The 72,089-nt window shown below is 41.4% G+C and overlaps 3 protein-coding genes across 6 annotated transcripts in view; 2 read left to right on the top strand and 1 right to left on the bottom strand.

Annotated features, from left to right (window-relative positions):
* The first annotated feature begins 24,014 nt into the window (after positions 1–24,014).
* Positions 24,015–43,842, top strand: LOC124003617 (syntaxin-18-like). 3 transcript variants are annotated; one of them, XR_006833255.1, is made up of 12 exons: positions 24,018–24,249; positions 34,841–34,908; positions 36,001–36,116; positions 40,812–40,889; positions 40,997–41,063; positions 41,381–41,493; positions 41,918–42,021; positions 42,169–42,227; positions 42,357–42,426; positions 42,549–42,629; positions 42,855–43,488; positions 43,571–43,842. XR_006833255.1 is itself a non-coding variant. In XM_046312023.1 (11 exons), exons 1-11 carry the CDS (start codon positions 24,097–24,099, stop codon positions 42,956–42,958), a joined length of 921 nt encoding a protein of 306 aa, XP_046167979.1. In that variant the 5' UTR covers positions 24,015–24,096; the 3' UTR covers positions 42,959–43,842. The 3 variants fall into 3 exon arrangements, 2 of the variants coding, with proteins under 2 accessions (XP_046167979.1, XP_046167978.1); XM_046312023.1 differs by having other exon boundaries at positions 24,015–24,249; positions 42,947–43,842; XM_046312022.1 differs by having other exon boundaries at positions 42,855–43,842.
* A 254-nt stretch (positions 43,843–44,096) lies between these two features.
* On the bottom strand, positions 44,097–53,176 carry LOC124003618 (neuronal vesicle trafficking-associated protein 1-like). 2 transcript variants are annotated; one of them, XM_046312024.1, is made up of 5 exons: positions 53,001–53,176; positions 52,498–52,651; positions 52,080–52,196; positions 50,344–50,467; positions 44,097–45,667 (listed from the first exon to the last, which is right to left on the bottom strand). In XM_046312024.1, the coding sequence occupies exons 2-5, from the start codon at positions 52,624–52,626 to the stop codon at positions 45,441–45,443; spliced, it is 597 nt and encodes a 198-aa protein (XP_046167980.1). In that variant the 5' UTR covers positions 52,627–52,651; positions 53,001–53,176; the 3' UTR covers positions 44,097–45,440. The 2 variants fall into 2 exon arrangements, with proteins under 2 accessions (XP_046167980.1, XP_046167981.1); XM_046312025.1 differs by having other exon boundaries at positions 50,357–50,467; positions 53,001–53,171.
* A 10,115-nt stretch (positions 53,177–63,291) lies between these two features.
* Positions 63,292–72,089, top strand: part of lyar (Ly1 antibody reactive homolog (mouse)) — a 12,355-nt gene continuing 3,557 nt past the window's right edge. The window contains exons 1-5 of the mRNA XM_046313121.1: positions 63,292–63,864; positions 66,480–66,594; positions 66,683–66,790; positions 66,959–67,042; positions 71,837–72,089. The exon at positions 71,837–72,089 is cut by the window's right edge and continues 96 nt beyond it. Of these exons, the coding sequence (XP_046169077.1) occupies positions 63,743–63,864; positions 66,480–66,594; positions 66,683–66,790; positions 66,959–67,042; positions 71,837–72,089 (682 nt within the window). The 5' untranslated portion in view covers positions 63,292–63,742. The remainder of the gene's footprint in view (positions 63,865–66,479; positions 66,595–66,682; positions 66,791–66,958; positions 67,043–71,836) is intronic.

The following is a 72,089-nucleotide window of genomic DNA, read 5'->3' as shown; positions in this document are numbered from 1 at the left end:
TACTTGTGCCCGAGCACCTGCCCCTTGGCTCTCCCACCAAGTGCCCGTATAGATGTTTGTTGTTGTTCTGATCCCACTGCCCCCAAGTCGTCGTGATATCGTCACATTTTCCACCCCCCATCCCTAACCTGTCCATTGGTCTGTTCATACAGAGCTCATGTTCCATGTTGTGCCTTTTTGCCAGTCTGCTCGGTATCCAAACATGCATGGCTTGAGATGCCATCCCACCTGTCAAGTGTGTGTAGCAAGCTACCTACTGTAACTATCAACAGTACTATCACAGCAGCAAATCATTTGATTAACACTTGATAACACTTGATTTATATCATCATCAATATTCGGTCCGGTTGGCTGATTCAGGCTGCAGAGAGAGGCAGAAAGACATTGATAGGAGCAGCTGCCTCAACAACCCTCGCTCTGATCCAACTAAATTCTTTCCTCATTTGGCAGCAGCAACACGGGTAGTCTAGTCTCGAGCTAACTAGCATATACTAAAATATCCACAGAAACCACTCCTCAGCCATATACAGCGCCGTGTAAAACTTACTTGCCCCCTTTCAAAAAAAGATATACTTTTGCATATTTTTGATAATGAATGTTATCAGATCTTCTGCCAAAACCTGACATTGAATAAAGGGAACCTGAGTGAACAAATAACACAAAAATGCTGTACTTATTTAATGTATTTTATAAACATAAATATAAAACACCTAACACCCCTGTGTGAAAATGTTATTGTCCCCTTACACTCAATAACTGGTTGTGCCACCTTTAGCTGCAATGACTCTAACCAAACACTTTGTGTAGTTGTTGATCAGTCTCTCTCGTACCTGTGGGGGCATTTTGGCCCACTCTTCCATGCAGAACTGCTGTAACTCAGCGACATGTGTGTGTTTTCAAGCATGAACTGCTCATTTCAAGTCCTTCCACAATAACTCAATTGGGATTAGGTCTGCACTTTGACTAAGGGGATTCCAAAAACTTCAAATGTGTTGCTTTTTAACCATTTTCAGGTAGACTTGATTGTGTGCTTTGGATCATTGTCTTGCTGCATGACCCAGCTGCGCTTCAGCTTCAGCTTCAAACGGATGGCCTGACATTCTCCGGTAGAGTTCTCTGATACAGAGCAGAATTCAGGGTTCCTTCTATTAAGGCAAGTCGTCCAGGTCCTGAGGCAGCAATGCATCTCCAAACCATCACACTACCACCACCATGTTTGACCGTTGGTGTGAGGTTCTTACTGTGAAATGCAGTGTTTGGTTTTCACCAGGCATAATGGGACCCATGTCATCCAAAACGTCACCTCAAGTTTGCCAAAAACCAACTGGAAGCAACTGGATGATCATCAGAACTCTTGGAAGAATGTTCTATGGACAGATGATTCAAAAGTCTTAACTTTTTGGACAACTTGGCACCTCCCTCATGTCAGCATCGGTGTCGACATATCACCTAGGCTACACTTTAAAATGATTTATGTAAGGTAACTGACAAAATAATGGAAACACCAACATAAAGTGTCTTAATAGGGTGTTGGAGCACCACGAGCCACCAGGACAGCTTCAATGGGCCTTGGCATAGATTCTACAAGTGTCTCGTAGTCTATTGGAATGGGGTGATATGATTCTTCCATGAGAAATTCCATAATTTGATGTTTTGTTGATAATGGTGGGAAATGCTGTCTCTGGCGCCTCTCCAGAATCTCCCATAAGTTTTCAACTTGGTTGAGATCTGGTGACTGAGACACACTCACTCGAACACACACACACACACACACACCCTTTAAATCAACTTTGCTCCTTTGAGACCCCTCTTTCAAAGTCAAAGAGAGAGCCATGGTAGCCAAAATAATAGGCAACTCACCCTAAGCATGATGGGATGTTAATTGCTGTGTGGAAACACCTGCTTTCAATATGCATTGTATCCCTCATTTACTCAAATGTTTACTTTATTTTGTCAGTTATCTGTACATTTATGAAAAATGATGTGAATATTATTCCAATGTTGTCCTTATCAGAGCATTTTCTAAATGTGAATTTCTGACTCAGTTGACAGCCCCATTAATCGATTTCAGCAGTAGGCCTACTCTTATTAGCCTTCTAAATCACCATGAAGGAGAGTAGAGTAGACCCATGTTGGCACATCAAAACATAAAAATAAACAAAGTGTTTTAATTTGGGACATTTCCTCTTCAGTCTGGGACGGTTGAAATTGCACATTTCATACATTTTCCAATGTTGTTGTGTAAATAGTGAACTATTGGTAATGAGACAATATTGTGTAAAAATAGTTTTATACCGAGTGACTCAATGCTAGGTTGGCTATTTTAGCTAGGCTAACCTTAGCTAACTAGGTAGTTAAGCTAGCACCAAAGCTAGCATAGTGTCTGAATCTCCCCTTTTCTTTTTCAACTGCAGTTTCAGATGAGCAGAATCTAATGTATTGTTAAGGCCAGCAATTTCTGTAATATGATCATGGAATTTGGTCATATGATTATGGCAGAGTAAAATCTAAGAAATGAGCTATTCAAGACCATGTACTAGCCAAGCATGGTGAAGGGTACACAAATAGAATAATGAGTTTTACATTTAAATGTAGTTAAAGCAGGGGTGTGGTGGTGATTTATTTAAACTGTTAAGAGTAAGAACACAGTTGAATCCTTAACCTTTTACTGCAGTGGGCTAAATGAGGGACACAAATAGTGATTGTTGGTATTCTTAAACAAATCTTCTTTGAAACAAAAGCATACACCTCAAAAAAATAAGAACTGTACCATGTCAGATATAGTGTTTAAATGTGTTACATTTTCAGTTTGTATCCCGATGTTACACTTTACATCTATCACAGAAGACTAAAATATAACAAAAGTGTTTGATATAGAAACACACGATTTTCGCCAGTAAAAAATCAAATGTTGTTATTTAATAACATTCCACCCATGAGGAAGAGCGCGCTTTTGGCCATTGACTGTAAGAAAGGGCTACGAGTCTATTGAAGCATCATCCATCAGTTTAAGCTAGAGATATTTGGGGGTTTTCATGGGCTGCATCTCAATCCATCTGCGGTGTAAGGTGTTCGAGCTACAGCGGTGTTTGTCGGACCATGAGGCATCTTCGAGTGGGCCCAACTTCTCAAGTCTTCTGTCTCCTGCTAGTGTCCCTCGTTTCCCAATACCTAGTGGTTGGGAGGGTTGACATAGAGTTAGATAAGCCTTGTTCGCCTTAGTGGTAGTCATCTTCCCAGTATCAGATTTGAGACACTACCTTTAACCCTCACAGTATCTGGTAACCACAGTGAGACTATTTCTTTTTTGATTTTCCGTTCACCGTTTACACCTGTTGTTTTGGGTCATCCCTGGCTAGTATGTCATAATCCTTCTATTAATTGGTCTAGTAATTCTCCCTATCCTGGAACGTTTCTTGTCATGTGAAGTGTTTAATGTCTGCCATCCCTCCCGTTTCTTCTGTCCCTAAATCAGTCTTCTCACGAAAACATCTGCAGCGTTCGAACGGTTTGGCAGAAGCCCCGCGGGACTCGTCTGAAGTTGGTAGAAACTGATGTGCCAACTTCTGTCTGAGGTGCCCGAACCGTTTGGGCTTACCACCCCCTCAAGTGCGCCAAGGTAACCCATACGACTGAGGTAGTTTTGTGCCAACAAAAATGAGGGGTTAAATGTGTCCCAAAAAAAACTGAGCTTTCAAAACTGTCACACACTGATCTGTTTCACCTGTCTTGTGCTTGCCCCCACCCCTCTCCAGGAGCCTCCCATTTTCCACATTATCCACTGTGTATTTATACCTGTGTTTTCTGTTTGTCTGTTGCCAGTTCGTCTTGTTTGTTCAAGCCTACCAGCGTGTTTTTTCCCATACTCCTGTTCTCTCTAGTCCCTGTTTTCTCGTTCTTCCTGCTTTGACTATTCTGCCTGCCCTGACCCCGAGCCTGCCTGCCGTTCTGTACCTTTCTGACTCTGCCCTGGATTACGGACCTCTGCCTGCCCTGACCTGTCTTTTGCCTGCCCCATTTTGGTCAATAAACATCTTAAACGTCAGATTTGCATCTGGGTCTTATCCTGAGTCGTGATAGAAAACCTTATGATTTTATATTTTTTTGCCATTTATTAATGGGTTTTTCAATGCGCTTCTATGAATATAGTAGTAAAAGCCAAATGCAATATTTTATCAAATAATTTGTTAATATTTTTTTGACACCTTTTTTTTATCCTAAAATTATCCATGGTATGATCGTCTTAAAACAATTCCATATGTTAGCTTAGTAGAACCCCCCACCCCCTTAATAGTTTAAAGTAATATAAAAAATATTGGTGTTTCAGCTGTGATTGGGGTATATTGACCAAGTCATGAGGACGTGTTTGTAGTATTTTCCTTGCAAAATTAACCAGAAACAACAATTTCACAGCAATTTTGTTATTATTCAGAAATCCCCCGAGAGATTGACACCGAAACCCAATGTCATGTCTTGTCCCTATTCCCTATTCGTTCCCTCTGCTGGTCTTGTTTGGTTCTTTCCCTCCTTCTATCATCATTTAGTCTTCCCACCTGTTCTGCCCCAGCTCCTTTCCCCTGATTAGAGTCCCTATTTATTCCTTTGTGACCCTGAACCTCAATATCCAATAGAAATGTACGCCCTTGCGAAGTGCAGCGTTGAGTCAGGAAGACTGCCTTTGAAATCCTACTTATTTGAACCTCTGTAAGGCCAGGACATCCCACTGAGTAGACTCTGAATATGATAGCCTGGGTATGTACGGCATGTCTATTATTAGTTCTCTGTCCACATTATCTTAGCTCCCTAGTATCACAATTTCAATCTCAGGTCCTTTCTACATTATGTCATATAGGATATACAGATGTAATCTAACAGATGTGTTGCTCAGCACTTCTCGAAGTGACTGAAACAGCTGTAAAGGATATGATAGATGTGCATACATGTTCTGTTCACACTAGACAGTTGTTAACAGATGATTGTGGAATCACAAGTCAAAATTTAGCTTGTCTGCCTGTGAATGAGAGAGAGAGAGAGAGAGAGAGAGAGAGAGAGAGAGAGAGAGAGAGAGAGAGAGAGAGAGAGAGAGAGAGAGAGAGAGAGAGAGAGAGAGAGAGAGAGAGAGAGAGAGAGAGAGAGAGAGAGAGAGAGAGAGAGAGAGAGAGAGAGAGAGAGAGAGAGAGAGAGAGAGAGAGAGAGAGAGAGAGAGAGAGAGAGAGAGAGAGAGAGAGAGAGAGAGAGAGAGAGAGAGAGAGATTTTTTTGGCCCAACACCTCGTGAGAATTGACTTGCATTTGACCACAACCATTTTTGTTCACACACCCTTCAATCCAGTTCTTCTATCCTGCACTCATTGCTTGCAGTGTAGACACATATATCATTGCTCCCTCACCAATGGTCTCCAGCGCTACAGCTGTCTTCACTTTGCACTTTATTGTGTACCCTTTTCATTGGCCTGGCAGCCATAGTACACTAATCGCCATCAGGCTGACTTTACACAAACCGCCATTCTCAAAATCATATATAACACTCAGCGCAAAAACTGAGGGCTCCATGGACTCTCACCCCTTTTGAGATGCATAGCGAAAGTAGCTGTAGACGCGAAAAATATGTATTTATTTGGTGACAGCGTCTTTCTCTCTGTCTGTATTCCCCACAATTCAAAAAGTGACATAATATATGGTCAGATGAAAGTTGTGAAAAATAGATACTGAAAGAGATGTTCTACTGCCAGACGTTCCACAATTCTCAGCCATAAAACTGAATTATTATGCCTCAAAAACATCTCAGAAATGACCTTGACTTGATCTGCTGTGGTGTGGACAGATACATTTGAAGATTTAACACATCTGGGACACTGAAGTGGATATCAGGTTGTGTTGTTGTTGTTCTGTATACAGTTGATCATTATCGCTGTCATATATGATGCAGTCAGGCAGTGCTTTGACAACACCAGCCCCTCCCCTTCTCTTACACATTGAAACTGTCCCTAGGTGTGCGTGAGTAAACATTGACTCTATTTCATTGGCCCAGAGTTATTCGCCCCTCTGTTTCATAGTCTCGTCATTGTGCCCCACTGCCCCTTCCTTTCTCATTCATTCCAAAGGACCCCTTATGACTTTGCCCCACCCCCCAGCCCTTTAAAGTCCTGAAGTCCCCCCCCCCCCCACTACCCCCATGAGTCTGTCAAGCACTGAACAGGACCTGCTTTGACTGTCAGTTAATTACACACCGTTTTACTCTGCTGTTTACCAGTCAAAGGTAAGGCTGGCGGGGGGCTGCATGGGGCCTGCGTGGCATTCCTTCTATCAATGTCGGCAGGCCCACAAAGGCCACAATGGGGATGAGTCCCTTAAAGCCGTGGCGTGTCCACCGCTCAAAGCCACCCATTCCTAATTGCCTTCAGAGATGGCTGATAATACCTACTTTGAAGTGAAAATGGGCCCTAATGAGAGGAGAGGGAGAAGGGAAGAGGAGGGAGGGATGGAAGGAGAGAGGGGGGTATCCAGTATCATGAAGTGAAGGAGCGGAGGAGGGGGAGGCAGGGGGCGTGGAGGGAGAGGGAACGGTATAGGGACACTGTCCTGCTTGCAGCCCCCACTCTGTGCTCATGGGAGCGCGGAGGAGTCGAAGACGGGCCCCTGAGACGCACTCCCAGCGGGGGTCCCTCTCCATCCATCTTTCGGGCCCCTGTCAGCCCCTGTCTCCTGCCATGGCCCACAGGCGCCTGACCCCCCCCCCTCCTCCTCCCCCGCCATCGTTAGCAGCGCCTCTCTCTTTTCTCTCCCTCTCTCTCTCCTTCGGTCCCACCCTCTTCCTCCTGCCCTCCCGCTCTCTGTGTGAAAGCTTCAGAGGAAAGGGTGACAATAGCACTGCCACTAGGTCTGGCGACTGGAGTTCCCATCAGAACTACATTCTCTTCACCGTCGTGCATGGTGTTCAGGAGCCTTGCAGTTGTAGACTGCTGAAGTTGAATGCATCGCATTTTTTATCCTCACACTTCGTTATCAAGCTCTTTGTCTGCTCTTCTTACCTTGTTGGTGTTCTCATTTAGCCCACCCTTTAATCTTCTCTTTTCATCTGATTTGGTTTAACTCTCAATAAAAGACTATGCTTATCAACATAAATCTTCCTAATCTTCCCAAAGCATATCCTTACACACAACAGATACAATTGAGTGAGACGACAAATCCTACAGGTTTAACGTCTACATTTTCCAAACGTTAGACCTACGAAAGGACAACAGAGTCAAAACATACTATACATGTACAACCGCCGCTTTCTAACCTGATACAACCCAACAATAGGGTTTCATGGACTGTGTGGCAAGATGCAAGTCATCCCCCTTCGAACAGGGAGTATTCGGCAGTTAAGAGCCTCTGTGTTGCGACCTGCCCTTGTTACGCCATAAAACAGAACTTGTTTGGACAATGAAAAGACTCAGTTAACTATAATCTCCCTTTATCAGGCAAAATCAGCCATTGTGATCCACCTCGGGTTGTGTTTTCCTATGGCCTGCCAATTCAAAGGAACTCTCTGCTCAGACAAAGACCAGAGCCACTGGGTTTTAAATGACAATGCTTTCAAGAATCAGTCAGTATTTACTATCGGAGCAGTACAGTGCATTAAGGCTCAGGCCTGATTGTCTGCTCTGTTTGCCTGTACTAATTGCTTAGAAAGCAGTAATCAGAAGGAAGGAGAGGAGAGGGAGGCTTACGGGGGAATGTATGCAGAAAACTTGCAACCGCATAAGGCGTGACCCATACAGAAGACAGAGCCCGAAACAGTTCTTATGCAAAGGTAGATGCGTCAGGCTCCAAGGTGTGTAACCCCAGTTCATTGCATGCAGAGGGGAAGCGTGGAGGTGAAGCATAATGCCTATGATGATGCATGCGTCACTGCATGCGATTATGAGACCCAGTGGCCATAACAGGTTCAGCGTTTTCTAACACTGGCCTGACAAAGCAGATGTATGCTGTAAGTAGGTCCTCAGAGGGAAGGTCAGAGGTGATATTATCCTTACGACTGTGCTTGGTCTCTGTAAAGGGTAATTCAGTGAGAAAACCGTAAGTTTCCTTCTGAATCATTATTCTTCATACTTCATAACTTAATCATTTACATTAGGACTGAATGATAATATTTTCTTTCTCTGTGTGTTGCCTTTGCAACACTTTCAGGGGTCCCTTGTAGTCACATGCCCTGTCCTTCAGGAAACCCTTAGAGGTTGTCACGTCAAAACATGAAGGAAGGGAAACAAACGGCCAGCGGACCTGGTTCCATCTAACCACTAGGCTCTAGTCTAGTTGGTAATCAGGACAAGCTGTGCGAAGACTTGGCCAAGATCCATAAAAGTCCAACCACAATTTCTGGCTCCGGGTGGGAAGATGAGGAGAAATAGTAGAAAGAAAACAGTTGGAAAATAGTAAAGAATTATGCTGGAAGAGCAGAAAAGTAGCCATTCTTGTGATGTTTATGGAGAAGGCAAGCCACAGGTCTAGACTGGGGAGGTGGGGTGGTATGGAGCCGTGCATCTACTCATTTTTCTTGCTGACGCAAGCCCCTGGAAAACAGAGAAGCTACTCATCAGATTCTAGGTCAGAAAGAGCCCAAATTGACTGTGTGACATACAGTGAAGGGTAGAGATGGGGGGGGGGCAAAATAAATCTATGCTAAAGCCAAAAAGGCGGGTTCCAAAATGGTCATGGTTGAAACTAGTATTCACAGCGAATTTCCGGCCACAGTGCCATGTCTAAGTCCCCTGATTATTTTCTGGTTCAGAGGTTGCTTCATTTCAAAGGCCCTCTCTACCCTCATCTACAATTTGGTATGTTTAAGGGGCCTATAATTCATTGGAGAAACACACAGAGAGACTAAATTAAATGAAAAGTGACTATCAATCACACAGGGTCCACTGTACTCAGTTGCGGTGCAGTGTATACCTCAGTTCACAGTCTGTCTAACATATACTAATACAGGTATTTGCTGAGTGGGGTTTTGCAAGAGAGAGATATAATATATACATACAAAGGCTTAAATTCAACCATGTCACATTTTCTAGTTCAAATATTCACTAGTGAGATGATGATGGTGATATATAAAGCGTGTTATAGAGCTTATTTCAGAGGATAAAATAAAAAAATAAAAATAGGCCCTATCAATTTTGTCTATTCAGACCAAGGGCCAGATCAGTGGCAGTCGGTGCCGTTTAAGATCAGGTAGGACAATTTTTTATTTTATGAGCCTTGTTTATGGCCTTATTTTGGGGTTGTATCTATGATCTAGGGTGTAACCATTAGTCCAACAGTTGCAAACAAGAGTTTCTATTGGACAAATTCAAGTATGTTCATCCCCGTTTCGTTCCATTTGCTTCTGTTTAAGAAAAGCTTTTTTAAACAGAATCGGCGGAATGAATACACCTTTGATCACACGCAAACAGTTCACTTTCATAACCACATACAAACAGCTTGTTGTCTTCCTTCTCGAATATACGCGTTCTCCTCTTCTCACCTTTCCCTTCGCTTGTGGACTTTAATGCACAACCCATCAGCTGTCTGTGACCAGGTGAAAAAACCTTTCCAAGCCAATCCGTCAAATCATACCCGCTATCCACAGCCAGTCCACCTGGCCGTGCTGCTGCTCCAGTTTCAACTGTTCTGCCTGCGGCTATGGAACCCTGACCTGTTCACCGGACGTGCTACCTTTCCCAGACCTGCTGTTTTCAACTCTCTAGAGACAGCAGGAGCGGTAGAGATACTCTGAATGATCGGCTATGAAAAGCCAACTGACATTTACTCCTGAGGTGCTGACCTGTTGCACCCTCGACAACACCTGTGATTATTATTATTTGACCCTGCTGGTCATCTATGAACATTTGAACATCTTGGCCATGGTTCTGTTATAATCTCCACCCGGCACAGCCAGAAGAGGACTGGCCATCCCTCATAGCCTGGTTGTTCTCTAGGTTTCTTCCTAGGTTCTGGCCTATCTCTGGAGTTTTTCCTAGCCACCGTGCTTCTACACCCGCATTGCTTGCTGTTAGGAGTTTTAGGCTGGGTTTCTGTACAGCACTTTGTGACATCAGCTGATGTAAGAAGGACTTCATAAATACATTTGATTGATTGATCGACATCGTTGTCACCATATTAACTAAAGTAACGTCATAGTCAACATACCTAATAGAACTAATACGTTAGTAAACCTGCCACAATCTTGCAGTACAGTCAGTAAGAAGTTCAGCAGTTACACCGACGGGTCCCGGTGGCCATACATTTGAAAATCCAAAAGCTTACCTTGACTTGGAAGAGTTCCAGTGTTGAAAAGTCAAAGCCAGCTAGCCAACATAGCATCCCTCTATTTGAGCTGGGTGTTTGAGTAGGCTAAACTAGCTAGCTGCATTTGCTAGCTAAGTAAGTGATAGTGAAAGTTTTTAAAAATGACGAAATATAGCTACATATCTCTCTTTCTCTCTCTTCACTCTTTTTATTATTTATTAATATTATTTATTATGAAATTCACTGAGGAGGATGGTCCTCCCCTTCCTCCTCTGAGGAGTCTCCACTGAGCCAGATTCAATCCGATTGCATTTTGTCTGCTATGCATATTCATGGTAAACGGTAATTCATGTTTTCTGGCTCAATCGGGAAAATTACCTTTAAATGTCAATCGTGCTATAACGCGATCTTCCGTGGTCCGGATTGAATCTAGGCTCAGTATTGCCACTGTAAAATTTGTAGAAGTGAAAAAAGGGCAAAGGAGTGCTAATTTGTTATGGTTAGAGATTGTCTTTCTCCAAGGGTCATCACAGGGTAAAGGAACGGCACACCAGTGAGTGTGGGAAGACATATCAAACTTTAAACGGCAAAGCACAAGTCATCAAGAGATAAAATGACAAAAATGTGCCATTCAGATGAAGGCGGCAAAGTCATTTCCTCCTCAGATCCCACATGTACTTTTAAAATCATGATCAGTATGTTCTTTGCCTAGCCACGGACTGACCTTCTCCGCTTGCAGTCTGTTCATGAATGACTCTGACATGACACAGAATGGAGATTGCTCAGCTCTGAGGGACGGCCACGCTATATTGTCACACGATTAGTTACTTTCTTACCAATACCCATATGGTTCTAGTCACATATTCGGGTTCCTCTCCACTCTCTGCCTATTTATAAATACATTGAGTCTCTAGCAAATATTTAGCCTTGGCCAGAGGGGGCCGGCCTGAGGTTAAGAATGAGAGAAATCATGTCAACACGAATTAGTTCTAGTTAATTTCCCTGTGCTGCAGAGGGCTTTGGTTTTGCAGCAAGCGATTTAGTCGAAAGTGTCCATATAACTTCAATATCAGTCACTGTTTTCTTAATGTTACTTAGGTCATTTTTCATTAAGAGAAGCCTACTGTGCATTCGCGGAAACAAAAGAGTCCTACTTTTACTGACCTCAAAATGGGCCAGTTGTCGTCGTGGTAGATTGAAGTGATGAAGTGACTGTGCTGTTCAGCGTCATGTCTTAACTTGTCCCGTCTGCTCTAATTGATCAAAGACTCAACATACAGTAGCTCATAAGAGGGGTGGCAGGTAGCCTAGTGGTTAGAGCGTTTGGTCAGTAACCAAAAGGTTGCTGGATTGAGTCCCCGAGCTGACAAGTTTTTTTTTTAATGGTTCTGTCCCTGAACAAAGCAGTTAAACCAACTGTTCCCTGGGTAGGCTGTCATTGTAAATAAGAATTTGTTCTAAACTGACTTGCCTAGTTACATTTTTATTTAAATAGAATAGTATTCCATTATCAGAATATATATAGATTTTATGTGCACCTTGTGCTCTGATGTTTGACTACAGTCATACTTTCTGTATGTACTTTTTTGCAGCCATCAATGCACTGAACACTGTAGCTACCTTTTCTTTGTCACATACACGCAGTGAAATTTGTTGTTTTACAGGGTCCGCCATAGTATTACGGCACCCCTGTAGCAAATTAGGATGAAGTGCTTTGCTCATGGGCACATCGACAGATTTCTGACCTTGTAGGCTCGAGGTATTTGAGCCAGTAACTTTACGGTTACTGGCACCATGTTCTAACCACTAGGTTACCTGTTTCCTATTGACTTCGGTAAATAACCGTAAGTGCCTAAATGAGTTCATATTTCAACTATTTGTTTTATGTGAAAGCTGTCCTATTATGGTGAGGCAATGGGACAATCTATGATCCATTCTGTACATTTTTCTGTAGAACAGTTTTCCCTCTAAGGGTATTTTGTCATAATGAATAAACACTGTGTGCTAATTTAGTTGTTACAGATAGCTCACCAGAGACCTGTTAAGATGTAGCTGCCCTCCAGGAAAAAAAATGGATTGAGTCAACATTGTTTCAGCATTATTTCAACTAGTTGGTGAGAATTTTCAAGTCATCAATGCACACAGGTTTTGTTTAAATGAGATGTCAACCACAAATAAACAATAGGGTTTCAAGGTTTTATTTACATTATAGTTGAATTCTGCAGTAAAACAAACTTGCGGCAATACATGAAATGGCTGCATTTAAAATTGGTACATGTCACGTTCTGACCTTTATTTCCTGTGTTTTGTATTTAGTTAGTATGGTCAGGGCGTGAGTTGGGTGGGCAGTCTATGTTTGTTTTTCTAGGTTTTGGGAATTTCTATGTTTCGGCCTAGTATGGTTCTCAATCAGAGGCAGGTGTCATTAGTTGTCTCTGATTTAGAATCATACTTAGGTAGCCTGGGTTTCACTGTGTGTTTGTGGGTGATTGTTCCTGTCTCTGTGTTTGCACCAGATAGGACTGTTTTAGGTTTTCTCACGTTTGTTGTTTTTGTTAGTTATCTCATGTGTAGTTTCTTTATAAATTAAAGAACATGAATAACCACGATGCTGCTTTTTGGTCCGCTTCTCTTTCACCAGAAAACCCTTACAGTACATGAAGGAATGGAGGAATGAAGGAAATAATGAGACAAACATAAAACTCAATACATTTTGTGATTAACAACTATAATGCGTGGATTAGTACACCACATCTCTGTAAAACAAGTAAGTGTTGTTTGCATTGTGAATGAAGGTAGTGCTCTCATATAAAGGCTCATGTCAATTACATTAATTCAGGACCAAAAACATGTTGCTTATCGAGGATGTCAGACCATTTTCTCATGATTGCTTGATGAAAGGTATAATTTTGAACTGCCATGGGATCTTTAATTCACCCTAATGTCATACTACCTAGGAATGTGAAAAAAGACCATGCATAAATTATGCTTTTTATTTGTACATACATTTTTTTAAACATTATATATGGGTAAATTATCTATTAGTTTAATTACAAAGAGGATCCCCTTTCATTGGTGGGCTAATTCCTGTCCAGTTTTAGGACTGACTATTCCTATGAAAGATCAAGTAAGGTACAACTGATCTGCTCTGCCTGGATGTATTGCATTGTACACTACCGGTCAAAAGTTTTAGAACACCTACTCAAAGGTGAAAGTGAAGAGAAGAAAAAAAATGAAATATAGCTAGCTAGCTAGCTATCTCTCTCTCTCCTATTCTCTCTCTCTCTCTCTCTCTCTCTCTCTCTCTCGTTTTCTCTCTCTCTCGCTCTTGCTCCACCTTCATTTTTGAAGAAATTAATTTTTTCCAAACTTTTCAACTATTGTCTTTTTTCTCTCTTTGAGTCAACTATTCACCACATTATATATACTACAGTGCTAGCTAGCTGTAGCGTATGCATTCAGTGCTAGATTCTTTAATTCGGTGGACGGGCATGTCAGTTCATGCTGCAAGAGCTATGATAGGTTGGAGGATGTCCTCTGCAAGTAGTCATAATTACTGTGTAAGTCTATGGAAGGGTGTGAAAACCATGAGTCTCCTAGGTTTTGAATTGAAGTCAATGTACCTAGAGGAGGTTGGAAGCTAGCTGTCCTCCGGCTACACCATGGTGCTACCCTACAGAGTACTGTTTAGGCTACTGTAGACCTTCATTGCAAAACAATATTTTTTAATTAATTATTTGGTGACATTAATATATTATGCATAGTTTCACTATTATTTTTTATGGAATTCACTGAGGAGGATGTTTTTCTCCTTCCTTCTCTGAGGAGCCTCCGCTGATCTGATGGTGTTATTTTTGAACATGTGTGATATGTGACATAGTCAACATATTGCACATAGGAACTTTCGTAGATTTATTTATCGAAAGTTCCTAGAGTAAGATGTGTAGCAGAGGAAAAACTCATGGTATTGGAGACAATGAAGAAATGATCTTCAGGGTTCTTAATTAAACATGAGCCATTGGAAAGTTTGCATTCATATTAAGCATTTTGTTTGTGCGTGTGGTAAGGCATAAAGACACAACCAATAAAGTATAGGCATACTTTGTTGCATAACCTCGTGAAGGTTTTCGTTCATTTCAACAACAAAAAATCCTATTCTTGGCTGCCACTGGGGCCAACAAACAAAAAAACGTATAAATTACAGTTAACCCGGAGAGCGACAGCAGTGCGCCTACAGTCTATTGGTAATGTCTAGTAATCGAAGTAAAGCTAAGCATTTGTTACAGACACCCTTCAATGGAAAATCCTATTTGTTGATTGCAACATCTGCTAACCTAAATGGTTAAGCTACAGATTCTTCGTTCACCTGAGCTGCTGAGCGACATGTCTTTTCCATTCAATTGTTTTACAGCACACTGTATGTCGCTGACCTTGCTCGCAGAGATTTGTTATACTGTACATGCAAAACACGGCCCAGTTATTGTGTCATTACGCATTGTATTATTACATTATACAGTGTTATACATTATTGCGTTGCATTATATTACATTGAAAAACATGTAGACATGCAACAACAGACATGTATTCATACGCGTGGGAAAACAACTGCCATACACTTTGTTTTTAAAAATAGTAATCAATGTGTCAATATGAACAGTTTGGGAGTTTACAGGGATTGGTGTCTGCCAACTCAGTTCATCTATGACCTAACTCTCTGAAATGACTACCATGACTTCCTTTCCTCATCTCCTTGCTGTCATGACAGTTGATCTGAGGGGACTATAGATGGGTTAAATCCCATGAAGGCAGGGCGGAGTCGCCACCACCGCTCTCACCTGTCAAACACTGTCAGACCATGGGCCACGAAAGGCAGCAGACAGAGAAAGGAGGTCATTGTAAGACTATTGGGACTAAACCAAGAGTTGATTCGTCAGTCGCTGAGGCTGGAGGGGTGTGGCGACTAAGCATCCACCTCAACGTCAGTTGCCTTACCAGGTAATCGGTTACCATCAGATCTAACCGCATGGAATTCTTCAGGAGCTTGCAGAAACTTAAGGAAGCCATTAACTTAAACCAGGGAAGGTGTTGGTTATAGGGGTCACTGTCTGCATTCCAGTAAAGGTCTTTGAACACCCATTTCAGTCTTATGGACGAAGAAGAAACTCAACGTAATCTTGGGTTTAGATTGTTACCATTGTTTTAGCTATTATCAGGGATTGAAAGGTGACAATAGTGTTTTGGTTGAATTCATACTTTATTCCCAACTCTACCTCTACCTGTTAATGTTCTGAAATATGTCTTCACACAATTACATATGATGCATATCCAAAATATGAGATGAACCAGCAAACAATATCCATCCCAAAACGTTGCGTTCAAATCCTGAAACCATTCCAACTGGTCAGAAACAGGAGAATATAGCTGCGGGGACCAAAGATAAGGGCCTTTGATATAATCTAGCCACGTTGAAACAGTCAATAGATGAGCCCTCTGAAGATAAAGTGGCCAGGACTGACAGGCCAGATAATAGTCCAGACAAAGAGAAAGTGAAGATTAAGGGTAGGAGTTAGGGCTCCTTTTCAGTGAGTTAAGTGGTCTGCCCAGAGGACACTCAACAACATGGCTCATCTGTCACAGAGAGAGTGACTGAATACTATGACCAAGCTACGCTTATCCCGCTTGTCAAAATAAAGATATACATCAGAGTATTTCTCTATCAAGCATATCACCTACTTTTCTTTTTGGCAGTTTGTGGATTTCATGTCACATGGTACTGTAAATCAGTCCCACTCAAACCTCGTAGAGGACCATTTTTGTTTGGGATTTATATGAAAATACTAGAAGGAGCAATTGATAGAATCCCTTTCTCTATTCAGCGAATCTGCAGTTGATAGCCTGTATATGGAATGTAATAGCATATCTTGATATCCTGCTCTGCAATTCATCAACCTTCTTTACTTAGTCATAGACATGACAAGGCGGAGGTTGTATGTTGTCATGAGAAATACTTTGTCTGCAATCAAGTCAGATAATTAACAAGGGTACAGTAGGTTAGGCTGCCAGCGCTAATTTGTTGCCAAGCTAACCACCCACCCTGACATATAGCCTATCATGACAGGACATAACTGCCACATCTACTATGCTAATGTCAAGCAGCCTTGAAGTTGGAGTGATCATGTAAATAGTTTTCTTTTCATTTTTGTCTTTATATTCCAGGATGGTTATTTCTCCGCTGGGCATTCTTGACACCACTGAATTGTCAAGGTGGCTTAGCAAGAACGACCATGGCTCTTAAAGAATGCATGAGTTTCCTCTATTTAGAATACCATGGTTGGATAGCCCTCCAATGAACATATTGGGGGTCAAACCACCAGTCTTGTCACAGTCTTGTGTCCATATAGCCTCGGTTCATTAAAGGACTATCTCTTTTAACAGCTCTGGTTTTCTTTCAATATTTAAATACTTCCTTTTTTTATGTGTTCAAAAGCATGACATTCAAAAATGTAAATTCAATCTAATATACTGGGTTTCATTTACTCCGTTTTCGTCATATTTACTCTCAACTTAAGAATTGTACGTTTTTGCAACAACTTTCCATGTGGCTCCGTTTTTAGAGGGTTGTGGGTAATTCAACATTTTTAGACTTTACTATACTTTTACACAACGTTATGTGCACGTTTGAAGAAACAAAAGCATACTTCTATATCAGTATTAAGCAGAATGTGTGCTATGAGGCAGTGTTGTATTACTCGAGTCCTAGACTAGGCCAAGTCTCGATTTTCATGACTTTTGACTTTTGGTGACTCGGACTCACTCGCCTTCCCGTGACTTGTATTTGTACTTGGACTGGATAGGCTACTATGATAAACAGAATATTAGCAGCAGTGGGGTGTGCAGCAGAGCAACAAGGGTTCTGTTCTCTTGCATTCATCCCTTCAAAACATCATTAGGCTACCGTTCAAACGTTTGGGGTCACATAGAAATGTCCTTGTTCAAGAAACAAAAACAAAAAAATGTGTCCATTAAAAAAACATCAAATTCATCAGAAATAGACTGCAGACATTGTTAATGTTGTAAATTACTATTGTAGCTGGAAACTGAAGATTTTTTATGGAATATCTACAGAGGCCCATTATCAGCAAACATCACCCCTGTGTTCCAATGGCATGTTGTGTTAGCTAATCCAAGTTTATCATTTTAAAAGGTAATTGATCATTAGAAAACCCTTTTGCAATTATGTTAGCACAGCTGAAAACTTGTGTTCTGATTAAAGAAGCAATAAAACTCAACAGTGAAGAGGCGTCTCCGGGATGCTGTCCTTCTAGGCAGAGTTGCAAAGAAAAAGCCATATCACAAACTGGCCAATCAAAATAAAACATTAAGTTAGGCAAAAGAACACAGACACTGGACAGAGGAACTCTGCCAGCATCCCGGAGTCTCCTCTTCACTGTTGACGTTGAGACTGGTGTTTTGTGGGTACTATTTAATGAAGTTGCCAGTTGAAGACTTGTGAGGCATCTGTTTCTCAAACTAGACACTCTAATGTACCTGTCCTCTTGCTCAGTTGTGCACCGGGGCCTCCCACTCCTCTTTCTATTCTCGTTAGAGCCAGTTTGTGCTGTTCTGTGAAGGGAGTACTACACATCGTTGTACGAGATCTTCAGTTTCTTGCTATTTCCCGCATGGAATAGCCTTCATTTCTCAGAACAAGAATAGACTGACGAGTTTCAGAAGAAAGTGCTTTGTTTCTGGACATTTTGAGCCTGCAATCAAACCCACAAATGCTGATCCTCCAGATACTCAACTAGTCTAAAGAAGGACAGTTTTATTGCTTCTTCAATCAGAACAACAGTTTTCAGCTGTGCTAACATAATTGCAAAAGGGTTTTCTATTGATCAATTAGCCTTTTAAAATGATAAACTTGGATTACCTACACATTGGAACACAGGAGTGATGGTTGCTGATAATGGGCCTCTGTACGCCCATTTAGATATTCCATAAAAAATCTGCTGTTTCCAGCTACAATAGTCATTTACAACATTAACAATGTCTACAGTCTATTTCTGATCAATTTGATGATATTTTAATGGACAGTGAGCCCAGTGACCTCAAACTTCTTAATGGTAGTGTAATTATATTAAAATAAAATGTGTGTGAGCCTGTGTATGAAGGACTTCTTTGTTTCATAGGCTATTATTTGTTTGCGGGCAATTATGACCAGAGGAAAATCTTTGCTTGACTTCAATGGTCACATAAAAATCTTCCCGCTAGCCCACCACTAGTCGTTGCTAAGCAGATTTTCTCTACCAAATCCAGGCCAAATCAATAAAAGTGTGAATCTAGAAACAGACAAGCATCGAACCAGCAAGCCGGCAGTATAAGCAAACAAAAACAGCAGGAACCAAACTACCAAATATGTCTAAAGTACACAGAATCAGTTGTTTTGTTTCCAAAAGTTTAAAAAAAGTATATGTGCACACAAACCAATGCTAATGTGGTATTTTTTGTTAAACAGACCCAGTGACTCAGACTTAAGCACTTGGACCACTGGGACTCGGACTTCAGCCATAGAGACTCATGACTCGACTCGTGACTCGACCATTGATGACTCAACACGTGACTCGACCATTGATGACTCGACTCGTGACTCGACCATTGATGACTCGACTCGTGACTCGACCATTGATGACTCGACTCGTGACTCGACCATTGATGACTCGAAATTGGACTCAAACTTAACTCGGACTTAGCCATAGGGACTCTTGACCCGACTCGAGCACAGGAGACTTGGGACTCGACTTGGACTGGAGGTTTAATGACTCGACTACAACAATGCTATGGCGTAACGGGTCATGATGAATGGATATCAAAACCATCCGGCAAATTGACATTCAAAGATGAGACCTCCCAGTCCCACCATCAACAACAAGCTCATTGGCACAACCGCACACAACCTTTAATGCTAAAGGCACATGCAGCATCTTAAAATGCTTTCAGTTCTACCTCCACTGACTACTAGTGGAATGAGAGCTGTGTTCAGCAATGCCTGCCTAAGTGGGGAAAAAAGGCAAATAATTGAAGACAAACATTTTTTTACAAACATTAAGACATGATCACTGAAATTAACTGATCAAAAAGTTTGAAGTAGATGTTATGAATAATAACAATTTTGGAATTGATCAAATTAAGTTGGATCTCAGCAGAAACAACAAATATGCTGGACTCAATATATTAGTGTTTGTGAAACACCAAAAGCTAAGTATATTATACACAAAGAACACCTTATGTTGGAAATACTCAAAAAGCTGATACAAATTTTTACCTTTTTTTTAAAGTAAAAGTAAAACCAGCTAAATGTTTTTTTTTTACAGTGCAGACTCCTTTAGGGGGAAAAACATCTGAGATGTAAAGCAGCTAAATGTTTTTTTACAGTGCAGACTCCTTTAGGGGGAAAAACATCTGAGATGTAAAGCAGCTAAATGTTTTTTTACAGTGCAGACTCCTTTAGGGGGAAAAACATCTGAGATGTAAAGCAGCTAAATGTTTTTTTTACAGTGCAGACTCCTTTAGGGGGAAAAACATCTGAGATGTAAAGCAGCTAAATGTTTTTTTACAGTGCAGACTCCTTTAGGGGGAAAAACATCTGAGATGTAAAGCAGCTAAATGTTTTTTTACAGTGCAGACTCCTTTAGGGGGAAAAACATCTGAGATGTAAAGCAGCTGAGTGCTGAAGCTGCAGAAGAGGAGACGGTCGCACCACTCTACTGTTTGGCACAACACTAACAAAGGAAATGAGCAAACCGCACAGCAAATAACAGTATTTTATTCAACACGTTGGGCTCCTACACTTACATCTAGGTGCCAACCCAAGTGAGAAATATTATATACAAATTACTACATTCGTCTAGACAGGACATTATTTTGAGTTTTACTTAACCTGGTAGCGTTGTAGTGTCATTTTTTAAATAAATATCTGTATTGGTGTATGTCAAACATTTACAACGTCCAAATATGCACTTAAGTATACATCACATACCTAAGCAATTAAATGACTTCAGCATTCAAAATTCTACAGTGTACTTAGGTAAGAATCCTACAGCAGCACTGAAACTCTTTGTCAATTGCCTGAATTCCTAGCCTGGTAGCCTGGTTGCCAAGCTAGCAACAAACTGGTTACCATGTTCTCAGAACTTAAGATATGAATGTTCTAGAAATGCTTCAATGTTCTTTGCAAGAACATTTATTTGTCCAAATAAAATGTTATTACACATCAGCTCTTGTTACTGGTAATACACTGATCTATTCATAGCTCCTTGTCAATACTCAAACACAGTGCTTTTTACTTACATTGTGTATGTATTTATTTCTCACTGTGTCCTTCCCTGGGATTTGAACTCACAACCTCTTGATTCACAGTATTCTGAGCTTCCTGTTTAACCACCATGTCCATGTATCAGTTACTATTCTCATCATTGATCTGATTTACTTATTTCAGCAATTGAGGTGCTTTCTGTATAGTTGTCTAATGTTGGTGGGGGATATGAACCTGTTTAAATGACACTCCTGAATCCATATGATCAATAAAACATTTTTCTGGAGTGTACTTTTAGCACAGCTACGATTTACAGTACTTCAAAGTGCATTCTCCCTATTGCTTGCACCTATCAAGCTGTTTCAGATCTAAACAAGTGCCTAAGGAGGATGGTTTCTGGTTTCTTCTGGTGAAATATAGTTAAATAAAGGTTACGTAAAAATTCAAAAAAAATACTGGCCCAATAAGCACAGGGCTTAGCTATACTGTGTCCCTTAATGGGACAGTGGTTAGGGTGTTTGTTGTTGGTTCTGGTGGCCTTGGTTCAAGAGCTATGAGGGGAGTCTCACATTTTGATTGTTTATTTGGAAATATTATTTATGCATCTTTGTTTATTAGTATAATGTGTATAGATTTCTCTTTTGTTATGTATATAACACGCCGGTAGAGATATGCTTCTGAAAGTAACATACAGGTTACTTGAAAAAGTAACTAATAATATTACAATATTTGAAGACAGTAACTCGTTATATTGCTCTGTTACTCATAAAAGTAATATATTGCCGTAATATATTCTGTTGCAATTTTGTGAAACTCTGTGTTGTGTATTGTTTTGGTATAACTGATATTATCATTGCTTAAATGGGAAATGTGAGAAAGTACAAATATGCTACTGGAAATGTACACATTTCTGGTATTCTGAGAATATGGCAACCATGTTCTGGGTATGTTTCTATCAGGAAGACACACTACCACCTGGGCCATGTTTCGGAAACAAATTAGGAACGTTACAGATAGAAATGCAATGACGAGAGCTGATGATTCCTTGAGACACATGTTTGTTCTTTGTGGTATTTGTGGTGTGGATTTCAAAAAGACGATAGAGAGTTATCTGAGATGCTCAGCTATCTAGAATTCTACCAATTCCCATTTTTTTTCAATGAGAAACCATTTGAATTATATCAGATAGGTGTGTTATGAAGTAATGACATGAACATACAGTATATTACTAAGAATGTGAGAGTAGGGTGACTCAAACCCAGGCCAACAGCCCCCATGACAAACACCATAACCACTGTGCCAATAAGGGATATCATTAGGGTATGTGCTGATTGGGCCAATATAGTGAGGCCCTGTCCAGTATTAACCCTAACCTCTACTCTTTGGCACTTGTGTAGATATGAAATAACTTGATAGGTGTAATCAACAAGATGAACACACTTTTAATTCAATCTCAGCTCTGTTAAAAGTACATTCAATATTTTTTTATTCTGTACTTTATTGATGTTGAATTATAATTACTGTATAAATGAACATGCACAATGTAATTACGTGTCAAAGTCTGTCAAATATGTGTGTGTGTGTGTGTGTGTGTGTGTGTGTGTGTGTGTGTGTGTGTGTGTGTGTGTGTGTGTGTGTGTGTGTGTGTGTGTGTGTGTGTGTGTGTGTGTGTGTGTGTGTGTGTGTGTGTGTGTGTGAGTATCCCTTGCCGACAGACAAAAAGAGCTGTGAATAGATCAGTGGTTCACAAATCAGGGCTTGGCAACAGTAACAAGATGTGATGTGTAGTGAGTTTTTCGGGGGGGGGGGGGGGGGTGTTTCATTGGGACCATCAGGCGACGTCCTGACAACTGATACACAGAAATGTTCTTGCAACATTCCCACGAAACATGTCTATTGTCAGAACATTGTAACCACATTGTAGATAAGTTTGGCTTGACATTAATGCAATGTTCTCCTAACTCTAACACCAAAACCTGCTAAAAAAGCTTCTCAGAAGGTTTTTAGCTATCATAAATAGAATGTTCCCCTAACTAACAGAAAACTGGAGACTCAAACATTAGGGGAACATTACAGATAACATTACAAAAACATTATCTCCCTAGAATTGTTAGCTTGGTCTATGCTTTAGCAAAATGTCTTCATACATTTTAACATGTGGTTAATGTACATTCTAAACATTAAGACCACCCTTGCATAATAGTCAGCAACTCTTCCACAGAATATTGGGGTGAAATACATGCTATTCATTTTATTATTGTTCTGTTGCACTTTTGATCCCTCGATAGTCTTTTACTGGAATGCTGCACACGTGTCAAAGATTTTTTATAACTCATTATTCTACAGTATCTGTGCTTAATTATACAACGGGTGGTTCTAATCCTGAATACTGGTTGGTTAAAACCACATTCCCGCTTATTTACTCTGTTCCATCTAACTGCGCAATCCACTGTCTCATCAGCCCAGCCAGGCAATTTATAAACTTGATCTCCACTATGAAAAGCATCTAGACATTATCTCACATTGCACACTAACATTTAGTTTTCAACAGTGGACATTTGTGTATAAACCTTGCTATCTGTCTCTCTGACATTTGCAACATTGTTTCAATATTCAAATTTGATCTCCAGCTGTCCCATAGTAATGAACGTGTAGGCAGTCTGGATGCGACAGACAGGCATTTTTTGGATATATACAAATAAATGTAAATTAAAAAAGGTGAAACAAAATGAAGTGCAGCTAGTTTGCATTCTTTCCAGCTTCAGTTTGAAGTGATTGTGTTAGCTGTGTTGTTGGCTAGCTCCTCTGAAAAATTGTGTCCTGATGAAGGATCACATTTTCTATATCAGGCAAAATTGCGCCTCATTAGCTCATTGTAATGGATGCATTGAAATAAATCTCACTAGAAAACAGGTTTAAACAAATGCAAATGCAGCTACTGTTGTTATTCTGGCTGCACTGTTTGACATGACTGTAAATTAACTGTAGTTGGCTAGCTAGCAAGCAAGGGATAAGAACTTGGCAGCCAGTATGGCAATGGAACATTTAGAATGAATGACTGGGTCGCGTCCATAGATACAGAACAAAAAGATTGAACAACTGGGTCGCAGCTCTGGCAACTGAATGATAGAACGAATGGCTTGGGTAGCAACCCTAAATTTGTGTCAGGACTGTATCATGTGGAAGGATAAAATACTATGAATAAATTCAACAAAATAACATTTTTTAAATTAAAATATGTCAATCATTATTTGAATATGTTGGTAACCTTTTGTATAAAATTAATAATGCCCTCGAACCCGGTGTTTGGAGGATATATTTGCACGGTTTGCCGACCATCGACTTAGTCTCGGGCCTAACAACATCCTGCCAATATATCCTCCAAACACCGGCATTGTCACTAAAGTGGCCAACCATGCATGTTTCGAACGCACCCATACGTCGCAAAAATATGACGTTGAATGTGGTGACGTGTCGCTGTTGACAGTGGCGTGTGCTGCCGTGCTACTGACAGAAATGGCTGTTGATATAACTCTACTGTTCAAAGCCAGTGTCAAAACGGTAAAAACACGAAATAAAGCTATCGGAGTAGGGTTTGATTTGCCTAAAGATGAAATCTTCAAGAAGAGCAGACCCAAACATGGATTTTCTCTAAAGGCGAAGGAAGTGGTGAGTGTTATTCACTGCACAGGCTAACGTTTGCCTTGCTAGCTAACGTTAGTTAATGTAGCTAATGTATTTTAATAACAGTTGTGTAGAGATGGAAATTGATAGAGTTCGCGTGCCGTTATAGCTAATGGTAGCTAGCTAGCTCGTCAGTTAGATAACGTTAGCCGAGTCAGAGGCTAGCGTGCTAACGACATTAGTCAAATGTATCTGGAAGTCGTGAAAGTTAACACCTAACGTTAGCTAACAACTAGCCAGCTATCTAAAAAGGCCTAGGTCTATGATGTGCTCGCTACTTATATCGACCTCTAAGTAAACAATAATACTTTGCTCAAACGTTCAGAACTTGGCATGTAACTTAGCTAGCCACCTACTACTTTTTGCATTTGACAGGTTAGTGGTGCGTTCCAGATCGCTTACATACCGTCAGTGTATTCTACTAGCTAGATAGCTACACATTTTCTGCGCAAAAGTGGACAGTCACAGATTGTTGGACTGTTGCCTCATGTCGTTGTGGTTCATGAGACTAACATATTATTGAGCACAATTCGATTTACTGAGTACCACTCTCCATATTTTCAAGCATAGGTGTGGCAGCATCAGGTTATGGGTATGCTTGTAATCGTCGCGAATAAAAAAAAAACGGAATGGAGCCAATCACAGGCAAACTCCTAGAGGAAAACTGCTTTCCACCAGACACTGGGAGATTAATCCAACTTTCAGCAGGATAATAACCTAATAACCTAACACATAAGGCCAAATCTACACTGGAGATGTAGAAGACTGAATGTTCCTGAGTGGCCGAGTTACAGTTTTGACATAAATCTATTTAAAAATCTATAGCCAGACCTGAAAATGTTTGTCTTGCAATGATCAATAACCAATTTGACAGAGCTTGAAGATGTTTGAAAATAATAATGGGCAAATATTAGGCTTGGGTGTATTTGGAAATAGCCACAGGATGTTTTTTCAATACAGTTTTGAAATGTTTCTATACATTTTACTATTTGTAGCTACATTTTTTAGGAAATACCTGCCATCAACTTGTGCAATATGTTAGAAGATAAAACCGATTGGATTCTTCATTTCACCTGTCACAGTATTTTGCATTATGAAGCTTACCACCGTTCCCCAGAACAGTTGAGCCAGTCACGTGTTTGTTTGTAGCACAACTGGGGAAAGCAGGAGCAGTCGAGTCCAGCTGTGTCTTGACAGGGGTCACATTTTATATTGAAAGTCGTGTTTTTTGTTGTTGCTTCAATAGAGTTATCGGATGTACAACTATAGTTTTTCTTCACAGAAACTACTTTAGTGCAAGCACAAAATTAGTCTGATGCTGAGCAGAAATTACAATAAGAAGCATTTTAGATCTGCGTTTACAAAACGCAGCAAGATATGTATTATGCCTTTAGAATTTTTTTCCTGCATGAAAAATGAAGAATTCTACGTTAACATGACCCCTAAATGTTTTACTTACTAGTTAGCTAAGTAAGTGGCTGAATTAATAAGGTGTCAGGGCATCATATTGTGTCGTCTTTTTGCCGTGTTTGAGAAGTCAAATCCCTTTAGATTTCTTTGCGTTTTTTTCTCCTCCGTTCTCAGCCCATCTGCTCGGCTGTAACACAACAAAATGTGGAATAAGTGGAGGATATATGAGTACTTTTTGAATGCACTGTAGGTAGGGGTAAAGTGACTGGGCAACAGGATAGAAAATAGACAGTACCAGCGTATGTGCTGAGTGGGAAAGTGTGTGGAATCAGTATGCATATGTGTTTGTGAGCATACAGTGCATTCAGAAAGTATTCAGACCCCTTTATTTTTCCCCACATTATGTTATGTTACAGCCTTGTTCAAAAATTGATCAAGTTGTATTTTTCCTCATCAATCTACACACAATATCCCATAATGACAAAGCAAAAACAGGTTTTTAGAAATTTTGGCAAATATATATATATGTTTTTTAAAGTATTCAGATCCTTTACCCAGTACTTTGTTGAAGCACATTTGGTAGTGATTACAGCCTCTCGTCTTCTTGGGTATGGCGCTACAAGCTTGGCACACCTGTATTTGGGGAGTTTCTCGCATTCTTCTCTGCAGATCCTCTCAAGCTCTGTCAAGTTGGATGAGGAGCGTTGCTGCACAGCTATTTTCATGTCTGTCCGGAGATGTGCGATGGGGTTCAAGTCCAGGCTCTGGCTGGGGCACTCAAGGACATTCAGAGACTTGTCCCGAAGCCACTCCTGCATTGTCTTGGCAGTGTGCTTGGGTCGTTATCCTGTTGGAAGGTGTACGTTTACCCCAGTCTGAGGTCCTAAGCGCTCTGAAGCGGGTTTTTATCGAGAATCTCTCTATGCTTTGCTCCATTCCTTTCCCTCTATCCTGACTAGTCTCCCAGTCCCTGCTGCTGATCCTGCCACCACCATGCTTCACCGTAGGGATGGTATTGGCCAGATGATGAGCAGTGCCTGGTTTTCTCCAGATGTGACACTTGGTATTCAGGCCAGAGTTCAATCTTGGTTTCATCAGTCCAAAGAATCTTGTTTCTCATGGTCTGAGAGTCTTTAGGTGCCTTTGGGCAAACTCCAAGCAGGCTGTCATGTGCCTTTTTACTGAGGAGTGGCTTCCGTCTGGTCACTCTACCATAAAGACCTGATTTGTGGGGTGCTACAGAGATGGTTGTCCTTCTCGAAGGTTCTCACATCTCCACAGAGGAACTCTGGCGCTCTGTCAGGGTGACCATCGGGTTCTTGGTCACCATCCCTGACCAAGGCCCTTCTCCCGATTGTTCAGTTTGGCCAGGCGGCCAGCTCTCGGAAGAGTCTTGGTTCCAAACTTCTTCCATTTAAGAATGATAGGGATCTTCAATGCTAAAGAAATGTTTTGGTACCCTTCCCCAGATATGTGCCTCGACACAGTCCTGTCTCAGAGCTCTACGGACAATTCCTTCGACCTCAAAGCTTGTTTTTTTTCTCTGACATGCACTGTCAACTCTGGTTACTTATATAGACAGGTGTGTGCCTTTCCAAATCATGTCCAATCAATTGAATTTACTACAGGAGAACTTCAAGTTGTAGAAACAACTCAAGGATGTTCAATGAAAACAGGATGCATCTGAGCTCAATTTCGAGTCTTATAGCAAAGGGTCTGAATACTTACGTAAATAAGGTATTTGTTTAAAAAAAATATTGAATACATTTGCAAAAAATTCTTAACCTGTTTTCGCTTTGTCATTACGGGGTATTGTGTATAGATTGTTGAGGATTATTTATTTAAAAAAAAAAAAAATTTTAGAATAAGGCTTAACGTAACCAAAATGTGAAGGGGTCTGAATACTTTGCCGAATGTACAGTATGTAGTGTGTGTTGGGTTGTGAGGGTAAGTGTGTGGGTCGAGTCCAGTGTATGTGCATAGAGTTAGTGTAAAAATTGGGTCAATGCAGATACTCCGGGTAGCCATTTAATTAGCTATAACCTGTCTCGTTTGGTAGGCTTATGGCTTGGGGGTAGAAGCTGTTCAGGGTCCTGTTGATTCCAGACTTAGTACTTAGTGCATTAGTACCGCTTGCTGTGCGGTAGCAGAGAGAACAGTCTGGCTTGGGCGGCTGGAGTCTGAAAAAGTTTTGGGCCTTCCTTGATTAAAGCCAGTTCCAATGTTAGCCTAATATGAAATACCCAGTGATGGACCGTCCTGATGAGAGGCTGTGTTCTTTTTCTTTTTTTCTTACATGTCATTCAAATGCAGTAGGTTGGGGATCGATCCGTGGATCAAGATCTGTGGTCTTCCCGGACTTTCAGACTCTCACCACCACATAGTCGTGACCCATCATTGGTGTAGAAATAAAGAGGACTCATTGAAAGCGACTGGCAAATAGAATAAGTGCGCCACATGCAGCGTGACCACTATGCAGAAGTGAGTATCATGGATACAAGCTCTATCAAAGGCACCTTGAAGAACTCCTCTGGATTTCCCCAGGGACATCAGCTCTTGATCCATACCTGATGTCCCCACCAACCATAGCCAGGAGAAACAAGCCCAGTCACTCAGCTCCACACAACTATGCTTTGTTATGCCTCTCGCACCCCTGTTGCAACGATATTGGAAATGATGGTTTAATGAAAGCAGGGATGCTGATTTGAGGAAACTCAAACCTAGCCTGTGGTGCCCACCCCCCCGACCCTGGGCCCCCACCCTCCCGCTGTCTCCCCTGTGCTACCGATATCATCTGAAACGATCTTGGTGAACCAATGTTTGGAGAAATTGAAATTTTGGAATGTCCTCACTGCATACAGTTATGTGGTGGTTTTCATCTGCCCCCACCCCCCCCGTCCTTTTCTCTGTAAGACTTCAGATACAGGATCCATTTTTCCTCTGTGTGCGAGCCCTCGCTTCACATGTTTGATTCCATAAACATGCTGCAATAACATTTTCTTTCAGCTTTCTAACAATTTCTTGAGGAAAGCCGATCCTCCCAAGAGCCAGTGATTAAAGGTGGAAGATCAAAGCAGAGAAAACATTAAATTAGGTCCCAAGTAACAATGTTGACGGCCGGCCCCTAATGCTGAACATATGTGGGCGCCCTCCAAGACATGCCCTGCCTTCTCAGTTCCCAGTGACACTTCACAAAACAGATAGGGAGGAAAAACTTCAAAGTAAACAAATATAAAGTAGCATGTATGGGTTGTTTTATTTTTTCTCTCTTAAAACTTTACCCTTTGCAGCAAGTGAACCTTTTTTATGGCGAAGCAAAATGCTTGATGGACAAGTAAGAGCAGCTAGTAAGTGTCTGGGGTGCGGTGATCGGGAGGGAATCTTTTACCTCAGGGGGTCGGTTTGGGGCACTGTGATCTGTTTCACCGCTCTCCTCCTCATCTCCACAGCAGGCTGCTCTTCTCGTGTTTAAATGCAGGAGGTCACCCCGGAATTGTTCAAATCAGGAGCGCCGGTCCACAATGGACTGCTTTTTGCTGTGTTTTCTTTGAATGTCCGAAAAGTGAGGAGATCAGCCAGCACTTGGAAATATGTGTTTATTACCCAACTCGAGCGAGGTAGGGGTTGCCCCCTCATGGCGTATTTTGAAATGGAAATTATAATCTGGTATATTCTCAAAACATTGAATTACATTTTGATAACCCGGGTGCATTTTCAGACTTAATTTTTCTGTTCGCAAGTGAACTGTCAATGTCTGAGAAATTCCCTAAAACAGTCTCTCCTATTGGGGGAAAAACACTTTCTGTCAAAATCTAAGGATTTGAAGTGCTTACACAGGGCAGTAAATGTGATGCTTTGATGGAATGTAGCTGCTCTAAAAATAGAAAGCCATAGTCTACCTGTTAGGCTAAGAGATAAGGTACAAGCCTAGGCTATATTTGTTGGCCCCATTACCTGAGAATCACACACCTAATTTGAACAAATCTCTTCACCCCATTTGCTTCCTCTTCTCCCTTTTGACACAGAGCAAGTTTTTGCATGTCACCCCACAATAATTCCCATGAACCTGCATCTGCTGTCATGATCAGTGATTTATGTTTTGTAGTCTCACTAGTCTTATCTCCCACAAAGTTTTTAAAAATTTATTTTATTTTATTTGTTATAAATATATCTATTTCTCTCACTCACTCAACTGCATTCTCTCACCATCAGGTTGGGATTTGAGGGGATTTACCTGATCTGAATGTCCTGCTAAACACTGTCTTTACCAGTTGGTTTAATCTCGGCTCTGTTTTCGCACGGAGGCCAGGAAAATATAATTTTGAGGCATCAAATGCAAGTGCGGAATACAATCTTGTCTAGCATTTCCCCACAGACATTTCAAGAAAGGGGATTTTGCCAGTTTGGCAAAAAAATAAAGTGTCAAATATGGAGACGTAAATGTACAAACACAGGTCTGTGGACGAGTGTCAAACTTAGGGGGCAGCGAGATGAAATCCAGATACTTGGCAGACTAAACAGTATAATTGTAACAAAAATACTGTACTGCTTCAGAGACACAGGCTTTATAGGCAAAATTCAGATTGATATGAGCCATAAAGTCATTATTTAATTAAGCAATGAGGCTCATTCCTTGACAAATAGGCCTAGGTCACATAAGACAATAAGTAATCAATAGGATAATTGATTACTCAAACATTCTCAATTAGGTTATTATCTAACATATCTGTATTAAAATAGGCAGAAAAATGTCCTCAATCACAAACTAGGGAACATCCACTCTCAGGCTCAGGGACAACCAGAACAAACCTTAGAGGGGAAAGTGACTTTTCTCAAAACAATTGTTAACTATTTCAGGGTTTTGTAATAGGACAAACAAAAAGGTGTTGCATAAAAGCTTACTTAATTTAAAAAATATATTTTCACCTCATTTGTTCCGTACAAACCTTTTTCACAAAGACACGATAAACATTGTACATGTCAGAATTAGGCAAACCTAATTACCAGTTAACATTTGCATTTGGGTAGCCTACATTAGTTTAATCGAGTCTTTTCTACCATGGTCACCATATACACAGGCCTCGAGGGGAATGTGTCCATCTGTGTGTTTCATCAATGAATCCCTGAAGTGCAACAAAAACCAAACATTAGTGTTGCTCAACTACCCAACAAACAACACAACATTCAGGTTTGTTAGTCATGTTTTCCATTAAAGTTCAAAACAAAGACTCTGGGCTAAAATAAGTGAAGGGGTAGAGGTTCTGAGGGGGAGTCTGATGTGTTCCCAATTCCTTTCTTTCTCAATGAAGCTCGAAAATTGACATTGTTCGCATCCATTGTAGTCAGGAGAGAGCGCTGCTTTGAACAGGAGTAAACCTCAGAGCCTTTGTTCATCGAGTGAACACGTTCAAAAGGAAAAATAATGTTTTTAAATACAGTGATGTGCACAACTTGGATGCATTTGCCAAACAAGATGCCGCTGTTTGAGTTTTCGGAAACAATTTACTTGTCGAGGGCAAAACTCGACATCTGACATTCGAGCAACAGGAGAACGACAGTGGTCTCCTCGTTAAACTTCTACTTTGTTCTTTGTTCATGCTGCGTTGATGTGACTCAAAGTCTGATTGGATGGCATGAAAACTCGTGGACTACCGTACGTTTCTTGGCAGATGGCCTGGCTAGCTGGTTAGAAGAACACGCTAACTTACGGCCAACATTTTTAACTGAATAAATAAAGCACTTTGAACCACAAAGTGGACCCAGTGGATGGTATTTTGTGGCAGAATTTGCTGTCGTCATCTCATTGAAAACAGTGACATCCGGTATCATCCTGCCGCCGTGAGTCTGCTATGGGAACACCGCAGTATTCATAGGCCTAGTTTGAACTAAAACAATAAAACTTATTTTGGTATTTAATGTATTTTTCTCTCTTTCTTTTGAAATCTGAGATGTTTAGGAATGTTTGCTGTAGTCCAGATTATTACCCTACAACATGCACATTCTTTGACAAATTATATATTTTTTAAAGCGCCTAGATTGCCTTTGTATGCGTGTGTAGATTATTGACTGCGTTGCTGTGACTGACCAGAAATCTCCATTTCTAATACTCAAGAGTAAATGCAGTGAAAAAAAATCAATGTGGCGACGTCCCCTCTGCATAGAGCTTTAAGTGTTTATCATAGTGTCTTCTTTGAACAATTAGGCTAGTTATAGTCTATAGATCTCAAATCAGATTTGGACAGGCTTCAAAATGGACAGCTCGGGGTCAAGCAATGGAGTCTGGGTGATCATTATCAAATTGTCTCAGTTACCTGGTTTTAGTCAAATAAAGAGCCTATCCAGACTGACTTAAGAAAAAATCAGCTGACTAAGTCTTTTTTTTCATTTTTATAATAATGCACTGTGATGGTTTGTTTGCGCTTCGTACAGGCTGAGGGGCAGGAGAGAGTGAGAAGATAAAGTGGGGGTCCTTGATGATGATGAGATTAGATGTAGCCCGGCAGACTGTCTCCTCCTGCTGCCTCGCTCCAAACACAACATACGCGCACAAGCACATTTCATATACATTCGCATACTTTGGCAGGGACACACACGCACTCTCCTCCAGCCGCAAGCACAAGGCTACCCCCTTCCTCATTGTTTGGGTATTACTAGCTCTTTAGAGTCTTAAGTTACAAGAGCAATTGATCCCGGTGACCCCCTGCAAACCCTGGAGGTTGCAGTGGGAATCTGAGCCCAAATGTATACACACAGGAGACAGATCAACCCCCCCCCCCGGACCAGCACTCTTGACATCTTCTCTCTTCTCCTCTGTTCTCTCCTGAAAGCCAGTGGGGATCCAATACTGGCAGCCTATTGCTACCTGCTGGTGAGAAGGTGTGATACAAAAGCAGAATGTAGCCCGTTATTTCAAATAGCATATTAGTAATCTAGTGTAGGCCAAAATAGCATGATATGGGTTTATAGCTGCGATGCATATAGTCAGTGTCTGGGAGAAGAGGAAAATAAAGACACTCAGGCCCCTGAGGATTGGAGTTGCCCATCCCAGACAGGGCATTCATCTTGAATCTAACGACACAGACAGCAGACAACAACACAGACAGCAGACAACAACACAGACAGCAGACAACAACACAGACAGCAGACAACAACACAGACAGCAGACAACAACACAGACAGCAGACAACAACACAGACAGCAGACAACAACACAGACAGCAGACAACAACACAGACCGCAGACAACAACACAGACAGCAGACAACAACACACTCCTGCCTTTCAACCATGGGAACATTGTGCTTCACTCAACCCCTTCACAAGTGCTCTGAACAACGATTAACTTTTGACCCCTGATAATTGTATTATTACAAGGGTCGACTCACCGCCACAGCCCTTTACTCGGTTATCTTAAACCTGCTCTGTTCTAATTGCTCTGAAGCAATGTCACACCTCGCGTCTATGCTTATTTGCTTCCTAGGAGAGGTGATGGGTTTCAAGCAAATTGTAGCTCTGTATTTATTTATTTATTTTTAACCTTTTCTTTTCAAAGTCCTGTCGTTTTCTTCTCGTTGATATTTTTAGAGTCGCCATTAGAGACCAAGACCCAGGTCGTGCTTTTACCACTGCAGCAATTTGGTAATTACGGTCATTAGAAGAAGAAAAAACTGGGCCCGAAGACGGCGTAGTTTGGCTTTAGAAAAATAATCCCGCTCGCCCTGGGTCTCTGTCACAGTCGAACTCATTGTGTCATTTTCAACATGGCGCTTGTCTGGATTCTCTCATAAGAAAAAAATACCTATATTTTCACAAACAGAGCCTGCTGTGTGTGTAGTCTGTCCTTCTTGCGCTCCACTCTGTGGATGGGGAAGCAATTAAGGGTTTTTCGATGTTAACCGAATTATAGGAGCAAATATTGGATTCCACAGAGTTTCCTCTGGTTTTCCTGTGCACACATCTTCCCTGACATTTTGTCTGTGATACATAGTCGACAGATTCTACATTTCAGGCGTGTTGAAATGTTTTCTGTCAGGGAGCAACAGTGTATAGAAGAGTATAATTTTATTTACATGTGCTAGACTAACAAGAAAATTGCCAGTTTGAATTTGGTATGTCCTGCGGTAAACAAATATTAATTTGTAGAATTCAGAATGGATAGAGCGAGACAGATGGACAAGGTGGCCTGTCACAGTCAATGACTGCTAAGTTTGGTCATTTTAAAGGAAGGCCTAACTTGAGACATGCAAGCAGGGCCTGAAACGAACTCTTTGGTCTACCAGTGAATGAATGAAATCCACCAACCTCTCAGACGTCTTTGCAGCATTCGGCTGTGCGAGACGTATAATATTGTCATCTTCAACCTAGCGTTGTTCCTATGGATACACTCATAATGGCTACCAGTCCACCCATTATGCCATTATTGACTTGAATGGGGACACCCGTTCTATTCATTCTATTTCTATGGCAGCACATGCAGTCAGGAGCGGAGAAAATGTGTAAAAAATAATAATAATTATATACATGCATGCATGCATACAGTACCAGTCAAAGGTTTGGACACACCTACTGAGTCAAGGGTTTCTCTTAGTTTAAAAAAATAATTTTCTACATTGTAGAATAAAAGTGAAGACATCAAAACTATGAAATAACATATAACATATAATTTAGTAACTAAAAAAAAGTGTTAAATCAAAATATATTTTGTATTTGAGATTCTTCAAAGTAGCCACCCTTTGCCTTGATGGCAGCTTTGCAAACTCTTGGCATTCTCTCAACCAACTTCATGAGTTCGTCACCTGGAATGCATTTAAATTAACAGGTGTGCCTTGTTAAAAGTTTGTGGAATTTCTTTCTTTCTTAATGCGTTTGAGCCAATTAGTAGTGTTGTGACAAGGGTGGTATACAGAAGATAGCCCTATTTGGTAAAAGACCAAGTCCATATTATGGCAAGACCAGCTCAAATAAGCAAAGAGAAATGACAGTCCATCATTACTTTAAGACATGACAGGGACAAAATCATGAAGAGGAAAAGAGATGTGGCCCACAAATAGACAGTGAGACATGAATAATATAATAATAATATATGCCATTTAGCAGACGCTTTTATCCAAAGCGACTTACAGTCATGTGTGCAGACTTCTCTAATGTGTTTTCTCTTCATTTTGACAGATCTCCAACATCACCAAGCTGAAAGACTTTCTGCTGCAGCACAGGAAGGACTATGTGAATGCTGGAAGGTAATCCTCGTCTCAGGTCACCAAACCCTGCCCTTTTGACTGTCTGTTTTCAGCGGTGACTTTCATGTGGCTATAAGATGTAGGGCTAATCCCTTTTCACATGTTTGTCCTAAAGAAAATCCTCCAGGAAAGGTTCAGCTCGGCCTCCATGTGGATTGGGATGTATCTAACCTTTTGACAACTTGATTGAGCTTTTTACTCTTTGAAACATCAGTCTCATAAAGGATCCAAAAAAGGTTTTAACCTTCTCAACCCTAGAGCCTTCATTGTCAAAGAAGTAGATGGCATTAACTAATCACCATAAGCCTAAGCAGTAGTTATATAGGCTTAGGGGCTAAAGTGGGCGGAGCGTCTGTCCTGTCTGTCCTGTCTGTCCTGGTCTGGTCTGTGTCTCTGTCTCTGTCTGTCTGTCGAGTTGACTGCAGGCTGTGTTGCAGGCTCTAAGGTCTGACTGGTCTAATTGAGGTGGGTGGTTGGGAAAGGCAGGCGCTGGCACAAGGTCAGTAGCGAGTGGGGTGGTCTTTTGGAGACTCAGTCTAATTGGGTGGAATAATTGAGCTGCAACCAAGTGAAGAGCAAATCACGCCCTGGGACTAATCATAGGCTTCATCTGGTCAAGGCCCCGAGGGCAGTGTGTGCGCGCTCGCAGGGCGGGCCTTGAAAAACGTTTTCACATTTTCTTGCCTTAGTTTAGAGCCATCCCCCAAAAATGTGTGACTAAAAACCTGTCACGTGCATTAAGAATGTAATAAATTAAAACATATTAGTTTACATGGGAAGAAGTACATTATGTGATCTTCCCATAGAATTGACTTAAGTATTTATTTGGATTTTTTAAACTTATTAAACACTGCAAACACAGGAAAGGTCTGGGTGCCATTTTTCCTGTTTCTTTGACAGAAAATGAAAAATGAGCATGTCAGTCATCCTGAACTGAGGGAATGATCTATGAGCTGTAAATTAGGAATCCACTAGAGGGCAACATAGGCTTAGCACTTTGATTTAACTGTAGAGAATCTGCAGACCTTCATTACAGCAAACCTGGGTCCAAATATGATTTGTTTCCTTTCAATTGCTTTGTGTGTTTTGTAGTCTCATCTCGTCAGATCTAACCCGGATGACAGACAATGAGCGAGACCAAATCGACCAGGACGCCCAGATCTTCATGAGAACCTGCTCTGAGGCCATCAAGCAGCTCCGCTCTGAAGGTGTGTGTGTGTGTGTGTGTGTGTGTGTGTGTGTGTGTGTGTGTGTGTGTGTGTGTGTGTGTGTGTGTGTGTGTGTGTGTGTGTGTGTGTGTGTGTGTGTTAAGGCCATGGTGGCGAAGTAAATACAATATAGCAAGTGAAACACTGGAATGGTAGATTTGCAGTGGAAGAATGTGCAAAGTAGAAATAATAAATATTTCAGGGGAAGAGGTAAATACAGTAGGGGAAGAGGTAGTTGTTTGGGCTAAATTATAGATGGGCTATGTGCAGTAATCTGTGAGCTGCTCTAACAGCTGGTGCTTAAAGCTAGTGAGAGAGATAAGTGTTTCCAGTTTCAGAGATTTTTGTAGTTCGTTCCAGTCATTGGCAGCAGAGAACTGGAAGGAGAGGCGGCCAAATGAAGAATTGGTTTTGGGGGTGACCAGAGAGATATACCTGCTGGAGCGTGTGCTACAGGTGGGTGCTGCTATGGTGACCAGCGAGCTGGGATAAGAGTGGACTTTACCTAGCAGGGTCTTGTAGATGACCTGGAGCCAGTGGGTTTGGAGTAGAGTATGAAGCGAGGGCCAGCCAACGAGAGCATACAGGTCGCAGTGGTGGGTAGTATATGGGGCTTTGGTGACAAAACGGATGGCACTGTGATAGACTGCATCCAATTTATTGAAAAGGGTATTGGAGGCTATTTTGTAGATGACATCGCCAAAGTCGAGGATCGGTAGGATGGTTAGTTTTACGAGGGTATGTTTGGCAGAATGAGTGAAGGAAGCCAATTCTAGATTTAACTTTGGATTGGAGATGTTTGATGTGGTCTGGAAGGAGAGTTTACAGTCTAACCAGACACCTAGGTAGTTGTCCACATATTCTAAGTCAGAACCATCCAGAGTGGTGATGCTGGACGGGCGGGCAGGTGCAGGCAGTGATCGGTTGAAAAGCATGCATTTAGTTTTACTTGTATTTAAGAGCAGTTGGAGGCCACGGAAGGAGAGCTGTATGGCATTGAAGCTCGTCTGGAGAGTTGTTAACACAGTGTCCAAAGAAGGGCCAGAAGTATACAGAATGGTGTCGTCTGCGTAGAGGTGGATCAGAGACTTACCAGCAGCAAGAGCTACCTCATTGATGTATACAGAGAAGAGTCGGCCCAAGAATTGAACCCTGTGGCACCCCCATAGAGACTGCCAGAGGGCAAGACAACAGGCCCTCCGATTTGACACACTGAACTCTATCAGAGAAGCAGTTGGTGAACCAGGCTAGGCAATTATTTGAGAAACCAAGGCTATCGACTCTGCCAATGAAGATGTGGTGATTGACAGAGTCGAAATCCTTGGCCAGGTCGATGAATACAGCTGCACAGTAATGTCTCTTATCGATGGCGGTTATGATGTCGTTTAGGACCTTGAGCGTCCTAAACTGAGGTGCACCCATGCTCTGAAACCAGATTGCATAGGGGAGAAGGTACGGTGCGATTCAAACTGGTCGGTAATCTGTTTGTTAACTTGGCTTTCGAAGACATTGGAAAGACAGAGTAGAATTCCAATCTTTCGTAATCTCAGACGACACGAACGAGAGGTTGAACAGGCTAGTAATATGGGTTGCAACAATTTCGGCAGATAATTTTAGAAAGAGAGTGTCCAGATTGTCTAGCCAGGCTGATTTGTCTGGGTCAAGATTTTGCAGCTCTTTCAGAATATCAGCTGACTGGATTTGGGAGAAGGAGAAATGGGGAAGGCTTGGGTGAGTTGCTGTGGGGGTTGCAGTGCTGTTGACCGGGGTAGGAGTAGCCAGGTGGAAAGCATGGCCCGCCGTATAAAAATGCTTATTGAAATTCTCAATTATAGTGGATTTGTTGGTGGTGACAGAGTTTCCTATCCTCAGTGCAGTGGGCAGCTGGGAGGAGATGTTCTTATTCTCCATGGACTTTACAGTGTCCCAGAACTTTTTTGAGTTTAGTGTTGCAGGAAGCAAATTTCTGCTTGAAAAAGCTAGCCTTGGCTTTTCTAACTGCCTGTGTATATTGATTTCTTTTCTAACTGCCTGTGCAGAACGCCATAGGATATTTACATTACATTTAAGATTTCTAACTTCCACCTGAAATGTTGTGCATCTAAATCATCCTATCCTAGAGGGCTGTTCCGATGCTAATGCAGAACGCCATAGGATGTTTTTGTGTTGGTTAAGTGCAGTCAGGTCTGGAGAGAACCAAGGGCTATATCTGTTCCTGGTTCTAAATTTCTTGAATGGGTCATGCTTATTTAAGATGGTGAGGAAGGCATTTTTTTAAATAACCAGGCATCCTCTACTGACGGGGTGAGGTCAATATCCTTCCAGGATACCCGGGCCAGGTCGATTAGAAAAGCCTGCTCGCTGAAGTGTTTCAGGGAGTGCTTGACAGTGATGAGTGATCGCTTGACCACTGACCCATTACAGATGCATGCAATGAGGCAGTGATCACTGAGATCTTGGTTGAAAACAGCAGAGGTGTATTTGGAGGACAAGTTGGTTAGGATGATATCTATGAAGGGTGCCTGTGTTTATGGCTTTGGGGTGGTACCTGGTAGGTTCATTGATAATTTGTGTGAGATTGAGGGCATCAAGCTTCGATTGTAGGATGGCTGGGGTGTTAAGCATGTCCCAGTTTAGGTCACCTAGCAGCATGAGCTCTGAAGATAGATGGGGGGCAATCAGTTCACATATGGTGTCCAGAGCACAGCTGGGGGCAGAGGGTGGTCTATAGCAGGTGGCAACGGTGAGAGACTTGTTTATAGAGGTGGATTTTTAAAAGTAGAAGTTCAAACTGTTTGGGTACAGACCTGTATAGTAGGACAGAACTCTGCAAGCTATCTCTGTAGTAGATTGAAACACCGGTGGTCTTCCTAAGCCAGGATTCAAACACGGCTAGGACATCCGGGTTGGCAGAGTGTGCTAAAGCAGTGAATAAAACAAACTTAGGGAGGATGCTTCTAATGTTAACATGCATGGAACCAAGGCTATTGCGGTTACAGAAGTCATAAAAAGATAGCGCCTGGGGAATAGGAGTGGAGCTAGGCACTGCAGGGCCTGGATTCACCTCTACATCACCAGAGGAACAGAGGAGGGTAGGATAAGGGTATGGCTAAAAGCTATGAGAATTGGTCATCTAGGACGTCTGGAAACAGAGAGTAGGATGTGAATACAGTGCAGGTAAACCTAGGCAGTGAGTGATGATGAGAGAGATATTCTCTAGAAACTTCATTGAAACCAGGTGATGTCATCATGTGTGGGTGGTGGAACTGAAAGATTGGATAAGGTATAATGAGCAGGGCTAGAGGCTCTACAGTGAAATAAGCCAATAAACACTAACCAGAACCGCAATGGACAAGGCATATTGACATTAAGGAGAGGCATGCTTAGCTGAGTGATCATAAGGGTCCAGTGAGTAGTGAGGTTGGTTGGGGTCACTGCGATTCAGACAGCTAGCCGGGCCATGGGTAGTAAGCTGGCAGAGGATGGAGGTCTGTTTTTTTTAGCCACCCCGTGCGATTCTGTCGGTAGATTAGTGGGGTTCCATGTGGTAGAGGGGACCAATTCAATTGGCAAAATAGATATAGTTATAGTGACCCAAGAAAATTGTCCGGTGGACCTATTCAGGTAGCAGCCGATAAGATGGCTAACGATGAGCGGGCACAGATAGGCGTTCAGGTAACGTCGGGACGGAGGGGCCAGTTGGATAACTCCCTCGGGCAGATCCCTCGGGTCCGTAGTAAAACGGGTCCGGATAGGTGATTGTAGCAGATAACGCTCGGTATTCCAGTCGTGAAATGGCCTGGTGGGGCTAGGTCCGGTATGTCCGTCTGTAAAACTGGGTCCGGATAGGTGATTGGTTAGCCTCAGGAGTGACTGATGGAACTGGTTCCCCCAGCTGGCTAGCTCACCAAGTCACTTGGCTCTGTCAATAATGGTTATCCTTTTGCTCAGACGGGACCAGGTGGCGACGTCTCTGCATGTCTGGCAGACATATCAGTGTGGATGAGGATCACCACCTCAAGGAAGCAGCTAGCTGCTCTTCCTCCCGGGAAGCTGCAAGATCCAGGTCCTCCTCCCAGTAAATGTCCAGAGCTTGTAGGTTCATGCTCTACAACATCCGTAGAAATCTGGGGATATGGAGAGAAATAGGTCCTGTATGCTCTGGTCTGAGTCGCGTTGTACCAAACTGGTGATAGCTTTTCGAGCTAAAGGATAGCTGATGACCTCCAACCGTGGTTAGCTGAATACTCACGTTTGCCAGTGAATTGACTAGCTTCTGTTGTGGATTTCAGATTTGAGGTCAATAATACTTTTTTTTAAATGAATTGGTGAGGCGGGTTGCAGGAGTGTTTTGAAGTAGTTTTTAGAAAAGAAAAAAAAAGAAAATCCACCATAATTTGCAAATCAATTCATTAACAGTCCTACAATGTGATTTTCTGGATTTTTTTTCTCTAATTTTGTCTGTCATAGTTGAAGTGTACCTATGATGAAAATTACAGGCCTCATCTTTTTTATGTGGGAGAACTTGCACAATTGGTGGCTGACAATACCTTTTTGCCCCACTGTATATACACGGGACACGACAAGACGAGGACAAAGGACGTCTGACTGCTATGCCATCTTGGATGATGACGAGACATACTGTATAATACACAATAATAACAACCCTTTTGTCCTTTATTGTCGCCCTTCCAGCCGAGAAGCAGGTCATACCGACACAAATCAGAGAGCACAGGGGGGCGGTCCTCGACCTCATCGAGATATATTTGAGAGGTGGGCTCATTGGCGACGTCACAATATATTTGACGTCAGTGCATATTGTAAGTACTTTGTAATAATGTCGACAATATCGGATTTGTGTTGATCATCCCTGTTTGCAGGAGTATGCAAGCTTTACTCCGAGCAGAGGGCTATAAGAGTGAAGAGAGTGGTGGACAAGAAGAGACTGTGAGTGTTTTAAAGATATTTTTATTTAAAGTTGAACAAATTGCAATGGAAGGTTAAAAGTAATCACATCTATTATGGAACAAAATACCTTGAGTTATTCATTTATTGACAGAATTCTTGATTTCGGGGAACGTTGAGTTGAATTCTGACAAATGTATATTCATAACACATCGTTTATTTGTGAATGATTCTTCATTCATTGACGACATTTTGGTAGTAAGCTATCTCCATAATATATGCTTTGACCTTGCCTTGTGTTTTTTCGGGGGGCTTTTAGGAAGCCTGACCTTGTCTTTGGTGTTTTGCTATTACTCCAGGTCCAGACTAGAGCCAGAGCACCACCACAGTAGGGTGGCGGTAGAGAGAAGCTCACCGGCGGAGCAGCACAGCGAGGAGAAAACAGCTCAGGAGGAGAGCAGCAGCGGTGGTGGTGAGTACAGACACCAAGACGAGTTCCCAAAGAGACTCTGGCTGGAAAGAACATCTATTTTGAGTCACTACAGCCGACTATTTACATGGTGTTTGTCTTTATTTACAGCCCCACACATCTCTACATGTAACATGTTATTCTCTCATGGATTTTCATTTATTTGCTACTGCCGGTATAATCATTTGACATTTAGCGCTTATTTGCAAATGTTTGTTTGAATGAAAATGGTCGACTTCTGTATTTAAAATAAAGCAAATTGGACAGAGGTAATGGGATGGTTATGAAAGGAGTGGTTTTGTGTGATGAAGGGAAATGGATAGAGCGGAAAGTAAATGGCTATGACAGTCACAGGAGTGAATTGAAGTTTGCGTGAGTTTGAAGTGAAGACGGGGTGTATTTCTCCCTTTGTGTTTTCTCCCTGAAGAGCGGAGCGTGGCGGAGGTACCGGAGAACAACGTGAGCCTGTGGGAGGAGGGCCAGGGCCAGGGCCGCGTGGAGGACGAGCTCTCGCCTGAGGAGATGCAGATGGTATGGAACTATGGAACAGAGATGTTGTGTATGCTTCTATGTGCTCTCCCTCTCTCTCCGTGTGACTTATATTATTGCCTTTATGTTGTTGTCTGATGGGTCAGATTCTACACAGCATTTACAATACATGCGTTTCACTCTGTCTAGTTTGAACAAGAGAACCAGAGGCTGGTGAGTGAGATGAGCAACCTAGTAGATGAAGTCAGGTGAGTGTCTAATCAGTCCTTCAGACCATTTATTTTTTTACCACTACATTTCTAGATATGACTGAGGTGAAGCAAAGATGAAACAAAGGTGAAAAAGACGAGTCAATCTCCTCCCCGAATGTCTTTCAGGCAAATCGAGGGCAAGGTCGTCGAGATCTCGCGACTCCAGGAGATCTTTGCGGAGAAGGTGCTAATGCAAGTGAGTGACCTCCATTTGGCCATCCCTGAAAGAAAATGCCTCTATTGAAAAGTACGCCCATCCCACTTAATAAAGTGTTATTAGTGTGTGTTACTTATTTCCTGTCGATGCGTTGTTCACAGGAAACTGAGATCGACAGTATCCATCAGCTAGTTGTGGGAGCCACTGAAAACGTTAAAGAGGGAAACGAGGACATACGAGAGGTAATGGCAGGTTATGCTAAACAACACCAGTAGTTTGCCCTACTCATTATACTGTATATTGTTGTATTTATAGATTACGGCAGTATCCATAGATTTCCATTGGATATAACTTTTATAACCATTTTTTAAAACCAAATATTCAGAACTGACTCTTGAGGTTGCTCAACACAGCCAGTGATCTGTTTTAGCTCTGTATGTTTCATTGTACACTTAACTTGTTTCCAGGCCATTAAAAACAATGCTGGATTCCGTGTCTGGATCCTCTTCTTCCTTGTCATGTGCTCCTTCTCTCTGCTCTTCCTGGATTGGTACGACAGCTAACCCCCTGAACCTGGCAGAACCAGGAAGTGACATCAGCCCGGGCCTAGCCCTTCACATTGAAGTATATGGTTGGATGGACAGAGTGTTGGGTATAGGACCCCCCCCCCAGAAAACTGACCCCAGACCAGTGCTTTGATGACAACTTCACTACATGTCAACCGTACTCGAGCCACTAGAAGTCAGTGTAAATGCATGTTACTAGGTAACTCTTCCTGTTCAGCAAAGCACGCTTTTGGCCGAATACAAAGTGCTGTCATCCACCTGCACTGTGTATATATGGGCAGTCGGTATCGCATACATACTGACCACTATGCTTGTTATTGCAGCAACTGTCCTCTGCTGTCTTTCTCAAAAGAAGAAAGTGGTTTCTGAACTATTAGTCTTTCTTTCTGTATTGAGATCTTGATATTGTGTACTTATGCTTTGTTGAGATGAAGAATTTTTTTTTTTAAACCTTGTGGTCTTTCATATGTATTTATTTCAATGGTATGTACACATTTAGAAGATATGAGATAATTAAGCAATAAGGCCCGATGGGGTGTGGGATATGGCCAATATACCACGGCTAATGGCTGGACTTATCCACGGTGCAACGCGGAGTGCCTGGATGCAGCCCTTAGCTGTGGTATATTTTGTCATACCACAGCTTTCAGGGCTCAAACCACCTGGCTAATAATTACTCATATACCAAGAGTTAAGGCTAAGCTTTTGCAGATGGGATATTTTCAAGAATAGTTAGTTACAATGAGCGTGTAAGCCTTTTGTTTGTGTGAAGATGGTGGTTATGATCAATCAATGGGAGTATTTGTGTTGGTATAACTTCACATTGCACTTACACTGCTTGTGTAAAAACCTGGTCCGATCACCAATAAAATGAAGCACTACTTATGAATGACATTTTCCATTTCTTATTTCCCCAAATTACAGCAAGAAATCCACACTTTCACTAGTTGATATATTATATGGATTGTACTTCAGCCATTCTCTAGTCTAGTTCGTGGCAAAACAATCGTATCCAGATTATATACAGATCTAGAAATCTGGGCCTATGGCATGAACCACAATCCAAATAATTGGCTTTGGAAATGAGCATGAAGGAACTTCATCGCTTTTTTAAAAAACATATGATGGATTACTCCAAGGTTGATGTGAAATGTGTGCATTTTAATAGATATTTGGTGTACAGTTCAAAGCCAATCCATTTTCCTCAAGTGTCCCCAAAAAAAACAGCATCAAATGTACTTCTGTTTAAGTCATTGTATTGTTGAAAAAAACTAATGACACTTTTTTAAAAGTTTTTTTTTAAGCAATGAAGATTTCTCCTGTCAAATATGTCGTTTTTAGAGTTGCACTGCACGCATCCCTCACTCTGGTATATTTGTATGACTTGACTGCCTTTTAAGGTGACTGACTACTACAGAACCCTATTCAATGGCATTACACGTTACATTCAAGAGCAATGCAAAAACATTCAGTATCAACAACAAGACATGGGATATGCTATGCAGTGACAATAAGCATTCACATGCTTTCTGAAGACCTTGACATAGTGCCTGATCAAACAGTGTCCACAATAAAGGTGAGCTCTACAGATATATAGTCAGCGTCATATTAGGGCTGTGTTCAGTATAGCACAGCGTTGCAAAGTGTTTCGAAACGGAAACAGAAAATGGCCATTATTGGATAAGTTTAGGTAGTATCTCCCTGTTTCAAAATGTGATCCCCTGTTTCATGCTTACTGAACAAGACCCAGAATTAAAACTCATCTACACATTGGAGTCATTTGACTTCCAAAACATAAATAGGACATGATTTTTGATATTCAAAATGCATCTTCAAGTGAGTCATACCCCATTCATCCACAAATAGGGGAGGCAAAACGGTATTTTATCAGTCATTTTAGCTGGATCTCAAGGGCTAAACAGGACATTCTCTGACAGTCTGCTTGTGAAATGCAGAAGCCTTGTAAAGTCATGCGTGGTTAAACCAGCTCCACAGACACTAGATGGTTCAGTCAGTTTATATTTGGGTTACTGCGATTTTATTCCCCATTTTACGTTTGTGTAAAAATACGTTTTGTCAACGAGTATGTGGCAAGACATGTTTGTGTGCGTGTTCTCACCTCAAATCATTTTAACTAACCGCGGATGCTATTCAAGCAAAACCAATATCCCTCCAACCCCTGTTCCAGTCTGCTTACACAAAGGCATCTGTAAAATAATTGAACGGATTTAAAACAACACTTTTTCTGATATTGCAGTTCTACAATAACAATTAAAACTGGTGCAGCTCAGGAACAATCATTTTAGCTCAAACGCTTTCCAAGATTTTGAGTTTTTCACAGGGCTAGATGGTGATCCTAGTACAGAAGGCTGCAACGTTACAGAACGCTGAGATGGAAACACATTTTGTAGCACACATATGATTAGTGCTCATGTAGAATTGGGCATCAGGTCAGCTCTAATCATTGCAATTGTATCTGTAGCATTCTTAACGTTTCACTTCTCTGAATACAGCCCAGTGGATTAGGCCAGCTTCTGGTGGGTCTCGGTCTCCTGCTGGGTGACCTTCTCCTCTGACATGACGGTCATCCACGGGGACACGGACCGGGTGATGGTCTGCTTGGCCATGTTGTAGTGGTTGATGATGGTGAAGAGACGCCCGCGACCACCAGGGGGGTAGTAGCCGTATATCCCCGTCGGCATGCACCGACCTTGCTGCAAGAGGGAGAGAGCGATTTTAGCATAGGAACAAGAGGCAGAACTCTACAAATGTTAACAAGATAAGACCTGGAAGTGCTAGTGAAAACCTGTCGCTGAAAAGAAGATAACATCAAGGTGCCAATAATATTTCTTTAAAGGAGAATTGATTCAAGTTCTGTCTTGCAAGTGCAACTGTATGCTGCATTTCTTTTGAAAGAAGGTCTTCATTGGTACCTACAAGAGGCATCCCACTGGGCAAACATGGGTTGTTTCATTTTTATCTTATTTCAACCAGCGTCGTAAGCATTGAAATAAGAGTAAAACTTAATTATATTGACTAAACCTGACGAACAGGTTGTTACGTCAATCTAATTTCAACATAATCTTCAGAACTATGTATACATTGAAACGTTGGGTGGTTGAAGTTGTTTCATTTTATATTTGTTTAGACATTTTATTTGACCATGTTTCAATGTTGAGAGTCAAATTGTATGTTTTAATCAACGCCATTGTTTCCATCATTCTTAAATGGAAGAAGTTTGGAACCACCAAGACTCTTCCGAGAGCTGGCTGCCAGGCCAAACTGAGCAATAAGGGGGGGGTTGAACTCTTTGGCCTGAATGCCAAGCGTCACATCTGAAGGAAAACTGGCATCATCCCTATGTTGAAGCATAGTGGTGGCAGGATCATGCAGTGAGGATGTTTTTCAGCAGCAGGAACTGGGAGACTAGTCAGGATCGAGGGAAAGATGAACGGAGCAAAGTACAGAGAGATCCTTGATGAAAACCTGCTCCAGAGCACTCAGGATCTCAGACTGGGAAGAAGGTTCACCTTCCAACAGGACAACAACCCTAAGCACACAGCCAAGACAATGGAGGAGTGGCTTTGGGACTCTCTTCGGGACTCTTCGACAAGCCAGAGCCCGGACTTGAAGCCGATCGAACATCTCTGGTGAGACCTGAAAATAGCTGTTCAGTAACACTCCCCATCCAACCTGACAGAGCTTGAGAGGATCTACAGAGAAGAATGGGAGAAACTCCCCAAATACAGGTGTGCCAAGCGTGTTGCGTCATACCCAAGAAGAATCGAGGCTGTAATCGCTGCCAATGGTGCTTCAACAAAGTGCTGATTAAAGGGTCTGAATACTTATGTAAATGTGATATTTCAGTAATTTTTTTGTGTAAGTTTGCAAAAATGTCTAAAGACCTGCTTTTACTTTGTCATTATGGGGTATTGTGTGTAGATTGATGGCGGGAAAAACAAACAATTTAATACATTTCAGAATAAGGCCGTTAACGCAACACAAATTGGAAAAAGTCAAGGGGTCTGAAAAAGTCAATACTTTCCGAATGCACTGTATGCACCCTGCTTGGCTTGGGAAACAAGCTGTGTACGTTTCGGCTGAGCTATCATGTCAACATGTACAGACATTGATCAGCTTCCATACTCATTTGCATAGACTACCTACATAACATTGAATAGTTAAAAGTAACTAACTTTTCTTACACAAGTGTATGTGGGCCCAAGCCCTTAGGGGGCCCAAGGCAGAGAATAATACTTTTAAAAACCGACAGGAGCCCACTTTCAATGTTCTAAATACAGCAGAGAGCATAATTTTAAAAAATAACTGTGGATTAAATTTTATGACAAGCACATACAGGTAACAGCCAAAAAAAGAGCCCCAGAGCCTATGATTTCTTAATCGGGCCACTTATGATGAATACCAGAGATAATATCCAAAGGTAAAAGTTTTCTACTAATATCATGAATTGGGCTGGTAACTACTTCGAAAGATCCAATCATCCATGGATCATCCATATGCCATGAACCAATGATTGTCCTTTGGGCAAATCAGATGTCAATGTAGCCTAGATAAACCCAACCTCACTCCGAATTTACTTTCACATACAGCTTGTGTAAGAAACGTTAGAAAGAAACGTAAGAAACATCATTCTCGGTGACCGATAATATCGACGATATTAACCTTTTACCGATGTATTTGTATCGCCGTTTAATCCACCGAGAATGACCGATATAAAATGCGAAGAAACGTTTTTTAATTTTTTTTATATATAATTAAATGCTTGTTGTTGTTGCATTTTATTATTTGTCCTGAAGAGGGCACTCTTTGCATGGCTATAAGCCTATCTTGCTTTGGTGCGCAACAGCAAGACAGTTCACTACCACCCTACACAATGTTTACAACCCTTTCAAGACAGGACACTACCACCCTACACAAAGTTACAGCCCTTTAATGAAGCCAGCGAAATCTGGTGTTATATTTGCTCTTTGCAAAGGGTCTTCCTAAAGATCTGTCATTCAATTTTTTTCAGAGACACTAAAAACAACATAGCAGGTTACAAAGTAGCGCTTTGTAGCTACGTGTTGATGTATGGACTCATTGTCACTTGATAGGCACTGGTTCAAATTCACGTTTCACTAATCGCCATTTCCATGACGCGTGCTAACGAACTAGCCAGATAACTAGCTGTGTACTTGACGGCGTTCATGGAGGGTTAGTGATATCTGGGATCCTTAGGACATACATACGTTAAACCCGAACCGTAACCATTTTAAATGTCAACTTCAATGGAGTAGGGACAACCCAAGGATGCCAGATAGCAAGGACCTATCACTGAGGCAACGCTGTGCCAGCGGCGCATTTTGTGATTGATATTTTTCCTTTCAAGTGACAACTACCAGAATTCACTGGCAATAGCCTTACAATTGATGAAAACATAGCTAAATATTAATCCATTGAAAATGTCTCCTATGTCTTTGCCCAGCATGAGGCAGCTCAGTTTTCAGAGCTTTGAGAAAAATAGTTTTGCTGGAATCAGTGCAGTTTATCCTCCTTTCACTAGAGTAACAGTTTTTCCATTAAATAATCTCACCTTTCTGGTGCACCTAAATTCTGTGTGGCACTTACATTAATGTCATTTCCTCAAATTTAAGAAATCAGCTTTCTGAGTATTGTCAAAGGGCTGTTTTAAGCACAATCCATACAGAAAAATATTTTATTTTTATTATAGCTATAATAATAGACATATTGGCTTCACATTTGATTTAAATATATCTATGTATTTCGGTTGATAGAATGATGTTGAAACAATGATGTTGATTCAAATATAATTTTACTATCAACAGTGAAACAAGGTCAAATGTCTAATCAAATATGAAATTCTACAGAACTTCAACCACCCAATATATATTGATGTAGGATTTTTTTTTAAATAAACATTTATACATGGAATTGTCAATGCAATTTCAACATATACATAGTTCTGATGATTATGTTGGAATTAGATCGATGTAAAAACTTGTTAATCAGGTTAAGTCAATGAATTTAAGTTGACGTTTTACCCTAATTTCAATGTTTACAATGCTGGTTGAAATGAGATGAAAACAATCCTGGGCCCGGTTTCGCAAAAGCATCTTAAGGCTAAGTTAATCGTTAGAACTTCTGAGCCGTTTCCCAAAACTGTCTTTATTAACGCTGTACTTGAAATTGCTCGTAATCTAACGCCTGCCTCAGACCCCTCGTAGAACAGCTAAGTGCATCATTAGATCACCATTTACCCACTTTACACATAGAAAATCTCAGCTAAACATAGAATGAAGATGTTTATCTGTCTCTCTGTGACCGCCGAAAACGTCATAGTTGAATGGCCTAAAAAGTGTGCAATGTTTTATCCAAGCAAAGCAAGGATAAATGTGCTTTTTTAATGAAAACTGAAATAGCATAATAATCTAGCAATTATATATTTAGGTTAAATGTTTGACAGCACTTTCATGTGCAATTGATAGACCTACCTAGCATTAAGCCATTAGGCTACATCTGAGTCTATTCCATATTCGTATCTATTAGGTCTATAGGCTACTATTATCTAGAAGCTGACGCATTTCGTTGTAACCTAACCAATAACCTAAAGGTCAACATATTAGGTCTATAGCAAAGTCGCTTAACTTGCTTCTTCATGTTTAATTATTCTATTTGTTTAATGATTTAATTGTAGAATATCTGATAGGCCTACTTGAAGCCCAATTCAAGGCCTGCCATTAAGCTACAATGGTTTGTTGAGCAATTTCGAAAAACCATTGTCATCATATCCTATTTTTAGGTCAAGCTGATATTGTCTATAGCAAACAAACAACTTGTATTCCTTCTGGCTCACAGTTTAGACAAACTGAAAAATTCAGATTTTACTTAATCAAAGATTGCTTACAAAAATGGTACGAGTAAACACTTATAACACATGACAAACATAATACAAACACTTACATACATAATAGACTACAGAACATTTATTCTCATGATGGGGAAAACTATTGTGTAAAAAAATAACCATAAACAATTTAAGAGCAACAGGGAGCTCTTTAGCCTGTATTCTGGAATCATTTTCAGCACAATACAGCTCCTGAAGCGACTCAGTTAAGTTTAACTTTGTAACGAGTGCACTGCGTGGTGTTTTGGGAAACGGGTGTGACATCTTCAGAAGTTATTTTTATGATGCATAGTTAAGCCTAAGGTCCATAAGCCTAAATTCCATCACTATCGGGAAACCGAGCCGAGGTTGATGACTTTTTTCAAATCCAATGCATTTTCCACATTGATTCCACGTCACAATACGCTGACAAATTACATTTAAACAACGTTGTTTCAACCAGTGTGTGCCCAGTGGGATGCTTACTGTAGTAGCTTACCGTGTACATGAAGCCATATGTACAGGGCTGCTCATACTGGTAGACTTTATAGACCACCAGAAACATCACGCAGACCAGAAATGCCAAAGCACAAATCACCAGCAGAGTGACCTAGGAAGATGAGAGACACAAACATCATCTCTGGGTTACTGATAGGTCACACTATGCCCAAGCCCAAATCAATCCCTAGACGGCTAGCCACTAGATACTACTCTGTGGTAGACTACTGAACTAGATGGGTGTAAGAAATATGACAGAATCTGCATTTGCCCAACCACAGGGATAGGTGGAGTTATTACTATTTCGCCTCTACCAATCCAATTATTTCATGGCCCGTATTTATAAAGCGTCTCAGTAGAAGGAGTAGGCATGCTGATCCAGGAACAGTTTTCCCTTTTAGATCATAATGAATAAGTTTACATTGACAGGGGGCGATCTGATCCTAGATCAGCTCTCATACTCTGAATCACTTTATGAATATGGGGCCAGAGGGCTAATTGCACCTATCCTATTACTTCAGCTCTACTGGGACTCATCAAGACATGTCTAAGGGGTTGATTAGGGAATAGGTATTGGACGTTAGACCAAACAGAGTGAGACACATGATGTCTTTAAAAGAGTAAAAGTACATTGCACTGGCATCTCCAGGGTATTATGCAATGGCTACAGGCGTTTCAAGGAACTGAGGAGGCGGGGAGTGGGAGAGAGTTGTCGGGAAAATCACTTTGTCAAATATGCCAGCCTCAGCTATGAGGCCAGGGCCTGTATTCTTAAAGCGTCTCAGAGAAGGAGTGCTGTACTAAGACCAGTGTAATAAAAAAGGCAAAACTGGTCCTAGATCAGCAATCCTACTCTGGAACACTTTATAAATATGGGACCTGATTTTGTCTTGATCACGGGCCCAAACTTAGTGTATTATATCATCGATTTTTATTGACACTGAGGTTTACTAAGAGTTCCTTCTGATTTTCCAGGATGTAGATGATGTCATATTTCTCTATTAGAGTTAGAAACATCTTGCGGAAATCATTAAAGAATTGATATCAAGGGCTGCTTTGCAAAACCAGCATGGAGCCAGACAAAAAAGAAACCAGGTAGGGAATGTCCCTTTCAACTACAGTGTGCATATTGCCTACAGAAAATTAAATGTCTTGCCCTATCTGATAACAGATTATGCCTGAAGACTTCAGATACAAAGATATCAGCATATCGAGCTGGAAAATACCACGAAGAGCATTTGAGCACTACAGATTGGGAAATCAATTGTGCTGTAATGCATTCGCACCAATGTTTTTAATGGACCACTCTTAAGATAGTGAGCAGGTATGGCTTTTTCAGGTGATCTGTAGCCTAGCAATTTGCTTCTCAAAGACCTCTATGTAAACTCATCTGTTGCTGCCATGCTATGTTGTTGTCTTAGGTCACTCGTTATGTACTGTTGTGTTGTCTCTCTTGTAGTGATGTGTGTTTTATTCTATATTTTTATTTAATTTATTTTTAATCTCAGCCCCCGTCCCCACAGGAGGCCTTTTGGTAGGCCGTCATTGTAAATAAGAATTTGTTCTTATCTGACTTGCCTAGTTAAATAAAGGTTCAATTTTTTTTTAAACGGAGAAAAAAAAACTGAGTGAGACATGACAATTACAAGACCGTTGCCATGGCAACAGTTGAATTAATCAAGGGGGGCTTGGGTTTGGGTGAAGAACAAGAAAACATATCTTACTTTAAGTCGCTCAGATACCCCTTCAATGATGCTTATTGAGAATGCTGCTATCTTGGGGGAGTGCAGCTTGCTCTTCTTGTGCTCCCCATCATAGTCTGTTTTGGTCTTTACCACCACCTGAAACACAATGGCAAATGCCAAGATGTAGATAAATAATGCTGATCATAGGCCTGCACGAAGGTGTAACATTTGTAGGCTATATCCTTCATGTGTGTAATGGTGAATAGATTGATAGATTTTTATTTGAGGCTATTGACAAAATAGTGGTTACATTGACACGTTTATTTCTATTGGATCCTTAGATGGTCACATTCATATTATTTCATCCTGTAAAAACAAAACTCCATAAAAACATGGACGATGAGTAGAGTAGATATACTGCACCAGTAGGCTTTCAATTCACTCGAATAAATATTACCTTGTCGAGTACAGGGAACTGCAGTTGACTGGCATCTAAGGGTGTTATGAGGGGAATGGTGTCGTATCCATCTTCTGAGACGGTTTTGGCGTTGTTTTTGTCACTTAAATGATTCCCCAATTTGACCATTTTTCGAGACGGTAGGGTGTAAAACCTGTTCGGAGAAGGACAGGGCGTTCAATAGTGATTGTATGATGAATATATGTAGGCCTATGCGCCGTCTAAATTATGAATGGCGTATGATTGTTTTAGTTTTATCTTAACGTAGCCAATCATTCCTGAGCTGAAACAAAAACACGCCTGCAATTCAAACACACTGCAATTGATAACATAGATATGGAACGTTGATTATTTTGTTAATTTCATTATATGATACCAGAAGGAGCGCTCGCAAATAAAACATCCTTTGTAGTATCCTTTGGATGTTACTTTCAATTAGCACTTTTTATCACAATAAGAACGATAAACTTGTAAATGACATTGACTAATACATCAACCCTTACCTGCTAACGTTTTTTTATTTTAATCCTTGAAGATGGTCGTATTTTATTGTTATAACTGAGGCCGCCGGTGTAGGTGTGCCGATTTAAGATGTTGTAGATGCACAATATGGACAAGCTCTAGCTGATGCTCCTCAAAGGCGGACCCTCTGAGCGGATGCTGCTGCTGGCAGCCAAGTGATGTAACAACATTAGCCTACATCCCATGCATAGGCTACGCACGAGATAACACATGGGAGCAGGTCTAGGGAGATAATGGTTTTACATCTAAACTTTGAAAGACTATTTTAAATCTAATCAAAAGAAAGAAACATTGATACTGAGCTGAACATTTAATAAAAATGTTTTCCAATTCCTCGCAAAGAAGGTCATCTATTGGTTGATGGGTACAAAAAAAAACGTTTTTAACCTGACAATGAATTGTAACGCTTGTCGTCTGGGGAAGGAGAGGAGGACCAAGGTGCAGCGTGGTAACTATTTATATTATTTAATGAAATATGCAACACTAGACAAAACAACAAACACGACAGACAGACAGACAGACAGACAGACAGACAGACAGACAGACAGACAGACAGACAGACAGACAGACAGACAGACAGACAGACAGACAGACAGACAGACAGACAGACAGACAAACAAACAGTCCTGAAAGGTGAACCAAAAACACTAAACAAGAAACAACCACCCACAAAACACAATGGAAAACAGGCTACCTAAATATGGTTCTCAATCAGGGACAACGATTGACAGCTGCCTCTGATTGAGAACCATACCAGGCCAAACCCAGAAATAGAAAATCATAGACAAACTAACAAAGACAACCCACCCAACTCACGCCCTGACCATACTAAAACAAAAGACAAAACAAAGGTCAGAACGTGCCACGAATATCACTTTGAGCATGGTGAAATTATTAATCAAGCTTTGGATGGTATATCAATACACCCCAGTCACTACAAATATACAGGTGTCCTTCCTATACAGTATCAATTGCCGGAGAGGAAGGAAAACGCCCAGGGATTTCCTTGGTGACTTTAAAACAGTTACAAATATCAATGGCTGCGATTGGAGAAAACTGAGGATGAATCATAACATTGTAATTGATAGAGTGAAAAGAAGGAAGCCTTTAAAAAATATTCCAAAACATGCATTGTGTTTGCATCAAGGTACTAAAGTAATACAGCAAAATAATTGGCAAAGCAATTCACTTTTTCTCTTGAATACAAAGTGTTATGTTTGGGCAAATCCGATGCAACACATTACTGAGTACCACTCCCATATTTTCAAGCATAGCGGTGGATGCATCATGTCATGGGCAGTGGCGACCTGTCATTCAGGTCAGGTGGGGAATATTATTTTGGCATTAATACGTGTCACATATCAGTTTGCAAAAATACAAACATGGTCTCTTTTTTGTTTTACTGAGTAAGGCAGCTCCAAAATGCAGGTGTTTCAGCCTAGCTCTGTGCTTTCTGTGGTGGTGGGGCAGCCAGTGGAAAATACGGAGCGTATGTCACACTTGATCTTTTTCACCTGTCTTTGTGCTTGTCTCCACCCCTCTCCAGGTGTCGCCCATCTTCGCCATTATCCCTGGTGCATTTATACCTGTGTTCCCTGTTTGTCTGTTGCCAGTTCGTCTAGTCTCGTCAAGCGTACCACTGTTTTTCCCGTACTCCTGTTTCTTGTTAGTTCCTGTTTTCTAGCTCTCCTGGTTTTTGACCATTCTGCCTGCCTTGACCCTGAGCTTGCCTGCTGTTCTTGACCTTATGGACTCTGCCCTGGATTACTGACCTCTGCCTGCCATAGACCTGATGTTTGCCTTCCCCCTGTTTTGTAAATAAACATTTGTTATTTTGAACTGTCTGCATCTGGATCTTATCCTGAAGTCTGATAGTACGGACTGGCCATGACGGACCCAGCAGACTCGGACCAGCTCCGCAACGTCACCTCCTTCCAATGAGTCACCATTGGAAGGCATGAGGAGTTGCTTCGTGGTGTCATGGAAGGTTTCTAGAACTTGGCCGAACACCATGACCTCGCGCTGGATACATTGCTGGAGCAATTCTGCGGGTTGTCTGTTAGGCAGCCTACCATGACGGGTAACCTCCCAGCCCCTCAGTTATCCAGCTGTCAGTAGCGCGCATTTCTCCCGGCCACCCCGGCTTCCCGAGAACCCCGCTTACCTCCTCCGGAACGCTTTGCTGTAGAGTCAGGAACTTGTCAGGCATTTCTCACTCAGTGTTCCCTCATCTTCAAGCTGTAGCCCTCCTCCTTCCCCTTGGACCGCTCGAAGATAGCATACCTCATCACGCTGATGTCCGGGAGGGCTCTCATCAGGGCTACAGCAGTGTAGGAACAACAGTCTGCCGTATGCTTCAGTCTGGAGCAGTGAGGTGAAGAAGGTTATCGATTCTCCATTGTCCGGGAGAGAGGCTGCCCAGAAGCTCCTCCAGCTTCGGCAGGACTCCCGCAGTGTGCCAGACTATGCGGTGGATTTCCACACATTGGCGGCTGACAGTGCCTGGAACCTGGAATCGCTGTTTGACACGTTCCTGCACAGATTATCGGAGGAAGTTAAGGATGAGCTAGCAGCCCGGGAACTACCGACAGATCTTGACTCACTCATCGCCTTGACCATCCAGATTTATGGGCGGCTATGGGAACGTAGGAAGGAGAGGAGGACTGATTCCACCTCACCTCCGAGGCATCCCGGAAATCCCCGACCTCTACATTTCCGCGAAAATCCGATGCTACCCAAGTTCCCCTGAGAGTCTCTAAAGACTGCCGATTCGCCTCTTCCCGAGCCGATGCATCTAGGCAGGTTGCCGACAGTTTACGCAGGCTTAACACGAAGAGTTTCCTGTATTGCATGTCCAATAAAAGACCAGGCTCACCGGTAGGGGTGAGTACTTTCCCTCTCTGCTTACTCGCACCCCTCTCCACGCCATCCTGCTGTGAGGGAAGCAGTCGAAAACTCTCCGGGTACTCATCGACTCTGGGGCCGATGAGAGTTTTATTGACGCCACACGGGCATCGGAGCTGGGCATCCTCACTCAGCTCCTCTCCATTCCCATGGATGTTAGATTGCTGGATGGGTTGTCACACCTTGATCTGTTTCACCTGTCCTTGTGATTGTCTCCACCCCCTCCAGGTGTCACTTATTTTCCCTGGTGTATTTTTTATTTTATCTTGTTTGTCAACCAGCGTGTTTTTCCGTGCTCTGGCATTTTCCTTTTCTGTTTTTGCTAGTCCTCCCGGGTTTTGACCCATGCCTGCCTAGACTCTGAACCCACCTGCATGACCATACTGCCTGCACTGACCTCGAGCCTGCCTGCCACTCAATACCTTCTGGACTCTGACCTTGTTATGATCTTTTGCCTGTCCACAACCATTCTCTTGCCTACCCCTTGGATCATAATAAATATCAGAGCCTCAAACCATCTGCCTCCCATGTCTGCATCTGCGTCTCGCCCGACGCTCTATAGGCAGGGTCACCCACAATACCACTCCTATCAACCTATGAGTATCAGGGAATCACAGTGAGGCTATCCAATTCATGCTTATTAACCCTTTCACATGTACCATCACACAGGTGTGATCATTCTACAGTGGTCCCTGAAGCGTAAGATCACCCCCGTGTGATTAGAACGCTTATTTAGAATGCTTATTTAGAATGGCCAGTTTCGAATGATGCAACAATCAGCATTTGAGCTGACCACACTTTTTTTCAGAAACTATTTACACAAACTCAGTCCTTACAAAGTTATATCCACAATGTGAGCAGTTTCCTTTTTGGATGCAGTGTTCAGATATACACAGAAGTATCTATAGCATAACACAATCATCCAAACCGGGGAAAGAAAATGTAGGCTACATTTGTCCTAGCGCTGAGGAAAGATTGATGCAACACACGTGGTCACATTTGTATAACTCTCAGCTGACAAACTACTATATGAATTAGCTAATAGCAATTACTATTTATCATTAATCACATCGCGGGTGAGCTCACCATTGATCAAAATCATCTAGTAAAACACTTTCTAGAAATCAAAAGTAATCCGACGATTAGTTTCAGTGCACCGCCATGCTTTTTTTCCTCACAGAAATCAAAGATAATAAGAGAAGACAAGATGAGTTTGGTCTGTTTATAGTATGCATTTTGAAGGGGTGTGTTTACCATCATTCACATCTCACCATTCACTTCCTGAAGTTCTCAAAAAATGAGTGAACCCTTACTCACCTAATTTTGTTATAGCATCTTTGGTCCGACAGACGATTATGTGAAACCCAGAATGCATTGTATGCCAACAAACATGGCTCCACACACATACCTGGAATTAGCTTAGCTCATCATAATCAGTACAAATAATTTTACACACATAATACAGTGGGGCAAAAAAGTATTTAGTCAGCCACCAATTGTGCAAGTTATCCCGCTTAAAAATATGAGAGAGGCCTGTAATTTTCATCATAGGTACACTTCAACTATGACAGACAAAATTAGGGGAAAAAATCCAGAAAATCACATTGTAGGATTTTTTATGAATTTATACTATGTTTGCAACTCCCTTCTATTGTTACTATTGTTTGTACAAGCATTTGTAAATTTCTCCCAAGGATGAATCAGACTTGTGGAGGCCTAAAAAGAAAATTCTGCAGTCTTGGCTGATTCCTTTTGATTTTCCCATGATGTCAAACAAAGAGACACTGAGTTTGAGGGTAGTCCTTGAAATACATCCACAGGTACACCTCCAATTGACTCAAATTATGTCCATTTGCCTATCAGAAGCGTCTAAAGCCATGACATAATTTTCTGGAATTTTTCAAGCTGTTTAAAGGCACAGTCAAGTTAGTGTATATTAACCTCTGACCCACTGGAATTGTGATATAGTGAATTATAAGTTAAATAATCTGTCTTTAAATGTAACAACTGTTGGTGGAAGAAGGTGAGGACCAAAGCGCAGCGTGGTACATGTTCATGTTAGTTTATTGAGACTGAACACTATGTACAAAAATAACAAAGGGAATAACCGAAACAGTCCTGAAAGGTGAAAAACACTAAACAGAAATCAACTACCCACAAAACCCATGCGGGAAAAAGCTACCTAAGTATGGTTCTCAATCAGAGACAACTATAGACAGCTGCCTCTGATTGAGAACCACACCCAGCCAAACAACAAATAAATACAAAACATAGAAAATGAACATAGAATGCCCACCCTAGTCCCACCCTGGCCTAACCAAAATAGAGAATAAAAGCCTCTCTATGGCCAGGGCGTGACATTAAACAATTGTTTGAAAAATGTCTTGTGTCATGCACAAAGTATATGTCCTAACTGACTTGCCAAAACTATAGTTTGATAAACAAGGAATTTGTGGAGTGGTTGAAAAACGAGTTTTAATGACTCCAACCTAAGTGTATTTATATGTACATTTTCTTTTTAATCCCTTTACGTTTGTGTGTATAAGGTAGTTGTTGTGAATTTGTTGGATTACTTGTTAGATATTACTGCACTGTCGGAACTAGAAGCACAAGCATTTCACTACACTCGCATTAACATCTGCTATAGTGGCTTACGAACGTATTCACCCCCCTAGGCATTTTTCCTATTTCCTTGCCTTACACCCTGGAATAAAAATGGATTTTGGGGGGTTTGTAATCATTTGATGTACACAACATGACACTTTGAAGATGCAAAATATTTTTTATTGTGAAACAAACAAGACCAAAAAACAGAAAACCTGAGCGTGCATAACTATTAACCCCCCCGAAGTCAATACTTTGTAGAGCCACCTTTTGCAGCAATTACAACTGCAAGTTACTTGGGGTATATCTCTATAAGCTTGGCACATCTAGCCACTGGGATTTTTGCCCATTCTTCAATGCAAAATTGCTCCAGCTCCTTCAGGTTGGATGGGTTCAGATGGTGTATAGCAATCTTTCAGTCAACTGGAATGAGGTCTTGGCTTTATCTAGGCCATTCTAGGGCGGCAGCGTAGCCTAGTGGTTAGAGTGTTGGACTAGTAACCGGAAGGTTGTGAGTTCAAACCCCCCCCCCCCCCACTGACTTGCCTGGTTAAATAAATTATAAATTAAAATTCCAAGACATTTAAATGTTTCCCTTTGAACCACTCAAGTGTTGCTTTAGCAGTATGCTTAGGGTCATTGTCCTATTGGAAGGTGAACCTCCATCCCAGTCTCAAATCTCTGGAAGACTGAAACAGGTTTCCCTCAAGACTTTCCCTGTATTTAGCATTCCTTCAATTCTGACCAGTTCCCCAGTCCCTGCTGATGAAAACACCCCCACAGCGAGATGTTGCCACCACCATGCATCATTGTGGGGGTGGTGAGAGGCGTTTGGTTTGCGCCAGGCATAGCGGTTTCCTTGATGGCCAAAAAGCTCAATTTTGGTCTTATCTGACCAAAGTACCTTCTTCCATATGTTTGGGGAGTCTCCCACCTGCCTTTTGGTGAACACCAAATGTGTTTGCTTATTTCTTTCCTTAGTGGAAAATGGTTGACACCGATCTGCTGCCGAAACCCGGGATCGAACCAGGGACCTTTAGATCTTAAGCAATGGCTTTTTTTTGGTCACTCTTCTGTAAAGCCCAGCTCTGTGGAGTGTACAGCTTAAAGGGGTCCTATGGACAGATACTCCAATTTCTGCTGTGGTGCTTTGCAGCCCCTTCAGGGTTATCTTTGGTCTCTTTGTTGCCTCTCTGATTAATGCCCTCCTTGCCTGGTCGGTGAGTTTTGGTGGGCGTCCCTCTCTTGGCAGGTTTGTTGTGGTGCTACATTCTTTCCATTTTTGATAATGGATTTAATGGTGCTCTGTGGGATGTTCAAAGTTTCTGATCTTTTTTTTATAACCCAACCCTGATCTGTACTTCTCCACAACTTAGTTCCTGACCTGTTTGGAGAGCTCCTTGGTCTTCATGGTGCCACTTGCTTGGTGGTGCCCCTTGCTTTGTGAGTGAGTTAAAAAAAATGTTTTCATTAGCTTTTTCTCTCACTGCCTGGCTGTCTTGGAACTACGAACATTTCCATGAACTTTTTGCTTAAGGAGAAACATAAGAAACAGCGCAACAAAATGTCCAATAACCTTTTTGAGGAATAGCAACTTTGCTTAACTTCCTTCTTAAGTCTATAGTTAAGGGGAAATGCCTGTTAAGAAGACATTTCTTCTTAACCCCCCTGTTGTTTTCCAGTCGAATTGGACCTATTTACATGTTTTCTCTCTGAAAAATGTAGTTGATTTAATCTGATTGCCATATGGTTCCATGACTTTGTCCACACAGGGTATCTGAACACACAAAATATATTTAGATGATTTTCATTACATTTTGGGTGTTTTATTTAATTTTTGTACACCTATGGTGTTCCCGGTCAAAAATTACTATCATTAGAAATGAATTGGTGAGACTGCAATTAGTGTATAAAATTGAGTTCAGGCACATGCACATTCATCAGATGGACACACTTCTTCTCCCAGACCCCCACATGCATGTGTGTTTGAGCACACATTACACACCTCACTCCCCTTCTTGGCTTCCATGGCAAAACCCAAGGGGACCTTTCCCCAAAATAATCTTTCCCCCACGGGAACCACACCTGTTGGCATTCTCACAAACAATCGCAACATTGTTTCAATAATATATGGAACTTTTCTCGCAGCTCTGGTATATAAAGCTTTTTTGTTGTCTGGCTCACAATTCATTCTGTGGCAGCCCAATGACCAAACGATATACTGTATGTGAGGCTCTTGATCATATCTTTGATCATGACACTGGTGAGGAGGAGAGAAGCCAGGAAACTGACAATGAAGATACATTAGAGGAGGAAGTGTCAGAAGTTGAATGCAATACCGAATATGATCAAGACCAAGAGACTACCGATGTGGAACAATCCAGTGATGAGGAAGAGGGCCCTGCTGAGGTTGTTGTTACATTCCGGTCAAAGAATGGGAATTTGTCCTGGTCTTCATCCCCACCTGAGAGATCGGCTGTCGGCTGAAAATGTTATCAGGATGACCCCAGGGCCATCGAGATACGCCATATCCCAGGTTGATGACATAAAATCCTGCTTCGAGCTGTTCCTGACAGAGTCAATCGCAACTATAGTGATAAACATGAGAAACTTGGAGGAAACGCGTTTACAAAGACAACTGGAAGGAGGTACACCGGACAGACATCCAAGCATACGTGGGTCTCTTGATTTTGGCTGGTTGGTACAGATCCAGAAACTAATCTACCACCAGTTTATGTGATGCAGAGTCTGATCGGGCAATTTTTTTTGCCACTATGTCACTCCAGACATTTCACGTGTTGTCACGGGTGATTCGCTTCGACAACCGTGATACAAGACCAGGCCTCCGTCAACAAGACAAGCTGGCAGCGATCAGAGAGATTTGGCACAAGTGGATGGAGTGGCTGCCACTCATCTATAACCCAAGTCCAGACATCACAGTGGATGAGTGTCTGGTCGCTTTTAGGGAACACTGCCCATTCAAACAGTACATGCCAAGCAAACCGTCAAAATATGGAATAAAGATATGGGCAGCATGTGATGCCAGGAAAAGTTATGCCTGGAACATGCAGGTTCACACCGGGATACCTGCTGACAATTTCTTCACCTCATATGCTCATGGTCAGGAGCTACTCCCCCAAACAATTACCATGGTGGGCTCGGTCAGGAGGAACAAGCCTGAGTTGCCTCCTGCCTTATTCACTACCAAGGACAGGGATCGTTTTCCCTCTCAATTTACCTTCACCGATACACACACTCATGTACTACTGCCCGAAGAAAAATAAGAACGTGCTTCTGATGACAACTCTGCACAGGGATGTCGCTGTGAGTACCAGGGAGGACAAGAAGTCCAACGCTGTCTTCGATTAGAACAGGAACAAAGGGGGAGTTGACAAATTTGATAAGGTATGTTACTTTTTATCTTTCAAGTCTCGTACTTTTTTTTCTATTACCAGATTGTTTTATCTGCACCATAAAAAATAAGACATGCTGTTGTTTGGTGAAATGCTCATTGAATTTGTGAACAATATGGAGTGAATTCTATTCATTTGAATATGTAAATATTCACTTGATGCAATTTGTCACGTTACCATGCAAGACATGAAGTATCAATTGCATGTAGTCATTATTTTATTTACTGATTGTTCCACTTTTACAGGTTACTGACACATACTCTTGTAAGAGGATGACGGCACGTTGGCCCATGGTGGTGTTCTTCAACATCCTAGATGTGTCGGCCTACAACGCGCTTGTGGTGTGGATGAAGGTGAATTCAGGCTGAAAGCAGGGGAAATTCTTCAAGAGGAGACTATTCCTTGAAGAGTTGGGGAAAGCCATGGTGGCACCCCTCATTCAAAGGCGTCAACATCTTCCTCAAACACCATCCTCGGCTGGATTGGTGAGAGATATACAAGGGCCAGAAGCAAGATCTATGGCCACCAGAGACAGAAGAGACTAAAGGAAGAGGTGCAAAAGAGATGTCAAAACGAGCATTATGTGCCATAAATCCAGTGCATATATTTGCAAGGCACATGCAACAACCACCAGGGATTGTCCAACATGTGCATGAGAACACACAAAATGTAACCACCATTGATTGACAGATTGTAAACATTTGGATGTTTTTGTTATTGTTAGTAATACTGTTATTGTTACTGTTGTTCTTTAATGTGTTCAGACATTCATTTTGTAATAATGGTAAAGTTTCCATGTGTAGTTTTGGGCCTATGTCCTTTCTTTACTTATAAAATCATACCGGTCAGTTTTGACCAGGAACACAACAGATGTTATTTTGTGCCACTATTTAAACATTTGAAATGGTTTCAAAACAAATGTCCTTATTAAACGTTGACACAAAGTAGTCTATGATAAATAGCACAATATATTTCATCTGAGTATTTTTATAGTCAAAATAATCCATATATTATGCTTTTTTTACTAAAAAATGCTCAGGTCAATGAGGTCTACAGGCCATAAATAGCAAATAGAAGTTTAAAATTGGAATGTTCACAAGAACTTAAGTTGATTAAAAAGATCTAACACAACATTAGGTAATAATATATGTATCATTATGGATTTATAATCAGCTATAATGGGGCGGTCATTTTGGACCGGGAACACATAATTAATTAACATAAAACGAACACAACAGGAGGATTAATTAAGAAGGTTTTGTGAATCTGGCACCAGGGCCATAAGAAAATATTGAAGATTCATGCCATGAAATGGAACTCCTCAAAACCATCTGCCGCCTTTCCGGAAGGTAAATAATGTAACACTTCCTGGCTTGAAAGAAATCGCGTGTTTTAAAACTTTTGCACTGACGAACCTACATGGGTTTTTTCCCCCAACGTCTTTGTATTGCTACTACAGCTAATGACCTGTGTAGTAGCTTTATATAATTAATATGACACAATGTTAGTTTGAAATGCCGTTGTAACTTAGTAAGTAACAAGCTTGTTCCTTGCATGACTAGAGTAAGCTAGATAGCCGGCTAACGTACGCTAGCTACCGCCCGGTAAGTTAGTTCAGGAATTGTTGGCCCATGCCATGTGTCTCACTCTGTATCGATTAAAACGTAATTTGGCATAGTATAGAGCAAACAAGGCAACGTTGTCCAAAAGGAATTTATTTTGTTGAGTTCATTGACTTGTGTTAGTTGGTAGTATTCATTGAGACTTAAAAGAACGGTAGTATCAGCTAACGTTAGTCCAACATGGTCTTCTTCACGTGCAATGCGTGTGGTGAATCACTAAAGAAAGCCCAAGTCGAAAAACATGTGAACATGTGCCGTGGATGTGAAATTTTGTCATGCATTGACTGCGGGAAAGACTTTTGGTAAGTGCTTGTGAATGTTTTTTTCCCTTCTTGCTGTGTTGGGTACATCGCAGTTTGGTTGCTTGCTTTGCATAGCCAACATTGAACCAGTATCTGTCTGTGCGTTTAGACACCTCTAACGCCCAAAAGGCTCAGATTGAAGCTCTCATTCACTAGCTGTGTAAGCGTTATAACGTTAAAATACGTTCGTTGATCACTACATATGGAGTTTCGCTGAGTAACTATCTTAATTCACTCCCGTTACGGCTGATATGTACTTTCAAAACAGGTCTAAATAAAAATGTATGTATTGGGGCTGCCGAAGAGGCACTTTTTAGGTTGCTTGTGCATTTTTATTTAGACCTTATTTGGAAGTACATAAAAGTCTAATTGCATTCATCAAATACTTCGTAAAACACAGATGTAGACTAACAGTGAAATGCTTACTTACGGGCCCTTCCAAACTAGGCAGAGAAAGAAAGTATACGAAATAATAGAAAGTTAATTAATAACATGTATCCCAATCACTGCCCTGGGGCATTGGGATATTTATTTAGACCAGAGGAAAGAGTGCCTCCTACTGGCCCTCCAACACCACTTCCAGCAGCATCTGGTCTCCCATCCAGGAACTGACCAGGACCGACCCTGCTTAGCTTCAGAAGCAAGCCAGCAGTGGTATGCAGGGTGGTATGCTGCTGGCACGATGGTGTGTCACGGGACTAGTCTGAAGGTAACCGTTACTGGTTTAAAAAACAAACAAATGGAAGTATGAAGGCAGTGTTGTGCTACCTTAAAAAAGGGTTAAATATGTGTTTTAAAAATGTGTACTGAATGAACAATGAACACTTATTTTAACTTAATATAATACATAAAATCAATTTAGTCTCAAATAAATAAGTAAACTTGTAAAATTTGGTTAAATAATGCAAAACCACAGTGTTGGAGAAGAAAGTAAAATTGCAATATGTGCCATGTAAAAAAGCTAACATTTAAGTTCTTTGCTCAGAACATGAGAACAAACGAAAGCTGGTGGTTCCGTTTAACATGAGTCTTCAATATTCCCAGTTAAGAGATTTTAGGTTGTAGTTATTATAGGACTATTTCTCTCTATACCATTTGTATTTCGTATACCTTTGACTATTGGATGTTCTTATAGGCACTATAGTATTTCCAGCCTAATATCGGGAGTTGATAGGCTTGAAGTCAAACAGCGCTGTGCTTCAAGCATTGCGAAAAGCTGCTGGTGAACGGAGGAAAGTTTGGTTTGAATGAATGCTTACGAGCCTGCTGCTGTCTACCACTGCTCAGTCAGACTGCTCTATCAAATATCAAATCATAGACTTAATTATAATATATAATCACACGGAAATACGAGGCTTAGGTCATTAATATGGTCAAATTCGGAAACTATCATTTCAAAAATAAAACGTTTATTCTTTCCGCTCCGTATTTTATTGAACAGGTGACAACCCCAAGTCTAAATATTGCTGTTACATTGCACAACCTTCAATGTCATGTTATAATTATGTAAAATTCTGGCAAATTAATTACGGCCTTTGTTAGGAAGAAATGGTCTTCACACAGTTCGCAACGAACCAGGCGACCCAAACTGCTGCATATACCCTGACTCTGCTTACACTGAACTCAAGAGAAGTGACACACTTTCAGGCACCGCATTGATTATATGCAACGCAGGACAAGGTAGATAAACAAACTAGTAATATCATCAACCATGTGTAGTTAACTAGTGATTGTGTTAATAAGATTGATTGTTTTTTATAAGACATGTTTAATGCTAGCTAGCACCTTACCATGGCTCCTTGCTGCCCTCGCATAACAGGTAGTCAACTTGCCATGCAGTCTCCTCGTGGAGTTCCATGTAATCGGCCATAATATGTGTCCAAAAATGCCGATGACGATTGTTATGAAAACATGAAATCGGCCGTTCGATTAATCGGTTGACCTCTACACCAGATACTGGGAGATTTAATTCAGCAGGACAATAAACTAAAACAAAAGGCCAAATCTACACTGGAGTGAATTGTTTTTTAACCTAAATGTGCTTGAAAATGTATGTGAAGAGGTGAATGGTTTTCTATCCATGATCAACAAATATGACAGAATAATTTTTAAAAGAATAATGGGCAAGTATTGTACAATCCAGGTGTGCAAAGCTCTGAGACTTACCCAGAAAGACTCACAGCTGTAATTGCTGCCAAATGTGATTCTAACGTGTATTATCTCGGGTTCACATTGTCATTATGAGATATTGTGTGTCGTTGGGTGAGGGAAAAAATCTATTGAATCCATTTTGAATTCAGGCTATAACACAACAAAATAAATGTAAGTCAAGGGGTATGAATACTTTATATAGGCACCGTATTACTAGGACTAAACTGATTAGGTATTGGGATAGATACTGGCCGTAATTGGAGTAAATGAAGATGGCTGCTTAGTGAAACTCCATATTTTGCGATCAACAAACGTGTTTTGACGTAACACTTGCAGAGCTGGTGAATGGGAGTTTGAATCTGTGCTTTGTCTCAAACACATATACTGGTTCAAGCCAACATCACACGTTGAACAGGTAAATGATTATGATGGGTACATAGCTATTCTATGTCTTCCCCCAACAGGGGAAATGACTACAAGAACCACATCAAATGCATCAGCGAGGATCAGAAGTATGGGGGCAAGGGCTATGAGGCTAAGTCCAACAAAGGGGATGTCAAACAGCAACAATGGATTCAAGTGAGAAATAGATCGTTCATCTGAGTTCCCTTTTTTGTTTCTCAGCACTTTGTGGGGTAGATGATTAATGGATGAGATTTTTCCATAGAGGATCCAAGAAGCCATGAACAAACCAGGAATCGGTGCCAAGCTGAAAGATGTTCTAAATCAAGTCAGTTCGTATGACAACGTCCCAAGAAAGAAGTCGAAGTTCCAGGTTGGTTATTTCTATGGTTGCTAAGGATATTATGGTCCGTTTATTGTCAGTGGTGCGTGACTTTGTGCTGGACCGCAGTGTCCGTTTACTGCTATTTTATGCTTGGCTTGCTGAAATGTTAAATCACTCTGTTGTAATAATGCGGTCACGTGGTGCTCACTCCATCAGAACTGGATGAAGAACAGTCTGAAGATCCACAATCCCACGCTGCATGACCAGGTGTGGGACATCTTTTCAGCAGCAACCAGCAGCGTGAGTATCTCTTAAAGGAAGGGTGTTAACATAGGGTCATAGGGTCATTAGGGTCATTTAGCAAACTCTTATCTAGGGATGCACCGATATTATAATTTTTGGCCGATGCTGATATTTTCCTTGCCAAAAACCACAATACCGATACCCAATATTACATTTTTAAGCAGCCTTTTAAGCATTCTAGTACAGTTAAATAGTTGAAACACACACACAGGCTAAAGGTTATTTTGTTGGCATTTACGTATGTCCCTATTACCAGTAAAACATAATCAAAACCTATTTCTTTCACTTACTTGCTGTGCTGTTTCGTTGTTCAGTCGTTTCATTCTCAACCAGAATTTCATCATACATGTCAAGCAGTGATGTTTCAGCTCTGTCTGTCTGTGGCCTCTTCTGTCGTGGGTCCTCTTTCTCGGTGTGCACTGTCACTGTGTCTTTTTCCATCTTGTCCAACTGTCTGTAACATTTCACGTAAACCCTGTTTCTTGTCTGCTTCGAAGTAGTGGTCCCTGTACCTAGCATCGAACATGGTGGCGACACAGTAAAGAGGCTCAGAGAGAATGCCACTGAATCGCTTGTTCACAGCCTCTTGTAGAGTACTTTTGCAAGTTTTAACAACACGGTCTGTGTCTGCAGTTTTGTTGAGCAGGCTTTTTAATGCCATGTCAGAGGGTATCACGTCTGCTGCAGATGCAGTTGATGAGCTTATTTCTCGAGTCAGTGGAGCTAGGAGTGTGTTCATGTTTCCAACCCAAACAAGGTTCAAACCACTGAGGAAGTACAGCTCCCGCTCAGCCCAGAAAACTTATGATTTTTCACCGCAAATAATCCGATTATTGGAGGACAAAAGTTTTAGCTGTTATACTGTCCCACTGATGTAATAAGGTGAATGATTTGTGAAAGAGCGTAAATGACTTAAATGTAATGTAAATGTATATTATGATTTTTCACCGCAAATACCGATTATTGGAGGACAAAAAAGCTGATACCGATTAATCGGTCGATTTGTGAATAACAATATATATATATATATATATATATATATATTTTAAAATGTATTTGTAATAATGACAATTACAGCAATACTGAATGAACACTTATTTTAACTTAATATAATGCATCAATAAAATAAATTTAGCCTCAAGTAAATAATGAAACATGTTCAATTTGGTTTAAATAATGTAAAAACAAAGTGTTGGAGAAGAAAGTAAAAGTGCAATATGTGCTATGTAAGAAAGCTAACGTTTAAGTTCCTTGCTCAGAACATGAGAACATATGAAAGCTGGTGGTTCCTTTTATCATGAGTCTTCAATATTCCCAGGTAAGAAGTTTTAGGTTGTAGTTATTATAGGAATTATAGGACTATTTCCCTCTATACCATTTGTATTTCATTAACCTTTGACTATTGGATGTTCTTATAGGCACTTTAGTATTGCCAGTGTAACAGTGTAGCTTCTGTCCCTCTCCTCGCTCCTCCCTGGGCTCGAACCAGCAACACAACGACAACAGCCACCCTCGAAGCAGCGCTACCCATGCAGAGCAAGGGGAACAACTACTAGAAGGCTCAGAGCGAGTGATGTTTGAAACGCTATTAGCGAGTGCTAACTAGCTAGCCATTTCACTTCGGTTACACAAGCCTCATCTCGGGAGTTGATAGGCTTGAAGTCATAAACAGTGCAATGCTTGACGCACAACGAAGAGCTACTGGAAAAACGCACGAAAGTGCTGTTTGAATTAATGTTTACGTGCCTGATTCTGCCTACCACCGCTCAGTCAGATACATAGATACTTGTATGCTCAGTCAGATTATATGCAACGCAGGACACGCTAGATAATATCTAGTAATATCATCAACCATGTGTAGTTAACTAGTGATTATGATTGATTTGTTTTTATAAGATAAGTTTAATGCTAGCAAGCAAATTACCTTGGATTACTGAATTCGAGTGCAACCAGAGAGAGGCAGGTCGTTATTGCATTGGACTTTTTCTTTTTTTCTCCTTTATTTAACCAGGTAGGCTAGTTGAGAACAAGTTCTCATTTGCAACTGCGACCTGGCCAAGATAAAGCATAGCAGTGTGAACAGACGTTCCAGAGTTACACATGGAGTAAACAATTAACAAGTCAATAACACAGTAGAAAAAAAAGAGTCTATATACATTGTGTGCAAAGGGCATGAGTAGGCAGGCGAATAATTACAATTTTGCAGATTAACACTGGAGTGATAAATGATCAGATGGTCATGTACAGGTAGAGATATTGGTGTGCCAAAGAGCAGAAAAGTAAATAAATATAAACCGTATGGGGATGAGGTAGGTAAAGTTGGGTGGGCTATTTACCGATAGACTATGTACAGCTGCAGCGATCGGTTAGCTGCTCAGATAGCAGATGTTTGAAGTTGGTGAGGGAGATAAAAGTCTCCAATTTCAGCAATTTTTGCAATTCGTTCCAGTCACAGGCAGCAGAGAACTGGAATGAAAGGCGGCCAAATGAGGTGTTGGCTTTAGGGATGATCAGTGAGATACATCTGCTGGAGCGCATGCTACGGGTGGGTGTTGCCATCGTGACCAGTGAACTGAGATAAGGCGGAGCTTTACCTAGCATGGACTTGTAGATGACCTGGAGCCAGTGGGTCTGGCAACGAATATGTAGCGAGGGCCAGCCGACTAGAGCATACAAGTCGCAGTGGTGGGTAGTATAAGGTGCTTTAGTAGCAAAACGGATGGCACTGTGATAAACTGCATCCAGTTTGCTGAGTAGAGTATTGGAAGCTATTTTGTAGATGACATCGCTGAAGTCGAGGATCGGTAGGATAATCAGTTTTACTAGGGTAAGTTTGGCGGTGTGAGTGAAGGAGGCTTTGTTGCGGAATAGAAAGCCGATTCTAGATTTGATTTTAGATTGGAGATGTTTGATATGAGTCTGGAAGGAGAGTTTACCGTCTAGCCAGACACCTAGGTACTTATAGATGTCCACATATTCTAGGTCGGAACCATCCAGGGTGGTGATGCCAGTCGGGCGTGCGGGTGCAGGCAGCAAACGGTTGAAAAGCATGCATTTGGTTTTTACTAGTGTTTAAGAGCAGTTGGGGGCCACGGAAGGAGTGTTGTATGGCATTGAAGCTCGTTTGGAGGTTAGATAACACAGTGTCCAAGGACGGGCCGGATGTATACAGAATAGTGTCGTCTGCGAAGAGGTGGATCAGGGAATCGCCCGCAGCAAGAGCAACATCATTGTTATATACAGAGAAAAGAGTCGGCCCGAGAATTGAACCCTGTGGCACCCCCATAGAGACTGCCAGAGGACTGGACAGCATGCCCTCCGATTTGACACACTGAACTCTTGTCTGCAAAGTAGTTGGTGAACTAGTTAACTGTAAGGTTGCAATATTGAATCCCCTGAGCTGACAAGGTGAAAATATGTCGTTCTGCCCCTGAATGAGGCAGTTAACCCACCATTCCTAGGCCGTCATTGAAAATAAGAATGTGTTCTTATCTGACTTGCCTAGTTAAAGAAAGGTATAAAAAATATTTTCTTTTTTACTGCGCCCAAAAATACTGATTTCCGATTGTTATGGAAACTTTAAATCGGCCCTAATTAATCGGCCATTCCGATTAATCGGTCGACCTCTAGTTTAAACATGTTCTCAAATGGCAGTAGCGGTATGAGAACCAACACATTCTTGAGCATGCAATGCGGCTTTCCTCAGTATGAAATTCTCGTCGACCCACTGTGCTGTCAGACTCAGCATGTTCATGGGGCTGACGTCGCTGGTCCAAATGTCAGTCGTGAAGCTAATAGCAGTGACGCCCATAGCAAGTAGCTCAGGGATGTGTGTTTCAACAATACTATCTAACTCTGGTAGGGCAACATCTGAAAAATAGCGCCTACTTAGATGTGTGTACCGGGGCTCGAAGTGCTCAATCATTCGGCGAAAGCCAACATCATCCACGATAGATAACGGTTAAGGGTAATGAATTAGGTTATCTTGGCGTTAATGGATTTAGTCTTTGAATTCTCTCTTTCTAATGACTGCTCGACTTGAACTTGTTTAGTTGTCTGGGGGTGATTCACTTTCAAATGAGTAATTAGGTTTGTGGTATTGACAGATTTCACTTTCTCCCATCCTCGGGAAAAAATAGCAACACAGACGTTGCATATGGACATTTCGTCAACTTCCTTTGAAACTTCAAAAAAATAGATCCACACAGCAGACTAGGTTAGTCAGCTTTGACATTGATTTTGCACATCGACGTTAATCTAGACATCAGGCCGATGTTGGCATTTTTAGCTAATATTGTCCGATTCCAATATGCTTACCGATATATCGTGCATTCTGAGGGTGAATGAGCAAGACAAAAGATTTAAGTGCCTTTGAATGGAGTATGGTAGTAGGTGCCAAGCACACCGGTTTATGTGTTAAGAACTGCAACACTGGTGGGTTTTTCACACAACAGTTTCCTGTATGTATCAAGAATGGTCCACCACCCAAAGGACATCCAGCCAACTTGACACAGCTTTGGGGAGCATTGGAGTCAACATGGGCAAGCGTCCCTGTGGAAAGCTTTCGACACCTTGTACAGTCCATGCCCTGACGAATTGAGGCTGTTCTGAGTGCAAAGGGGGTGTAACTCAATATTAGGAAGGTGTTCCTAATGTTTTGTCCACTCAGTTGATATGATATATTAAACAGAATCCATGTGTATTTTTACAAATCATGTGACGTTAACTAAAGCAATTGATTTAATTTTCATAATTCAAAGCAATGTTATATGAATAAACTTTTGATTTTAGCTGGCTCCCGAAGCCCCGAATCAGACTGAGGAACCCAGGCAGTCTGTTGCTGAAAGCAAGACCGAGACTAATGGGAGCCATCAGAATGGCACATCGGAGGAGCCACCACCAGAGAAGAAGAAGTTGAACAAGCGTGAGCGCAAAGAGGCAAGACAAAAGAAAAGCGGGAAGAAAGAAAAGAAAGCCCCGGAGAACGATAGCACCGAGGAGGAGGAAGCAAGCGCAGGCAAACGAAAGGACAAGAAAAGGAAGA

The sequence above is a fragment of the Oncorhynchus gorbuscha genome, linkage group LG18, assembly GCF_021184085.1.
Source record: "Oncorhynchus gorbuscha isolate QuinsamMale2020 ecotype Even-year linkage group LG18, OgorEven_v1.0, whole genome shotgun sequence".
NCBI lineage: Eukaryota > Metazoa > Chordata > Actinopteri > Salmoniformes > Salmonidae > Oncorhynchus > Oncorhynchus gorbuscha.
Note: the sequence above shows the minus strand (reverse complement) of the source record. Positions and strands in the feature narration are given on the sequence as shown.

Excerpts from the sequence above, each read along its gene's own strand:
- LOC124003617 (XM_046312022.1), top strand. The coding sequence starts at position 24,097 with ATGGCTGTTGATATAACTCTACTGTTCAAAGCCAGTGTCAAAACGGTA. Across the intron at positions 41,494-41,917 it reads GGAGAGCAGCAGCGGTGGTG|AGCGGAGCGTGGCGGAGGTA; the intron begins GTGAGTACAGAC and ends TTCTCCCTGAAG. Across the intron at positions 42,022-42,168 it reads CGCCTGAGGAGATGCAGATG|TTTGAACAAGAGAACCAGAG; the intron begins GTATGGAACTAT and ends CACTCTGTCTAG.
- LOC124003618 (XM_046312024.1), bottom strand. The coding sequence starts at position 52,626 with ATGGTCAAATTGGGGAATCATTTAAGTGACAAAAACAACGCCAAAACC. Across the intron at positions 52,197-52,497 it reads AGTTCCCTGTACTCGACAAG|GTGGTGGTAAAGACCAAAAC; the intron begins GTAATATTTATT and ends ATTGTGTTTCAG. Across the intron at positions 45,668-50,343 it reads GTACACGGTAAGCTACTACA|CAAGGTCGGTGCATGCCGAC; the intron begins GTAAGCATCCCA and ends TCCCTCTTGCAG.